General features: G+C 33.0%; 3 protein-coding genes and 1 long non-coding RNA gene across 5 annotated transcripts in view; 1 reads left to right on the top strand and 3 right to left on the bottom strand.

Annotated features, from left to right (window-relative positions):
• The window catches only part of LOC132752794 (uncharacterized), a 7,003-nt gene extending 4,249 nt beyond the window's left edge, over positions 1-2,754 (bottom strand). The window contains exons 1-2 of one of the 2 annotated variants that reach the window (XR_009628859.1): positions 2,134-2,754; positions 1-1,736 (exon numbers count right to left, since the gene is read on the bottom strand). The exon at positions 1-1,736 is cut by the window's left edge and continues 1,687 nt beyond it. This is a non-coding gene — a long non-coding RNA (uncharacterized LOC132752794). The remainder of the gene's footprint in view (positions 1,737-2,133) is intronic. The other variant, XR_009628860.1, reaches the window with a different exon arrangement.
• A 2,205-nt stretch (positions 2,755-4,959) lies between these two features.
• On the top strand, positions 4,960-10,531 carry LOC132752777 (uncharacterized). The gene is made up of 2 exons (XM_060743158.1): positions 4,960-5,244; positions 9,422-10,531. The coding sequence occupies exon 2, from the start codon at positions 9,422-9,424 to the stop codon at positions 10,109-10,111; it is 690 nt and encodes a 229-aa protein (XP_060599141.1). The 5' UTR covers positions 4,960-5,244; the 3' UTR covers positions 10,112-10,531.
• An 8,956-nt stretch (positions 10,532-19,487) lies between these two features.
• Positions 19,488-21,774, bottom strand: LOC132752785 (uncharacterized protein B0416.5-like). Its single transcript, XM_060743171.1, has 3 exons — positions 21,584-21,774; positions 20,364-20,488; positions 19,488-19,948 (listed from the first exon to the last, which is right to left on the bottom strand). The coding sequence occupies exons 1-3, from the start codon at positions 21,721-21,723 to the stop codon at positions 19,764-19,766; spliced, it is 450 nt and encodes a 149-aa protein (XP_060599154.1). The 5' UTR covers positions 21,724-21,774; the 3' UTR covers positions 19,488-19,763.
• Positions 21,775-37,373: 15,599 nt separating this feature from the next.
• On the bottom strand, positions 37,374-48,349 carry LOC132752690 (solute carrier family 49 member A3-like). Its single transcript, XM_060743054.1, has 7 exons — positions 47,772-48,349; positions 46,093-46,238; positions 42,478-42,636; positions 41,150-41,366; positions 40,411-40,487; positions 38,315-38,449; positions 37,374-37,520 (listed from the first exon to the last, which is right to left on the bottom strand). Exons 2-7 carry the CDS (start codon positions 46,216-46,218, stop codon positions 37,374-37,376), a joined length of 861 nt encoding a protein of 286 aa, XP_060599037.1. The 5' UTR covers positions 46,219-46,238; positions 47,772-48,349.
• Between the last annotated feature and the right edge of the window lie 23,740 nt (positions 48,350-72,089).

The raw sequence follows: 72,089 nt of genomic DNA, 5'->3' as shown, positions 1-72,089 counted from the left end.
ATTAAAGCTTTTTAGAAACAAACCTCAGCGTATTATTTTTTTTACTTTTTCTCTTTCTTTACAGATATTTTAATGATATGAAAAGTTTGGAAACTCAGATATATTTCCTCTCAGATTTTATCTTTCTATGAGAATTTAAAGTTCTCAGGTGTGTTTTATTTATAGAATATGACTCAGATAAATTTATGATGTTGTGGTTGTTTGTTTGTTTGTTGTCACTGATGTTGTTTGTTTGGGTTTTCTTTTGTTCATTTTCAATGACAATTCATCCCACAATGACTGAACTTGTTTTTCTTTAAAGTCCCATCATGATGCCCATTAAATGCTTTAATTTTTATTTCTTAAAAGCTTTTTTTTTATTTTCTTATTTCCTGCTTTATCAAAAAATGATACTCTTCTGTCATTCACCTGAACCATCTTTTTCCTCAGTTGCCCTTTGACAATTAGTGCAGTTATAGTAATGAATTATTTTGTATTAAAGTCAAAGTAACTTTTTGTAACATTTTGCTACTTTTATGAAAAAATATTTCACACACGTTCTTTCTGTAAAAACATTAAACATGATCTAAAAACCATGATCTAAATGTTATAATATTTATGTTTGCCCTTTCTAAAAATGAAAAAAAAAACTATTCGTTTCTGGCGAATAATGTGCCTTTAAGTTTAATGTAAAGTGGATGGTTTGTTAAAAGGTTAATTTAAGCAACTGACGAGAAATAACTTCACTAATTCTCTAAAGTTTATAATTCTCTCATGTATTTTTGTCGCAAAGATTGTTTATAAAATGTTTATAGAAGTGAATTCTTGTTATAAAATATTTCTTATGAATAATGTAAGAAAGGCATATTAGGCATAAAAATAAGAAATAAGACTTTGAAGGCAGGTAAATAACAGTTCGTTTTTTTTTTGCCTTTTTCTGCTTTGTATATAATACATAACTTATGATAAATATACAAATGGTTAAAATACAATAACATTGATTAAACTCAAGACTTCATTTCAATACGAAAAATTTATTTAAATATCTTTATGCTAAATAATAGGATAACTTTGTTTAATATGCCATTATTTGTATTGTTAACGCATACTAAAAACTGAATAAATATGTTAAAGGTACATGCTTCCAGATGATACAAACTATTTCAAGAAAATCACTCTTGAGAAATATGTACTATATGTTTTTAAGAAAGTAAAATAATTACCATTCAAGAAATAACTGTTTAACTACAAGCATTGCATATCCTTCTAAAGTTCGAGGAAAATGTATTGCCACATGCATGTATGCACATTGCATCAGTAATTGGAGGTCTTGAAACACATTTCCGACATACTGATCTTAGGTTTGATGAAAATGTGTTCCCACACGCATTTATACACATGGTGTCCGTAATTGGTGGAGTCCGAACACATCGGTTGCATATTCGTCGATATTGACTAGAAAACGTGTTGCCACAAGCTTTTATACACATTCTGTCAGTCAAAGGTACGCGTGTTACACACTTATCACATATCTGCCTGAGGTAGCTTGAAAATGTATTGCCGCACGCGTTACTGCACATGTCGTAGTCAATGGGTGGGTCGGCAGAGCATTCGCGACACGTCCGTCGCAAGTTAGTTGAAAATGTGTTTCCACATGCGTGTATACATCTCGTGGAGGAATGTGCCGCACCGTGCACACTTATAATAGCAATGTTAATGAAAAACCAAACAACAAAACTTTCCACGCCAAGCTTCATCTGCAAAATAAAGAAATAAAAAAAAATGTTTAAATCATAAAAAATATGATTGGAATACTGGGTAATTCAAGTGACTAATTCATTTTAATGTGTTTTTTAAGTTTAGTTTTGACGTGCAGTTTAGTAAAGACGACATAATTACATATTATCATTTCGTGCGAAAAAAAATAAATAAAAAATAGATAAAAAGAACTGTTGGTTGTTGTTGATTCACAAATATACTATTTTTAAATTTCAGCATTTCGTTCTGCCCTACGAAGATACAAATTGGTACGAAGCCATACATCATACATGTACATATAAAACAAAGATTTATAGATTTACTTAATACGATACTGAAACAACGAAATATTTATTTCAATTAAGGTTAACTGTATAAAAAAGTGAAATAATTTACCTTTTAAACAGCCAGGTTTCTGTACTGTGTACTAAATTGTCAAGATAAGTAGTCTATTTATAATGCATTATACCGGATGTTTTTTTTAACATTTCGCAGAATTCGCTCCCAGGTACCAAATAAATAAGACGCAAACAAAAACAACCTGAGCAAATGAAAACAATTTTATGGTAATCCTTTATTGTTGAATTATTTTAATGAATTACATCTGGAATGACGTACACATTATCCTCGAAACTTCCGCATTTTTGACAGTTGTCGGTAGTGTTGTTCTGTTAACGCTCATTTGAAGTATTGCATGTTAAACATTCGTCCTAATTTATTTTACGAAACAATCATCAAGGTCGAGTGCATTTAAACAAATATGGACTTTTTATTTTGTGAATATGATGTATTTAATTTATATACTAAAATAGAGAGAAATAAATCACATTCACCTAAAAACTGCAGTTTGGCAAACTTTTAGACAGAATGAAACACCGTTATTTGTTTCAACGCCGCTAAATGTTGTAATTCCTTCTAATTATCGTAACCGTCGCTAAATGTCGCAAAATCTTCTACACTGTTAATTGTCGTAATGGTTACATTAAATATCGTACGATTTTCCCTTGCCGTTAAATATCGCAACGCTACCGTTTAATGTCGCAAGATGTATATTCATGTGAAATTAAGTTAGCGAGTGGTACATATATTATAATTGAGCCGCGTCATGACAAAACCAACATAATGGGTTTGCGACCAGCATGGATCCAGACCAGCCTGCGCATCAGCGCAGTCTGATCAGGATCCATGCTGTTCGCTTACCAACACAATTACAAGTAGAGAAACTGATAGCGAACAGCATGGATCCTGATTAGACAGCGCGGATGCGCAGGCTAGTCTGGATCCATGCTGGTCGCAAACGCATTACGTTGGTTGTGTCGTGACGCGGCTCAATTATTACAATAAACATTAAGTAAATGTCTACACATATCTAGTAATTTTTGACCCGGTCCAAAAGCTGACTCAAGATAAAAAAAAAAAGCTTTTTAAAGTTGATTGGCCTGCAATGATTACATTTTTCAGAAATATTTCAAGTACTGGTAAAACAGAAGGAATAATTTGGATATTCTTACAAAATATTTCTAATTAAATCTGGTTCTTCATGATTTGATATGGCATTTATAATTATAATGAATAACTAATATTTTGTTCAAGAACATTTTATTGTCAACATCCATATATAATTTCTTCATTGTCCGTTATCACACATGATAATTAATACTATATTTATGGTATTGCATTTAAATGTCCTTTTTATTTGCAATTAAAACCCATTGATTAAAATATAGTACGAAACTGTGTTACATGTTATACTAATCTTTATCTTTAAATATAAACACTGGGATAGTGCGTCTATTAAGGACGGCTTGGAATTATTCCTGGAAAAAAAGAGTGATGAATCACAATTTATTAATATAGTTCTTTGTAAAAGTTACAGTGAGCGAATGTATACAATCAATATGTATATAATACAATGATACAATTTTAACTTTAAAAACAATAATGAAATACAACATCATTGCAAATATGACGACAATTAATATCTTATATCTTAGATAAAAGTAACGAAATTTGCATTTTACTAATGTAAAACATAAAGAATTGACTTTATAATAATTATGGGGAATATGATAGCGATAAGATTCATTTATGTAGAGAACTCGCTTATGCTGTGAAAGGTAGATGAACCTATTCATATTAATGAAAATACAATCATGTTTTACTCACATTGTTTATGAATTATCAAACACTTATATACAGTAACATAATGCAAGATCTAGACAATGTAAACCATTATCTATTTACATATAACTCATTTTAAGCAACTACAACACATATCTCATGTCTATTTTTACAACTAGAAATATATAATTTTATCAAATTTTGCCATGAAATGATTTACAATAATTAATTTATTTTATTAGAATTTAGCAGAAATCTTTACATCATACTTTGAGTGAAAAATATGTTTTGTACTTGACATATTAAAATATATTGTATTACCAATAGAAAAAATAAACAATGAGAAACTCAACATACCTGGAATAATAAATCCACAAACTTAAAAGACTAATGAATCACAATTTAATATAGTTCTTTGTCAAAGTTACAGTGAGCGAATGTAGGTATGTATATGAACTACAACTGAACAAAGCAGAAAAATATTAAACTATTATTCTAGGAAACTATTATTATTTTAAAGTTGTAGTACCTGCCTAAAAATTATAGTTACTAATTTTTTGCAAGCCTGATTAGCTTTTCTCAAATTATTCATAAGAAATATATCATAACAGTAGACTCATAACAAGAATTCATTTGTACGAAAATTATATCCACAAAGTTTGCGACAAACATACGTGAGAGAATGTATAACTCGTTAGAGAAATGGTAAAGTTAAACCACTCACTTTATGGCTGGAAAATAAACATTGATGGCTGGAAAATAAACATTCAACTAAAAGGCATATTATAGATCTACGTCAGACACGAATCCTTTTTTTCTCCCAGATATATGACAGCTGAGTATCTTTTTGGAAAGTTTTTTCAACTATAACAGGAAACCAAAAAATAAAAAAGTTTGAGATATTAAAATTAAAGCACTTATCGGGCATAATGGGCCTTTAAAAACAAGTTCCATTTGTTCAGTCATTATGTTTTGAATTGTCATGTAATTTGAAGATGAACAGAAAACAACAACACAAAAACATAAATTTTAACTGAGTCATATTCTGTAAATAGAACACATCTTTTATGAAGCCAAGCACTTTAAATGTTCATAGACAGATAAAATCTTGGAGGAAATATATCTGAGTTTCTTAACTGTTCATCTGTAAAGAAACGGAAAACGCAAAAACATAAACAGCATGAACAAATTTTCATACGCTGATGTTTGTTTCCATGAAGCTTTTATCTATTATGTTATCTCAAAACGTGGTAGCATGCGAAAATGATGTAAATATCCGGTAAAATCAAACTTACTCAGATTATTCATAGCAATCCCGGATTAATAATTCAAGTTCTAAACGTTATTAAACTGGATATTGGGGGTAATACGTCATTGAAAGTAAAGGTACGGTATTTATTTTGTTGTTGTGGTTGTTGTTTATGTTTTATTTGTTTTGGGGTTTTTTGTGTTTCTTTTTTAAATGTCGCACTTGTCGCTAAATGTCGCACAATTGCCGCTTTATGTTGCAACCGCCGCTTAATGTCTCAAAATATTTTGCCGTGAAATATCGCAGCACTGATGTAAAATGTCGCACCATTTTCCCTTACTGTTGAATGTCCAAACAATATCGTTAAATGCCGCAATATCTAAATTCACACTGTGATATTATAGGAAAAAATCTGTGTCATTAAAACGTGTTTCTGGCACAAAGACATATTGAAATCTATATAATAGAATTTGTTTAAACTTCGAAGGAGCTTCTAAAGGTCAAAAATAATTGTGTAAATTTGACTAATGTTAACAACATTGCACCTTTACACAACTGGAACCTGAATGATTTTAAAAGTATGGAGGTACATGTAATGGCTGACTAAATTTAGAAACTTGAACTTGAAAATATGGACGCTTGAAAAGTGCATTTCACAAATTCAGCAGGTAAGATAAGACTTGCAAAAATGTACAGTCTTACCAATGTCAGACTTGTCGTCTGCTAAAGTTTAATCTTTTTTTCTTTGTTAGTTACCTTTAGTTACCTTTTTTATTACAAATAAAAAGTCGAATACAAAAATTAATATGTACTTTGGCAAAAATGTCCCCATGTTAAAATCAAAGTGTGAAATATATCTCTAATAATAAATGCATATAAAACGTTTTTAAAACGTTCATGTATAGCAAAATTAAAATAATTTTATCATATACAAAGAATGAAAAGTAGAAAAAACTTAAAACTCAAAGTTTTCCAAGAAATTACATACGATTTATTTAAAATTTCATAGCGGACCAAAAAGGATGTAACTGTTAACCCGCTCGGTTTCCGTTACTAGTGTTGTATAAAATACATTCAAGACATATCTGTAAAAAAACCTCTTATCAATAACAATAAGGAAATGACATAATTTTAAGGTGTGCCCTTTTTTTAAAAGCCAACAAGACGCACAAAGGCGTTCAAAATCAGCCACCATACATATATACACAGTTACTTTTTATCTAAGCTCCTTCAAAGTTTAAACAAATTCTATTATACAGATTTCAATCTGCCTTTATGTCCATGAAACTGTAGCATGATTATGCCTTTAAACTTTTGTTAGTTACTTTTTTCTCAAGATGGAAAAGTTATTTATCAATGCGAGAGGTGTACAGAAGAGATACGTTGTAATGACACACATTAAAAGTAATTTAAAATCACACAGTGATCATTAATTCAATGTCATTTTACACTACCAGGGAGGCGGAACTGTTACACACGAGGGATGGAGTTCTTTATGATAACTTGTCAGGAGTTCTTGTGATAACTGTCACGGAGTTCGTCGGAAAACTTTTGTGAATTCCAACGGACTATGTGACAGTTATCACAAAAACACCTGCCAAGTTATCATAAGAACTCCATCCCTCGTGTAAACAGTTCCTCTCCCGTGACCTCCTGAAAATATAACGAATGACCCAACGTCTATGAACTCAACAGTGAGTGGCATAACATATTACTTACATACATAATAACAGATAACTGACATACATAGGGAAATTTGGTCGTAGCGAATCTTGTTTTGTCCTGTAACTGCGTGTCAATATAAATATGTTCAGATGCACCTTTCACATTAATAACATTTTTTCTGTCATCAGAAATGTTTATCAAATAACAGTTTAAGGGCTCAAACGTGGATAAAGGTACAATACATATAATAAAATTAATAGAAGAGTGAGCTTGAATTTTCCTTCATCATAGGCAGCCTCGAAAATACATTTGAGTCGCGCCACGACAAAACCAACATAATGGGTTTGCGACCAGCATGGATCCAGACCAGCCTGCGCATCCGCGCAGTCTGATCAGGATCCATGCTGTTCGCTTACAGACCCTATATCAAGTAAAGAAACTGATAGCTAACAGCATGGATCCTGATCAGACTGCGCGGATGCGCAGGCTGGTCTGGATCCATGCTGGTCGCAAACCCATTATGTTGGTTTTGTCGTGACACGGCTCATTTCTGCCTACAATTGCAGCATTTATATAACATTATTAAGAAAGGACAAACTGTGATGATACTTTGCAGACACATGAAGTACATGAGTTTAGTGATGATTGCGTAAATGAAATTTGTTAAACTGCAATCTGATTGTGGCAAATACTAAGTCGTATGGTAAAATACTTGTAATACCGATGATACTGCACGCAAACACACAGACACTTTGGGTGAGGAGCTCAAAAGGCCTTTAAAACCCAAATAAAATGTATGTTTGTCAATCCAGGCACATTTATTTGTTATATATATATCATTAACACTTAATATAAGCTGTTCCGAGAGAAATCATATTTCAACGTCTATAAAAATATACAAGATAAAAAGGCTCGCCGAAAAAATCCACACCAAACCTTCCCTCAAAATCACCTTGTATTTTATTATATTTCCAATATTTTCACATAATCATTTTGTCCATCAACACAGTGGACATTATTCTCCACGATGATGGTCAATTCTAAACTTCAACATCAATACAAACAAGGCAACACGCGAAATAAACATCAAAATAATCGCTATTTTACTGCATTTACACAATCTTTCGATAATTTCAAACTTGTCTCTCTTCAAATGCGACTCGCTTGAGAACCAACACAATTATAAATGAATGGCTCATGCTATAGGCGGACAGATTCCCATATTCAAAGCGTTCTAATTAACGTTATCATTGCGACATTTAACGGCAAATTATTTTAAGACTTTTAGCGGTGATTGCGAGATTGTAACGACAAGTGCGACATTTAGCGTCGTTGCGACATACAAAGTGTAATATTAGTGTAAAATGATAATTTAAAATTACTGTAATAGACGCGTTTGTAGCACTAAAATGTCATTTTCTTTAGGAATTATTTTAATTTTGTATACTTTGTAATAACACTAAATATTTGAAATGTTTTTTTAATCAATTGCTGTTAAGAAAAGGAATTACAACATTCCATATCATTTTAATGTTCCATATACCCATTTAAAGTTTACATGAAACCTAATGCAAAATTTTACCTCATTTACACAAAACACAGAATGCCTGTAATTCAATACTAAGGCCATCAGGTATATCTCTTGAAGGCGTTTGGGCAAAATGTAACATTATTTTCTCCATTTATTGTTCCGGTTCAATATCAATTCCAAAGATAAACTTTCCGAATCGTCTCAGTTGTGTGTTGATCTATCTTTAACGGAAGGGTTTTCATAGAACTTTGGTCATTATTTGAATGCCTATACATATATGTATTAAATATTTAAATAATGATTAGATACGATACCTCGAGGTGAAATGCTTTTGGCCTCGTTAAGAATACCCCTCAGCTAACATTTTTGACGATATGCAAATTGCGAGCTGCCACATTTGAAAATCGATGGTTTGAGCATTTCACTTCGTGACAGATCCATATTTCCTATATATTTCTTGATGACTTCTCATAAAATATCTACTTGAAGATATGATTGAAAAGATGTGGAGGTAAAAGTGATACTTAAAGGTCACATTAAAAACTTTCTGAATGTTAAATTAGCTTAAAAAATCAAAATCTACTTTGTGTTTTTAAATTAGCCTAAAAGATCTAATTAATCTAAAATTAGTCCTGCAAAATATAATAAGTGTTAAATTTGCCAATGTTAAAAAATACCTAAAGATGTACTTAATGTCAAAATAGCCTACTTAATGTTAAACTAGCCCTAAAAAATCTACTTAATCTTGAATCAGCCCTAAAAAATCTACTAAATAAAAAGTCTACTTAATGTGAAATTAGCCCTAAAAATAAACCCATGTTAAATCAGCCCGAAAAGAATGCTTAGAGTTAAATTTCTCCGAAGAATTCTACTGAATGTGTTAAATTAGCTCTAAACATCTACTTAATGTTAAACTCGCCCTTAAAAACCTAATTAATGTTAAATTAGGCTTAAAAAGAAAGCTTCAAAAGGCAACTGTGTCAGGTAAAAGTCAATTTGAAATTTTGTTTCATTCATGTCTAACAAAATACAACTTCGGTGATATATAGCTGTCATTTGGATTCTCTTGTTTTAACTACTTTGTACGTAATTTTTATATAACGATATTGATTTTGCAGATGAGGCCAACATTAATATTTCTTGTTGTGGACGTTTTCATCCACTCTTCTACCATTAGTGTGCAAGCGCATTCCTCCACAAGATGTATTTACGCATGTGGAAACACATTTTCATCTAATTTGCGACAGACGTGTCGCGAATGCTCTGCCGACCCACCCATTGACTACGACATGTGCAGTAACGCTTGTGGCAACACCTTCTCCAGCTTTCTGAGACAGATATGTGACCAATGTGCTATACGTGTTAATCCTACAAGCAGAATGTGTATAAAAGCTTGCGGTAACACGTATTCTAGTCAATATCAGCGTATATGCAACCGATGTGTTGTCGACCCGCCCGTTGACTACGACATGTGCAGTAACGCGTGCAGCAACACATATTCAAGGAACCTAAGACATATATGTGACATGTGCGCAATACGTGTACCTTTGACTGACAGAATGTGTAGAAAAGCTTGTGGAAACACGTACACCAGTCAGTATCTGCGTATATGCAGCCGTTGCGTTCAGACACCGCCAATCACAGATGCGATGTGTATACATGCTTGCGGTAACACATTTAATGCGTACTTACGTCAGATTTGTCGGCAATGTGTTGCATCACCACCAATTACTGATGCAATGTGTGTGCATGCATGTGGAAATACATACTCTCAGAACTATCGACTGATTTGCAGGATGTGCAATTAAACGTTCCATTCGATAGGTATACAAGTACCTTACCTACAGACAGCTGTTAAAATGCAGAGGAAGAATGAACAATCTGTATATATTTATTGCAACAAGCAGTAGTTGTTATGGTCCTTTTTGTTATAGTATTATGTTATAACATAAATTTCAGATCAAGATAAATCCAACCCTTAACTGCCCTTTGACAAACTGTTGGTCATGATAATAACTGTTTTAAAATTCTAAACTCTCTATACAGAGAGCCATATGACAAATCAGAATACAAAAATCTTGCGTTTTCTGGTCCCGGCTGAATAGTTCAAGCTATGTTTCATAAACAACTGCCGGAAGTGATTTAATGATATCGACGAACACAGACATTGTTTACTTAAACTGCTTTCCTGCTCTCTTTTTTATTAAAGGCACATCATGTCTCAGAAACGATTGTTTTTCCTTCTTTAAAAATGACAAACTTGACTTGACTTTAAAAATGGTTTAAGGGCATGTTAGATACTTATAACCAGAGGAAAGTAGCGGTGACTGAAATTATTTGTCATAAAAGTAGCAAAATGTTAACAAGGTTGTTAAATACTCATTCACTATGACTGTACTGTTTGCAAAAAAGCAAAAGAAGCAAGCAATAAAACTATAACAGGGCACACAAAAACCCCCTGCTTTTGAAAAGTCAGAATAAAGGCACTTCTAAGGCATAATGATCCTTAAAATGATGAGCGGAAATTTAATCTGTAACCCTTAACCTGCTGGAATCGAAAAGGATTAGCATGTGCCACCGTTTTAAAGCCAGGCCAGCCTTCACATTAGTGCAGTTTTACCAGCCTCTATACCCTTGGCTAATCACTTCCGTTGTAAAGCCACCAAAAAAAAAAAAACAAAGCCGAAACAGGTAAACACAGTTTGTGAAAATATTCGGGTTTATTTTAAATATGCTTGTTTTTCAAAAATCTACGAATGCTATGCCACGTAAAACATTTTCCTCATCAGTTTGCATATTAACTCGGTTGTTTTTGCTACGTTGGGACATTTCTTTAGTGATCTCTTTACCGTAAAGTAAATGTATGCCAAAATTATCGTGCATGAAACATTATCCTAGCCTACCCTTTAGCTCAACACAAAAAAAAATATTTCAAAGAGCTTAGTTGAAAATAAAATATTTACATTTGTTCAAATGTGATCGAGTCATCGAAACGGTGCTGGCGCCATCGGCAATGTGAAAGAGCTCTCGCGTATGTGATTGAGCCATTACAAACATATATTGTGGAATTATTCCGACTTGATTAAGAATCTTCATTTTGAATGAGATAGGTTTTTATGTTCGTGTGTATTCTAGGCTTAATGAGGGTCCATCCGCTCTTTTCAGGCACTGACTCCGGACATATCACCATTCATGTCCTTAAATGTTATTATCAACCAAAAGGTGACATATAAATTTTGAATTCAGTTATTCACTGAATGATACTAAATATGTATGCAGGTCGGTTTTTGTGATGATACTATTTTGATGCACAGATGTCAATGAGACCATTACTAATTATATGCGTCATATAGAAAAAGGTTTTGCTGCCATAAGAAATGAGCATATATTTCGGACGAGAAGGTTATGCACCTGACACATGTTTTCCGTATGCATTGCCGAAATGCATGATTATTCTATTCACTTTTTCACAGTCGAATTGGGATGAAATTTTAGCCAAGAAAAAGAGGATCCTTTTTTAATTTTGTGTAATACTAATAATGAGAATACCCAAATCCGGTGAAATATAAAATACATTATAGCACATGGTAAGATTTAGCAAATAATATAAAAAATAATGTTCTATTTTAATGTTTTCTTGAGTGTAGAACGTTAAAGTTGCAAAAATGGCGTCTTTGATCAAGATTATTCGATTTGCTTTTTGAAACTTGGTCCTTGGGTGTCTTTTATCGGGTTTCACCGGTGTCGTGTGCCGAAGATTCATTCCTGATTGAATGTTTATTGTTTTGACACTAACTTTTAAATAATATTGCATTGCTTTGGCGAAATGTACTTCGTGCTAAACACCACGCTTAAACATTTCATGAATGTAAAGTTTTTATCAACTCGTGCAATTTTGTCTATTTTTGAATATTAATCGCCACAATTTATCGACACTTATCATATGTTTGTATTGTCTCCAAAACATTTGCTAGAGCTCTTTCACAAAGTCGATGGCGCCAGCACCGTGTCGATGTCAGCCGTAATAGGTTTCATTTATACACATCACTCAGCCAACCATATTTTATATATACTGTAAGTAAATTACAGAAGAAAGATCCTCTGTTCTGTTCTTTATGTTAATGTTAAATGGCCAGAATTCTTAAATCACTATCTAGTATGTTGAAATTTTAAAGATCATAAATTCGAGCCTGTAACCATGAATCGAAACGTTTCGACACTACTTGTAATACATTGTACATCGAGCGGTATATCATGTTCAAAATGAAGTGGCAGAGAACAAGTATCCGTGAGTGATGACGCTCATTCCAGCGTAAATGGTCTCAAAATGGCAGACACATCTGTGGACCTAATAAACCAATGTTTGCCGATTTAATTGATACAGCTATGGATAATAGACCAGTAAAATCCTGTTAATTTATTAGCCTTCCCTCAGTAAAAATAGGCCAACAATCCTGTAAATTTATTAGCCTTCCCTCAGTAAAAGTAGACCAGCAATCCTGTAAATTTTTTAGCCTTCCCACAGTAAAAGTAGACCAGCAATCCTGTAAATTTATTAGCCTTCCCTCAGTAAAAATAAGCCAAAAATCCTGTAAATTTATTCGCCTTCACTCAATAAAAATAGGCCAACAATCCTGTAAATTTATAAGCCTTCACTCAGTTTAAAATAGACCAACAATCCTTTTAATTTATTAACCTTCACTCAGTAAAAATAGGTCAACAATCCTGTAAATTCATTAGCCTTCCCCAAGACTTTTTTGGCTGTTTTAATCTTTTAACTTAAAAGATTATGATGAAGATATAACATACATTAGTTTAATGTCTAGTCCTTTATTTCAGTTAAAAAGTCATGGATCAACAAATGTATAAAAAAACAACACCAGTATCGCAATTTTCACTTACAAATAATAAATAAATAAACCTTCGTATAATTACACAATAACGATTTTTTTTCAAATATCATAAAAATATGGATATATAATTACAATGACATAATGGCACAATTATTCTAAAACGATGTAATATCACTTTTACTAATAAAAGTTGGATTTAAACCAGAAATGTCGAACGACACATATGCTCCCCTTTCTAGCCCTTGACTCACATTTGTAATTTTGTTATAGAAACTTGCCATAAATGGGTACATGGACGTGTTCAGTTATGGAAAAAAGGCAAATAATGACATACTAGTTATATACAATCAATATGTGAAATATAAAGACCTTGACCTTTGAACTAGTGACCCCATTATGACTAATAAATATGTGAAATATCAAGATAAAAAGTTTTCAAGGTAATAAGATGAAACCATGTAATATGTTTAAGGCCACCTTGACATTTCAACTACAGATCCTTAACTCAATAGGGGTCATCTTCTACATATGGCTATTTGATATGTGAAATATGAAGACTTTGTAATAATAGTTTTCATGATAATGAGCAAAAACCATTCCGACATTTAAGGCACCTGTGACCTTGACCTTTGACATAATGATCCCGATATAAATAGGGGACATTTACTATTTATGACAGATCAATATTTAAAATACAAAGACTTTGTGATAAATAGCTTTCAAGATAATCAGTGGAAACCATACAACAATTCAAGGCTCCTGTGACCTTGACCTTTATCCTAGTGACCCCAAAATCAATGGGGGTCATCTACTAGTTATGACCAATCACTATGTGAAATATGAAGATTTTGTGATAAAAATCTTCCAAGATAATAAGTGAAAACCATTCTGACCTTAAGGACCCCTGTGACCTTGACCTTTGACTTATTGACCCCAGAATCTACAGGATTCATTAACTAGTTGTGCCCAATCACTATGTGATATATGAAGACTTTGCGATAGATAGTTTTCAAGATAATAAGTGGAAACCATTCTGACATTTAAGGCCACTGTGACCTTGACTTTTGACCTGGTGACTCTTAAATCAATAGGGGTCATCTACTACTTATGATCAATTAGTATATGAAATATGAGGACTTTGTAATAAAAGTTTCAAAGGTAATAAGCGGAAACCATTTTAACATTTAAGGCCCCTGTGACCTTGCCCTTTGACCTTGTGACCCCAAAATCAATAGGGGTCATCTACTAGTTATGACCAATCAGTATGTGAAAAATGAAAATTTTGTGATGAAGAGTTTTTAAGGTAGCTCGCTACTTTCCGACCGAAATATGACAACATCTCAGATCTTGATGATTTTTGGTATGCAAACGTATAAATATGTGAGCTTTACTTCTGCAGTATTATTTTATAAATAAACAGCGTTACTGTGACGTCAAAGCGCCCTCTATCGGTGGCGGCGAAATTGCGTCTTTTTTATCAATAAACCGGTCTGTCCTTATCAATTTTCATCCGATTTCATTCATTTTAATTTTATAATGTTCAGTGAACGTATGTCTTTGTAATGATGTCTTTCTTTAACATTTACTTAATAGTCTGCGATTCTACGTCATTTTTCTCTACGTTCTGACGTCCATATTTGATGCAAATATCGCGCGATATCGCAATAAAGATTGTGTAATAAAAAAAATTCAACACGGTGAATTTTGCTATAATTTTCCGAGCGTGTAGTGAGATAGTGAAGGAAAGTATTTATGCAATAAAACTATAGGGTCAACGCGTAAGATATTTTGCTATTACTGTTTTAAAATAAAATAAAGGGTGAGTGAAACGTAATGATTTTGGTGACGTTAATAGATGTTGGAGTTCAAAGAATAATACCAAATAACAATTTTCTTACGTCAAACATTACGATAGTAAGTATAAACAACACAGATGAAATGTATATTTTTTAAATTGTTGATTATTTTCTCATTGAAAGCATGCGCTAGATGAGCACATTTACAATGTTTAATCCGACAATCCCTTTTAAAATACTTTCCTAATTTGCAGGACACAGTCTCATACATCTTTTAATTTTAATTTTATAATGTGATGTTGTTAAAGTGTTATATTATGATATGAATTAACTAGTTTCAGCGCAAAAAATAAGATTTGCATATTGCTGTATGAATGAAGTAAGACTATTAATAGTTTGCTTAGCTTATACCCGTAGAATATTTATTTTACGTTACATTCAGCTTTTAAACACTTTCATAAAATCACATAAAGGCAGACGAGCCTCGGTGTCAAAACACATCGTAAAAATACAATTAAAATAGATATGCATACAAATGTGCCGAAATAAGTGATAAATGAAATTCAGAAATAATATTCAAATATGTTAAAGGGACTCCACTGAGGTTTTTTACATGATGGAACTGAAAATATTTTTTCCAGATAAATGTACCATTTGATGTAGGTTTAGACCATTAATCTTTGTGCAAAATTTCAGAGCATTCGCGCACTTCGATCTTCCAGAATAATTATTCAAAATGAAAAGCGTTTAAACGCTTTTCAACCAAATCGGGCTAACAAAAGCATAAAAATACGATTTTCAATTTATTTCAAAGTATATTTCTTAACTATCTAGTTTATATTTTTGTTTAAAGTGCCCCAGGTCATTTATGTAAGAAATTCAAATGTTATGTGTTTGGCTTTTCAACCTCAGTGGAGTCCCTTTAAGAATATTTAAAACCAAACTGTACAAGAAACAAAAACCTTTATTTTATTTTTATTTTTGCTTACCATTTTTAAGTCTGTGCAATACATAGATTATATAATCATAATCTAATTAAAATGTCATGATAATGTCATGATAATTAGAAAATGAGCACTTATGTGACAAACTATGAACTATTTTGGAAGCAAAATCATACTGAATAAAAAAAATATAAGCATATTCGCAACTGCAGACTCGAATGTGAAACACCCAATATAACCTATACTCAACTCGGATTTATTACCGCTTTTTCATTACAGTATAACATAGCGGGCTCAAAGTATTATTTATTTCTAAAGAGTTCCACTACATTTTACCTCTGTAGAGCAACCACTCTAGGCAACAAAGGGGATTTCTCTGTAAAGGTTATACTGTATATTTAAATTAAATACAAAATATAATTATTAAATAACTTGTGCAACTTTTGTTACCACTGAATACGAATAATGTATTATGTTGCCGTGATCTTGTTCATTCTTTAATATAATACAGTTTGCTTTAAAACAAAAATAAAAAAACAAGAAAAAAATAAACAACCTCAAAACACACACCAAAAACACGTGCTTATAATGTTAGCAATAAAATGGACTTCTCCCTTATTAAGGGAGATCATAATCAGGTTTTTAATTTTGAATATTTTTCTGTTGCCACGTTGTAATCGGTAAAGTGGTCTTACGCTGAATTCGGAAGGCATGGATTCGAGACACGATTGCGTATTGTACTAATAGATTATCCTTTAGAATTGTTTACTGTGTATGAAATGTTTCAAGGTCCACCTCGGACTCCTGTCATTCATTTCCAAAGAGAAGTTGATACTGTGAGAAACACTGGTTTCGTTAAATTCCCTCCGCTATAATTGAAATGCTGTTGAAAGCGGCGTTAAACCCAATATTAGAAAAATAAGAAGATATAAAACATAAAATGCATAGTTCATTATTTTGATAGGCTCTACATAGCACTGCATTATGTGCAGACAAAAAACGAGCTTCTCCCACAACCATAATCACACAAATTGAGAATCCTACATAATTGCCTTCAGTACAAGGGCATCTGTATTTAATATGCAAAATTCTCCGCTTCTGAACATAAAAAATAAATCAACGGATATTTCGCCTCTAATCGAAAAATGATCGCGGTTTCAGGTCCCCTCATAGATGCGCTAGTAAACGCATACCGCGAGTCAGCTAGTTTAAAATAAATAAGAATATCTGTAATTATGTGAAATACGTGAGAAATTCAAGCCATAGCATGAGAGCGTGATTCCTGCTTTAAATCTGAGTCTCACGCTTAGTGTAGGGTATTTAGCTGCGAGAGAAAATAGAATAACTGATGGCTGTTAATAAATAAATTTTTATACGTGTAGAAATTTTTGAATTTAATGTCTGCTAGATTTTATAATATAATTAAGACTACCAGTGAATCATGACTTACGTACAAATCGTTGCTACTTCCAGTTGATCATATATTTTTTGAAACGTAAATTTGATTCGTTTCCTACCAGAGACATAGATGTTATCTATGTCTCTGTTCCTACTAACTTATATAAAAATTATACAATTCAAAATTGTTACATATGATAACATGGAAGTTTGTACCGGGATACACATAACATGATGACATTGCGACTGCACCAGCCTTTTCAGTCTTTTTTTCTGACATTCTTTGCAAAATTTATGTTTTTATAATTTCCACTTAGGTGGCCTTTTAATTATATTTTTCAATATTCTGAATTGTCTTTCAGTCCTCGAGGTATTTATATCCATTCGTTGCAGTTTTTCAGAGATTGATACCAACTTTTGCAGACAGTTTTAACCTGATTTGTTGTACATGTAAATAATTGAAGATATTTATCGAAATGCAGGCATCTGACAGGACTTTTTAAAAAAAACATTTTTACGGAACATGTCTAAATACTATTGTTGTTGATGGTTTTCACACATTTTTATTCCTGTCAGTATGATATTTATCGAAAAAGTCGTGAAAATTTCCTTGAGAAAAATATTTGAAGTCACCAAAATCATTACGTTTTACTCACCCTTTATTTTATATTCAAATAGTAATAGCAAAATATCTTACGCGTTGACCCTATATTTTTATTGCATAATGATTTTCTTTTATGACTTCACTACATGTTAAAAAAATTAAAGCAAAATTCACCGTTTTGATTTTTTATTATTTCACAATCTTTATTGTGATATCGCGCGATATTTGCATCAAATATGGACGTCAGAACGTGAGGGAAAATAACGTAGAATCGCAGAGTATTAAGCAAATGTTCAAGAAAGACATCATTACAAAGACATACATTTACTGAACATTATAAAATTAAAATGAAGGAAATCGGATGAAAATTGATAAGAACAGACCGGTTTATTGATAAAAAAGACGCAATTTCGCCGCCACCGATAGAGGGCGCTTTGACGTCGTAGTAACGCTGTTTATCTATAAAATAATGCTGCAGAAGTAAAGCTTACATATCTACATGTCTGTATACCAAAAATCATCAAGATCTGAGATATTGTCAAATTTCGGTCGGAAAGTAGCGAGCTACCTTAATATGATCAGGGGAAACAATTCTGAAATTTAAGGCCCCTGTGACCTTGACCTTTGGCCCCAAAATCAATAGGGGCTTTCTACTAGTCATGAACAATCAGTATGTAAAACATGAAAACTTTCTGATAAATTGTTTTCAAGATAATAAGCGGAAACCATTTTGACATTTAAGGCCCCTTTGACCTTGACCTTTGACCTGGTGACCCCAAAATCGATAGGGGTCATCTTATAGTTATGACCAATCAGTATGTTAAATATGAAGACTTTATGATAAATAGTTTTAAATATCATCATCCGATGGACAGACAGACAGACAATCCGACTGACCGACATTAGCAAAACAATATACCCCCACTTCTCTGAAGGGGGGCATAAAAACAGTGCAATAATAAATTTCAGAATTGCTGTGAGGGTATTAAGGAATAAAACAGGAATATCCTTGCTTTAAAATCACGTAGTTAAGTTGGGTAATTTCTTCTTGTATGGTACAAGGACATTTTGCTTTGAACTGGTAATGATAAATAAACCTTGACCTTACACTCGGACTTATGCCAGATATTGTATTCTAGAATAAAGTTATCAGTTCCATTCAAGTTACACTTGTTATCGTTGGTGATTAAACAACGCGCACATTGGAAATCTTTGATTATAACAATCATTTGTGATTGTTCAGGTATGTGTAGAACCACCGAGGTATAAATAATGAAGTCAATATCACAATGACTGGCACAAAAAACTTAAACTTATAAAGTCATCACGAAATATTCAAAGCTATAATAACAACAGAAAACAGCCAGTTGAACTACCTGCCAAGAAATGACTACGACCTATTCAAAACAGTCGCAGAAAACAAATCCCTGACGACACAAAATATAAAAATGAGGTAACGATAGCGGTCACGGACAACAAAACACCACTGGCGTTATAATGTTAACCTAAGGTAAAGATAACGTCACGGACAACAAAACACTGGCGATACAGTGTAAACCTAAGGTAAAGATAACGGTCATGGTCAACACAGTGTAAAACAAAGGTAAAAAAAAACGACCACAGACAACGAAACAATTACGATATATTGTTAAACTAGGATAAAGATAACGGCCACAGTCAACAAAACATTGACATTGTAAACTATGGTAGAGATAACGGTCACGTACAACAAAATACTAAAGATACAGTTTTAAAATAACGGATCCTGACAAAAATCATTGGCGACACTGTTAAATAAAGGCAAATATATCGCTGACAACAAAACGCTTAAACAAAATTAAGAGTAACTAAAGGTTAGTTGGGTGTCAGAGTTTTGTAACCTCAGTGCTATTGTTAGACGAGTCTTCTTTATTTATCACAGAAACTTTGGTTTTAGAGTTCGACAAAGCTTTTTTCTCTTCTATTAATCGTTTATATTTTGGTCGGAAAAATAGCACAAGTATCACAAATGTTGCCGCAGTTAAACAACATGCCATCCACAGAAATGAATCTGAAAACAAAACAAAAAAATATCAAAGCACTGAAAGTAAATGAAGCAAAACCATTAACCACCTTGTCGTTAAATACAAATCCGCAAAATATCATTGAAAATTTGATGTTCGTGAAGTTGGCAGCCTAGCAGCCTAAACTTCACGAACATGAAAATTTGACCGTATAAAAGTATGATATATAGGACAGAATATTAATTTATTAATTTAATTATTAAAAGTATTACTTGTATGTTTTGTGCCACACCCAAGTTGTCCCTCAATTTCTCGTCGTAATGACGACATAGGAGAATAAACATGGTCTTAAATAAGTCAGTTAGAATAATTGGGCTTCCGGAAACTAAATTGAGAAAAGTTTAAAAAGTATCTGATAATCACATATCAAATGCTAAAGAAATTATAAGAAAGTTAAGTTACATGTAAAATCCTGTGGTATAAATGCGCCATCCTGCAAACACCCGGATTCCAGTTTACGCTCCCAATTAGGCAACGGACGTGCCAAAAACTGCATGGCAAACATAATTGCTATACCCTGAGTTGCTCTGTAACAAAAACATGTTCCAATTACCATAAATAAATTTGAGTATAAAATCTTTTACACAAGTCCAATCAGGCATATGGTAAATGCTGTTTACAAAAGCAAATACATGATTTAAAAACATGTACTTATACATTGGAAAAATTGTCTGTCAACAAAAACATTAAATTTTCTTTTACTTAATCAAACCTACGCCAGGCTCTATACTGTCGGCTAACTTCAAAGGTACAGTATGATACATTTAAAATTGAAAGAATGGGAACTGGAAACGTCCATTTAAGAAAATCAAATGGGTTAAATTGTGTGGAAAAAAAAAAGCTTTGACTGATGGGGTATAAAATGGGTAAATAGTGAGAAAAGTAAGATTCTGGTGCCTTAACGCTTGCTAAATTCATAAAATTAACAATACTCCTTCTTTAAATATTGAAGCTAAGAAGTTTTAAACTGTAAAAAAGCAAATACTGACAGTGTCCAGTCAGAGTTTACGGAATGCAAAAGCTGGTTTGGCTCTATATTGGTGGCAAGGGCAGTTCAATATAGCCAACTGCATTCAATGCTTCACGTGCTACGATTTCCAAAGGACTTGTCAAGCTTCCATGTTTTTGAAATTACTGTCAATTTCTAATTTTTAGGATATTAAGATAAAAAATTAAAGAAATTTAGCCAACAATGTAGCGCACGGTCAAACAGGCTTGTCTTGTTCTATACTGTCAACCAGGGTCTTTCAAATAGAAAATTGAAAGACCCTATGTCAACCAAATCCAAGCACGGCTAGGTTTAAATTGCCTATTATTTCGGCAATGCTAGGTGGATGTCTAGCAAATATAGCATTATCCATGGCACGGGAGAATTTGTTGATGGGGATATCCTCAGGGGGCAAGATTGTTTCCATTTGTCTGCTGTTGTTAGGTATGTAATCAAATTAAGCCTTCGTGTTATCAGGTGGAAGCCCGTGTGTATGTGGGTGTATGGGTGATTTATGACTATCGTTTTTGAAATGTTACGGATGTGCAGACTAGAACGACTTCAATACTGGTGTAAAAAGCGAATCAGTTACAGGAGAATAAGAGTAAAAGCTCTACGCTGACTTATTACTTACCCACTTATAATGCACAATCCCGAACTTGTTGCCGCGGCTACAGGAAATGTCACCTCCACGGCTAACTCTAAACCTATAGGATACAAGACCAAAGAAAAGCCACCAAACACCACTGAAATCACTGCTAACAATACATGCATATCTCGCAATCTAGCTACCTAAAATACAAAAAACATTTCAAAATAAAACAATATAATACATTTTTTAAATACTCGTAGGTAACCGTGTCTAAATGTCGTTTATACGCATACATGTTAATGATAGAAATAGTATCGAGAAGTTGGCACTGACATCGAAGATCGAAGATCGAAATTCAGTTTCTAGTGAATTTCGAGCTAGCTTTGAACTTCGAGCTAGCTCGAAGATCGAAATTCAAAGTAAACAAAAGCTGAATTTCGAGCTGGAGTTGAATTTCGAGCCAGCTCGAACATCGAAATTCAAAATTTTCAAAACCCGAATTTCGAGCTGGAGTTGAATTTCGAGCCAGCTCGAAGATCGAAATTCGGAATTTAAAATTTCAAGAACCGAATTTCGAGCTGGAGTTTAAATTCGAGCCAGCTCGAAGATCGAAATTCAAAATTTCAAAAGTTGAATTTCGAGCTGGAGTTGAATTTCGAGCCAGCTCGAAGATCGAAATTCAAAATTTGCAAAAGTTGAATTTCGAGCTGGAGTTGAATTTCGAGCCAGCTCGAAGATCGAAATTCAAAATTTGCAAAAGTTGAATTTCGAGCTGGAGTTGAATTTCGAGCTGGCTCGAAGATCGAAATTCAAAATTTGCAAAAGTTGAATTTCGAGCTGGAGTTGAATTTCGAGCCAGCTCGAAGATCGAAATTCAAAATTTTCAAAAGTTGAATTTCGAGCTGGAGTTGAATTTCGAGCCAGCTCGAAGATCGAAATTCAAAATTTGCAAAAGTTGAATTTCGAGCTGGAGTTGAATTTCGAGCTGGCTCGAAGATCGAAATTCAAAATTTGCAAAAGTTGAATTTCGAGCTGGAGTTGAATTTCGAGCCAGCTCGAAGATCGAAATTCAAAATTTTCAAAAGTTCAATTTCGAGCTGGAGTTGAATTTCGAGCCAGCTCGAAGATCGAAATTCAAAATTTGCAAAAGTTGAATTTCGAGCTGGAGTTGAATTTCGAGCCGGCTCGAAGATCGAAATTCAAAATTTTCAAAAGTTGAATTTCGAGCTGGACTTGAATTTCGAGCCGGCTCGAAGATCGAAATTCAAAATTTTCAAAAGTTGAATTTCGAGCTGGACTTGAATTTCGAGCCGGCTCGAAGATCGAAATTCAAAATTTTCAAAAGTTGAATTTCGAGCTGGAGTTGAATTTCGAGCCAGCTCGAAGATCGAAATTCAAAATTTTCAAAAGTTGAATTTCGAGCTGGAGTTGAATTTCGAGCCAGCTCGAAGATCGAAATTCAAAATCTGCAAAAGTTGAATTTAGAGCTGGAGTTGAATTTCGAGCTAGCTCGAAGATCGAAATTCAACAAGAATTTCAATTTTATTGAACTTTTTTTAAGAATCAACTTACTGCACCTAATCTTTTCAAAACTGTCATGTTTTCCAACGTTGAATGGTCATTGACACTGACGTGCATGTCGAAATTCAAAATTTTCAAAAGTTGAATTTCGAGCTGGAGTTGAATTTCGAGCCAGCTCGAAGATCGAAATTCAAAATTTTTAAAAGTTGAATTTCGAGCTGGAGTTGAATTTCGAGCCGGCTCGAAGATCGAAATTCAAAATTTGCAAAAGTTGAATTTCGAGCTGGACTTGAATTTCGAGCCGGCTCGAAGATCGAAATTCAAAATTTGCAAAAGTTGAATTTCGAGCTGGAGTTGAATTTCGAGCCAGCTCGAAGATCGAAATTCAAAATTTGCAAAAGTTGAATTTCGAGCTGGAGTTGAATTTCGAGCTGGCTCGAAGATCGAAATTCAAAATTTGCAAAAGTTGAATTTCGAGCTGGAGTTGAATTTCGAGCCAGCTCGAAGATCGAAATTCAAAATTTTCAAAAGTTGAATTTCGAGCTGGAGTTGAATTTCGAGCCAGCTCGAAGATCGAAATTCAAAATTTGCAAAAGTTGAATTTCGAGCTGGAGTTGAATTTCGAGCGGGCTCGAAGATCGAAATTCAAAATTTGCAAAAGTTGAATTTCGAGCTGGAGTTGAATTTCGAGCCAGCTCGAAGATCGAAATTCAAAATTTTCAAAAGTTGAATTTCGAGCTGGAGTTGAATTTCGAGCCAGCTCGAAGATCGAAATTCAAAATTTGCAAAAGTTGAATTTCGAGCTGGAGTTGAATTTCGAGCCGGCTCGAAGATCGAAATTCAAAATTTTCAAAAGTTGAATTTCGAGCTGGACTTGAATTTCGAGCCGGCTCGAAGATCGAAATTCAAAATTTTCAAAAGTTGAATTTCGAGCTGGACTTAATTTCGAGCCGGCTCGAAGATCGAAATTCAAAATTTTCAAAAGTTGAATTTCGAGCTGGAGTTGAATTTCGAGCTAGCTCGAAGATCGAAATTCAACAAGAATTTCAATTTTATTGAACTTTTTTTAAGAATCAACTTACTGCACCTAATCTTTTCAAAACTGTCATGTTTTCCAACGTCATTGACACTGACGTGCATGTCGAAATTCAAAATTTTCAAAAGTTGAATTTCGAGCTGGAGTTGAATTTCGAGCCAGCTCGAAGATCGAAATTCAAAATTTTTAAAAGTTGAATTTCGAGCTGGAGTTGAATTTCGAGCCGGCTCGAAGATCGAAATTCAAAATTTTCAAAAGTTGAATTTCGAGCTGGACTTGAATTTCGAGCCGGCTCGAAGATCGAAATTCAAAATTTTCAAAACCCGAATTTCGAGCTGGAGTTGAATTTCGAGCCAGCTCAAAGATCGAAATTCAAAATTTTTAAAAGTTGAATTTCGAGCTGAAGTTGAATTTCGAGCCGGCTCGAAGATCGAAATTCAAAATTTTCAAAAGTTGAATTTTGAGCTGGACTTGAATTTCGAGCCAGCTCGAAGATCGAAATTCAAAATTTTCAAAAGTTGAATTTCGAGCTGGAGTTGAATTTCGAGCCAGCTCGAAGATCGAAATTCAAAATTTTCAAAAGTTGAATTTCGAGCTGGAGTTGAATTTCGAGCCAGCTCGAAGATCGAAATTCAAAATTTTTAAAAGTTGAATTTCGAGCTGGAGTTGAATTTCGAGCCAGCTCGAAGATCGAAATTCAACAAGAATTTCAATTTTATTGAACTTTTTTTAAGAATCAACTTATTGCACCTAATCTTTTCAAAACTGTCATGTTTTCCAACGTTGAATGGTCATTGACACTGACGTGCATGTTGACGTTACGTTACGTTATATTACACTGCAAATGAATTTCCGTAAGTGTTCATCTTTTTAACTTTTGTCAGATTTGTTCTTTTTTCACATTTGTATTCCTAATTGTTGCCTTAAAAGAAAACATTCTCAAATTGTAGATAATGAATAAACAAAAATCTTTAAAGATACACATTTGACACATGTTCTTCAAATATTGTCCTTTAAATCAAGTTTAGTTGGTTTCTTTCAGTGCAGGACAGTTCCATTCGGAAAAAATTTGGGAAATTTAAGTAGGTTCTTTTGTCTGTACTTGCTACGGACACTGTCGAGGCTCTTTTGATGTTGATATGTTCTGTTCACTGACCATATAATCAGTATGCAATTGACATGTTAATAAAACCGGAAAATATTACATTTATTTAAAGCTTCTTTTTTATGTTTTCTGACAAATGTCAGATCACACTATTTCTTTCCTTTAAAAGAAAATTCAGGATTACATCTTGGTTCTTTATCTTTGTATACAGAATCCGTATTTGCAAGATTACGAAATTTTGTATGATAGGAATTTGCGGACTTTTAATAAAAAGATCCGTATTTAAGTAGAGTATAAAGTTGCCGTATATTTCGAATGTACGAATAACGATATTTGTCATGTACTTATTGCATGATATACGGCCCTGTACACCTCCGTATTTTAAATTTCAGACCTATTTATAAAAAATTTATGTAGAATTCCGTACACTTCGGTATATCTGCAGTGGTCATAATGTCATTTATGGCGGAATTTTAACACTAATTTCAGCATAAAGAAAAATAAAACAATTTCCGTTGAATACAGCAGCATTTAAGATAATGTATCTGCCGTTGGCTAGGAAGTACCCTTAACAGTTGTCAAGGATACGCAGCGAACGGTCTTTGTTGGTCAACTTTGACGTCCTGTACAAAAATTGGCTGAAATTATTTTTAAAAAATCCAACGGAATCTAATCTGAAATATGTCAACATTTTACATGACGCTAGTGTCGCGTTCTACCTTAATTGCATTTTATGTTAATTATTGGCTGAAGTATATATTATAATGTGAAAGAAATTGTTTGGTGGAAATTAATTTGAGTATTTGTGAAAAGGGTTTTTATTTAAGGAAATTACTGGAACACTTTTCTTACGCGAAGCAACATCTACTTTAAATACAGGCGGTGATGCGGCAAACCTAAATTACTAGTTGAAGCTGTTTTGTCGGGAAAGAATAATAATGGTACTATCAAAATAATATAAAAAAAACATAATAAAACTAGGCTAAAAAGGATTATTCGAATATATGGTTGATTTTGGGGATCGGAGGTTTGTCCTGGTCGTTAGGAATGTGAATCTTGACTCGATAAAGCTCGACACCAATCATATATCCTGAAGTATCTGAAATAGATCTTTTCTTATACGTGTATCTCGTATGTTTTCAAATTATTTTAATTACTCTCCTATATTTGAAAATAAGTACTCGTACAATTGTAATATGACATTAGGCGCTACCTTTGACGCGGAAAGCCTTCATGATTTAATAACAAGCATAAAGTGTTCAATATATACACAGGATATGTCAAATAATGAGTAGATTTTAAGATACGAATGACTAGGTGATGTCCAGCCTATCATTGAAGTATTCCGAGTATTTCCGAATATCTCATCTGCTTATTTTGTTAATCTCTAATCAAAATAGTTTTTAATTTTTTCAAACGTGATGATTTATCAAAATGGTTATTAAAAAGTAATTTCTTATGTTCATCATCGTTACTTCAGTTCTTCTAAATGATTATAATGTTTATTTACTGATTTTCTACATCATACTTCTACCGGAAGTCTTCTTCGGGACAGAAGACTGCCACTAGCAACTGTCTGAATTTTGTTGGCGCTTAAACAACATTTTTTTTCAAAAGCGTCTTGAAATCTAATTACAACTCAAATATAGTACCAGTCCAAGAGTTTCAAATTGGCAGCGTCCAGTTAACTAAGGCTTTTTCTATACATGTTATAGTAAGACATTATATTTAAACTGGATTACAATGTGATTTCAATTTAACTTATACATATCATACATGTTATCTCAGACCGCGTATAATTTATTTAGATACTTAATTTTTCTTCGGTTTTCCCCTGATAGCGGATGAAAGCGACTTCATAGTAAGTGCGCTAAATTTCACTCTGTCCCTGCTGGTATTAATAGGTTAGTGTAATTCAGGAAATACAAGAAGTGTTGAAAAAATAACTTGGTTTTCATCGTGCTTACTCTGTATTTTGTAAAGGCATTCAAACAAAAGTGTTCATGTATATTTTTGGGACATAAAAATGACCAACGAGTCATGTATTAACCCGCTGGAAGCTCCGGAATATACCGGAAAATAATATTTAGTGTGGTGCTCCAACGCTGTCTCACTCCTTGCGAATGCTTCCGAACAAAAATAGTCCAAGTATATATAGTTATCATTGCGATGAAAGTTTCTTCTATATCAGTGAAGTTAACAATTTTGACATAAAAGTAACAAAATGCAATTATCAAGTTTTGTTAACAGTCTATGATGTAGGAAGCCATGTTATTTGTGCGCGTTTCCATTCTCCACTGTATATACGAACAATCTGATTTAATACTCTGAGTCTTACTATATGATATCAAATACAAATGAGCCGCGTCATGACAAAACCAACATAATGGGTTTGCGACCACCATGGATCCAGACCAGCCTGCGCATCCAGACTGCGCCGCGACAGAATCGTGACCAGGCAGCGACTGCTGTTTCCGATTTACAAACGCTTGTAGTACGAGCACAGTAACGACACACTGTATTGAGCTGACTATGCAATTGGATCTGGAACAGAGCAGCGCGAATATGCGCTAGGCTAGGTCTGGATATCCACAGTGGTCGCAAACCATTAATGGTTAGAGGAATCTTCTCAGTGTAGCTGAGTGTACAAACTGTCGGAGCTCAGATATCTGTACACAAATACACATATCAAAAGTTTAGGAGGAGCGAGCGTTAACTGTGAACAGAGCGGACGCTCACATGCATAGATATAACGATGTGAGTTTTCGACAAATCGATGAGCACGAAGCTACTGAAGCTTAAAACTCTCGAGTCTAACTTTTGTTCGATTAACATAGTATATATTGAATTATAAATATGCCGCAGATATATCTGATTTTGAAATACTGGAAGAGCGCGCTAGCACTCTGTACTCGAGCAACTTATATGGGAAAACCATAATGCAACTAGCGGGAAGCAAGTATTAACGGAGCATGTGAACTTAAATAATACATAGATATGAACTAATGTTGTAAAACTCGAGGAAAATTAAATATATGAAATGTATCACGTGTTTTTTAATACACATCATTCTGTCGCATTATAAAAGTTAAGAGTCGAGCTCACCGAGTTCTAGTTAGGCTCTGACCTTCTCATATAAACGTTAAAATACTAGTAATTTTTTATATATGTCCCGGTAATAGTTGCGCGGAGCTATATCTAAACAAACAAGAGAGTGTTTATGACGAGTGGTTTAACCTCGGACTGGAATTATCGCGGTTCTTAATGCATCGACTATTATGATCAGAATGATTCTCACAAATTAATACTTGCTATATACCATTGCAAACACGAGCGCGTTCAATTGAGTGGTTGATATGTACCCTCGATGACCCGAATAATAATCTAGCAGTCTGAACGATCAGAAAAGCTGAGCATGAAGAATCCGCACTGGCCAACTAACAGAAGGTTCATTTTATGCTTGCAATAACATTGAACTGCTCGTTAAAGTATTGTAATCGCCTGATCGTTTTTAGAACACGGTAAAAACATAATATGTGTAAACTTAGGACATCGAGCGCTACGCATGTGCGCGTATCTATAAGGTGGTAAGTTAAATACGTTATTGTAAGTATAAATAGTTATTAGATGAGATCACTCTAAGAGCGCCCATGAACATATACTCCAATATTTAGTAACACCATTTATTTGGAGTATTGACAATTAATAGGCGATTGAATATTCGCACGATACGTCTGACACATATATTGTGTGACCGAGAGAAGGCAATAGCGTCATACCGAGAGGACCGCGCCATGTGCGGTAACGAGGCCTAGACAGATATAGTTTATTCATCTATAAATGAGCCGTCGTACACAGCACCAGAGATCCTGGAACAACTATAAAATCGGGATTGTTGCGTAGCCTAAGATGTGATATCTAAGACGCAAGTCCTGATAGCATATTCGCAGACGTCAGTCTGATATCAAGGACACAATTACAAGATAACCGTACAGAGAGACAGAGTTGCTGTGGATTATTGATCAGTAGCGACAGATCACGCGACGAGGCCTGTGTCTATGAAGAGATCCAAGTCTGCTGGTCGCAATAACCATGGATGTTAGCTTTTGAGATTCTGTAAGCTCGGACTATAAGTGTGTAGAAGAACTGACAAGTATTAATATTCATTATGTACAGACTTTCTGATAACTGAGACGTAAATGCTTTATAAATATGTTCAGGATGATCTTTCAGCTTTTGTATTATTATATATCAATTTAATATTTTTATTTTTTGAAACACATATTTTGTTGATGAGTTGAAAATAGCACCGAAAAGATACAAAATGTCTTATTTATTAAAGAGGGAAGTAAAACCGTTTGCATCAATGATCGAAGCAGTCGTATATCTCGTGTCATTGGCAGTTGAACTTGTCAAATTCGTGCTTTAGTTTAAACAAGTTTTATTGCATTAAATACATGTTTACAAAAATATTATACAAATAATGAGTATATATCAAAATGCAAATGGGTTGGAGACAAGTTATAACAACATAAGATTAAGCTTCCCTTCCTGCTTGATGCAGAGTGGTGCTGCGCTATACGAAATTTGCACGAATCTTATCGTATCATTAAAATATTTAATTCTTTAGAAATGACAAATATGTGTTTAATACTTGTTTAATAATAGATTTAGAGTATATAAAATGTTTAACAACTTATGAAATTTGCGCTGAATGTGAAGTAATGTTTCGTAAAGGTAGCCAAAATATAAACAAAGTTGTATTTTTGACTTCCATACAAAATGCTCATTTACTATGATTATACCCCTTTCAACACAGACAAAGAGCAAAAGAAAGTTAATGTTTCTGGCAAATGAGATTTTCATATGTAAGTGTAACGATAACAAAAACAGAAAGTTTTTTTAGAAATAAAAACGATAGCATTTCTAAGGCCTAATAGGCCTTTAAGGGAGGGAGAGAAGTAGGGCTGGCCAAAGACTGAGTTTATTTAATTTGCGTCATGCATAATAAATGAGCCGTGTCACGACAAAACCAACATAATGGGTTTGCGACCAGCATGGATCCAGACCAGCCTGAGCATCCGCGCAGTCTGATCAGGATCCATGCTGTTCGCTAACAATCTTTATAACAAGTAGAGAAACTGATAGCGAACAGCATGGATCCTGATCAGACTTCACGGATGAGCAGGCTGGTCTAGATCCATGCTGGTCGCAAACCCATTATGTTGGTTTTGACATGACGCGGCTCAAATGTACTCATGTAGTACCAGCCTAGAAAACACCAAATTCATGAATGGTATAGCAATGGTAAAAGGACTGACAATATCAGCTTATTAGCTCTGTGCTTCAAGGATCTACCGATTTGTCTGTAATGTGGTCTTTATGTAAAGAAAACTGCTGAATAAAAGGGAAATGTTATATGATTCTACATTCTAGGGAGAGTATTCCCATAAACAGATATATGATTCTAAAAATGGTAGATCTTATCTTCTCAAGGTATTATTATATTGTGTTGCTATGTCGTGTGTACTTATGTATTTTGTCTTTGTACATGTACATTGTAGTACATGTATAGTGTACAAAACTAGAAGATTTAATAATACGATATTTTGTCGGGTTTAGTAATTGATGACTTTGATGTTGATTATCATGTTCCTTCAAAGTTTTGGCTGTGACATACTTAAACTATTGATTTAGCTAGGCAAGACTTAACATAAGCTTCTAGTTCAAAATTAAACTGCGCAGGGCATGCGGTTCGTTTTAAAAAACAACAACAAAAATTTACAAGCGGAATGAAATTTGATAGAAAATATCTATACGAATCAAAACGAGATGGCGCCGCCCGGGAATGGAACCCGGGTCGCCGGATTTAAAATCAAAAGCTGTAACTATCGAGCTGACTGGGCGATTATTAGTTCATAAGAAAAAAAGAAGTCTAATGACTTTTGTCAGTCTATGAAAAAGTCATGTATTGTTTTTTAATTTATTTATTTTTGGTAAAATTTAAGATTGTTGATATGTTAAATTGCAGAAAATAAACGTTTGTTTATAAGTAATTCAAGCCTAGCGGATAATGTATGCAAGTATCCGTTATAGAACCATATTAACTGTCAAAATTGTCGAAACTTTAGAAATTGAAGACAAAATAAAAGATAATTTACGGGTCAAGGCTTGCTCAAAAGACACGAATTGCCAGATTAAAGCTGGCTCGAAATTCAACTCCAGCTCGCAATTCAACTTTTGAAAATTTTGAATTTCGATCTTCGAGCCAGCTCGAAATTCAACTCCAGCTCGAAATTCGACTTTTGAAAATTTTGAATTTCGATCTTCGAGCCAGCTCGAAATTCAACTCCAGCTCGAAATTCGCGTTTTAAAAATTTTGAATTTCGATCTTCGAGCTGGCTCGAAATTCAACTCCAGCTCGAAATTCAGCTTTTGAAAATTTTGAATTTCGATCTTCGAGCTGGCTCGAAATTCAACTCCAGCTCGAAATTCAACTTTTGAAAATTTTGAATTTCGATCTTCGAGCTAGCTCGAAATTCAACTCCAGCTCAAAATTCAACTTTTGAAAATTTTGAATTTCGATCTTCGAGCTGGCTCGAAATTCAACTCCAGCTCGAAATTCAACTTTTGAAAATTTTGAATTTCGATCTTCGAGCTGGCTCGAAATTCAACTCCAGCTCGAAATTCAACTTTTGAAAATTTTGAATTTCGATCTTCGAGCTGGCTCGAAATTCAACTCCAGCTCGAAATTCAACTTTTGAAAATTTTGAATTTCGATCTTCGAGCCAGCTCGAAATTCAACTCCGGCTCGAAATTCGGGTTTTGAAAATTTTGAATTTCGATCTTCGAGCCGGCTCGAAATTCAACTCCAGCTCGAAATTCAACTTTTGAAAATTTTGAATTTCGATCTTCGAGCTGGCTCGAAATTCAGCTCCAGCTCGAAATTCAACTTTTGAAAATTTTGAATTTCGATCTTCGAGCTGGCTCAAAATTCAACTCCAGCTCGAAATTCAACTTTTAAAAATTTTGAATTTCGATCTTCGAGCCAGCTCGAAATTCAACTCCAGCTCGAAATTCAACTTTTGAAAATTTTGAATTTCGATCTTCGAGCTTGCTCGAAATTCAACTCCAGCTCGAAATTCAACTTTTGAAAATTTTGAATTTCGATCTTCGAGCCAGCTCGAAATTCAACTCCAGCTCGAAATTCAACTTTTGAAAATTTTGAATTTCGATCTTCGAGCCAGCTCGAAATTCAACTCCAGCTCGAAATTCGTCTTTTGAAAATTTTGAATTTCGATCTTCGAGCCAGCTCGAAATTCAACTCCGGCTCGAAATTCGGGTTTTGAAAATTTTGAATTTCGATCTTCGAGCTGGCTCGAAATTCAACACCAGCTCGAAATTCAACTTTTGAAAATTTTGAATTTCGATCTTCGAGCTGGCTCGAAATTCAACTCCAGCTCGAAATTCGCGTTTTGAAAATTTGAATTTCGATCTTCGAGCTGGCTCGAAATTCAACTCCAGCTCGAAATTCAACTTTTGACAATTTTGAATTTCGATCTTCGAGCTGGCTCGAAATTCAACTCCAGCTCGAAATTCAACTTTTGAAAATTTTGAATTTCGATCTTCGAGCCAGCTCGAAATTCAACTCCAGCTCGAAATTCAACTTTTGAAAATTTTGAATTTCGATCTTCGAGCTGGCTCGAAATTCAACTCCAGCTCGAAATTCAACTTTTGAAAATTTTGAATTTCGATCTTCGAGCTGGCTCGAAATTCAACTCCAGCTCGAAATTCAACTTTTGAAAATTTTGAATTTCGATCTTCGAGCTGGCTCGAAATTCAACTCCAGCTCGAAATTCAGCTCTAGTTTACTTTGAATTTCGATCTTCGAGCTGGCTCGAAATTCAACTCCAGCTCGAAATTCAGCTTTAGTTTACTTTGAATTTTGATCTTCGAGCTGGCTCGAAATTCAACTCCAGCTCGAAATTCAGCTTTAGTTTACTTTGAATTTTGATCTTCGAGCTGGCTCGAAGTTCAAAGCTAGCTCGATATTCACTATAAACTGAATTTCGATCTTCGATCTTCGATGTCAGTGCTAACTTCTCGATACTGATAGAAATACATGTATAAGAAAATGATAAGCGTCAATTTGGTAGGTAGTTGGTAGTTACCTATCAGCTGATTGTTGGTTATTCGTAATTCCCCTCTATCTAACAGGTGATAGTTGGTAATTCAATCCACTATCACCAGCATAAAATGTTAGAACACATCATACATTTTTAAACACAGAATAAAGGAGGGGAACTAGTTGTTAATTCGAGCAAATCCCCATTTACCTACAAAAAGTTCGATTTACCAAGCACCTTCTGGTAGGTAGTTGGGTATTCACACAAATAACCAACTGAGTCCCTGGTCGACGTAGGGAGATGAGTTGATACCATTTGGAAGAAATCATCTATCTTGTCATATATCTGTTACTTTTATTCAGTAAAAAACCTAAAATAAAATTTACTTAAATTTTAATAGAAATAAAAATATATTGCGTGACTAACACAGTAAGGGCTCTTTTTGCATATTTTGACATTTATTTCAGAAATTTAAGTGGATTGAAAGTTTTGTTTGCAATATGTTAATTTCTTTCTTTGTTCACTTGAAAAAAATTTACCTTTAATTTAAACTACGTTTTTAAAATTTCATGAAAATTAGCATGCGTCCGGAGGTTTGCTGCTTTAACATATTTCTTTTCAACTTATTTCTGCCAACAGAAATATTTCTAACTCGTGAAACTAGATTAAACAGTCTTGTTTCAAACCACCATATCAATTACAACTAGTATTGATTTCAGCCTACATATTGTCAATTTTAGAACTGCCTTTCTGTTTAACGGACCATGCCTTTTCTTGCATGTTTTTTTATTTTATTTTTATTGCCTGTCAACAGTCTACTTATTTTCCTTTTATTACTCGTTTGTGTAAAGTCCTTTATCATAACCCCTCGATGTCAGCCATTGTAAAACACTTTAGACCTAACAGCTATATTAACTATTTAGGTGTGAAAGTTCAATTGTAATGTGATCATGTATAAAGGACCTTCAAAAATGGTTATAAATCAGAGCGGGCGCTGTGGTGCAGTAGTAACACTGTCTGACTACAAATCTAGGGGTTGCGAGTTCGACCCCCCCCCCCCGCTACTCCACTAAAAATACTAACAATCTAAAAACTAAAATTAATAAATAAAAACAATTAATCACACACTGATCTGACAAACTACTCATACACGGACTCACATACTAACACAGGACACTATGCACTACTCACACTAACACGCAAAACACTATTCACACACTGACTTACAAGACACTACTCACACACTGACGCACAAGCCACTACTCACATACAGAACACTACTCACACACTAACATACAGAACACTACTCACACACTAACATACAGAACACTACTCACACACTAACATACAGAACACTACTCACATACAGAACACTACTCACATACTAACACACATAACACTACTCACACACAAACACACAGAACACTACTCACACATACACACTACTGACATACAGAACGCTACTCACACACAAACACACAGAACACTACTCACACATACACACTACTGACATACAGAACGCTACTCACACACAAACACACAGAACACTACTCACACATACACACTACTCACATACAGAACACTACTCACACACAAACACACAGAACACTACTCACACATACACACTACTGACATACAGAACGCTACTCACATACAGAACACTACTCACTAACATACACACTACTCAAACACAAACACCAGAACACTACTCACACACTTACACACAGAACACTACTCACACACTAACATACAGAACAATACTCACATACAGACACTACTCACCTACAGAACACTACTCACACACTAACATACAGAACACTACTCACACACTAACACACAGAACACTACTCACATATAGAACACTACCGAAACATAGAACACTACTCACATACAGAACACTACTCACATACTCACACACATTACACTACTCAAACACAAACACACAGAACACTACTCACACATACACACTACTGACATATAGAACGCTACTCACATACAGAACACTACTCGCACACTACTCGCATACAGAGCAATACTCACACACCAGAACACTACTCACAAACTAACACACAGAACACTACTCACATACAGAACACTACTCACACACTTATATACAGAACAATACTCACACACTAACATACAGAAAACTACTCACACACTAACACACAGACCACTACTCACAGACAAAACACTTCTCACATACAGAACACTACTCACACACTTACATACAGAACACTACTGACAGACAGAACACTACTCACACACTAGCATACAGAAAACTACTCACACACTAACACACAGACCACTACTCACAGACAAAACACTTCTCACAGACAGAACACTACTCACACACTAACATACAGAACACTACTCACACACTAACATACAAAACACTACTCACACACTAACACACAGACCACTACTCACAGACAAAACACTTCTCACATACAGAACACTACTCACACACTAACATACAGAACACTACTCACATACATCACACACTAACATACTTACACACTGACACACAAGCCACTGCTCAAACACTGACAAGCAAGACACTACTCACACACTATGGCATAGGTCTCTACTCAAACACTGACACTCAGCACAATTCTTACAGGACACTACTGAAACACTGATACGAGTAGAATATTTTTTGGACTACATGTGCCACAAGTTGAAAACTAAAAATCAACAATGGGCCATAATTCTGTTAAATTTGGTCGCAGCAAAAATTCCTTCCTTTTCTACCATCTACACATTAAGGTTGTTAATCCCTGGAAGTTTAAGCAAAATCTGCCATCCGGTTTAAGAGAACTTGCGTTCACAAAATTTCTGCATAGTATATAGTGAAAAAATCAACAAAGAGCCATAATCCTGTTAAATTTGGTCGCAGCAAAAATTCCTTCCTTTACTACCATCTACACATTAAGGTAGTTCATCCCTGTAAGTTTAAGCAAAATCTGCCATCCGGTTTAAGAGGAGTTGCGTTCACAAGATTTCGGGACGTACGGGACGGACGGACGGACGGACAGACGGACGGACGGACAAGTGCAACGCTATATGCTCCCACATTGTGGGGGCATAAAAAGTCAAGTTTACTTTTGTATCCAGAAAAGAAATATCTGTAAATCACGTTTAATGCATTTAGTTATTTAGTAAATATTGCATTTTTTCAGACCTTGAAATTATGGTACCATTAAACTTGCTGATCAAAGACAACTGCAATACTTCTTACGACGATAGACAAAAGTACATCCCTTTAGTTCTGGTTTAAACAGGTACACATTGCATGATTTAAAAAACATAATATATGACACTAATCTTGTTATTACGTCACTTCCTACCTGTGTAAAAAGCAAGAGAGACAAACAGTCCCATACTGATCTTAAAGCTTCATAAATTTTTTCTTAGTCTTGTAACAATATATAAAGCAAGGGGCCAAACAATTTCCTTTATAATCTAAGCCCACAAGCCCGCAAACTCCTGAAAGCAAATTTTTTCAAGATTAATGCTCTGCTTTTCCCGGGACTCTAGAAATTTGGACAATTTGGCAACATCCGAGGAATTTTAAAATGAAAGAAAACTTTTCGCTGACAATTTTTAAGTTGATACGTTATTAAATGTCCAGATTGTATTAGATCTATCAAGAAAAAAATTTTTTTGAAAGAACCGCTTTGTTTGATACACTAAACAAACAAAACAAATGATTTCAAGCTGATCATGGTTATCAGTGCTATTTTTTTTCCTTCCCAAAAGGGGCCCTTTCTAAAAATCGAACTTTTAGGGAAAAAGGAAAAACCCTTCTAAGTTTCAAAACCTATCTTGTTAAAAGAAAATCGTTATTGTTACATTATACAATATTTTTCTTATTTAATTTATTAAAATCGTAAAAACATCTATAAATATTAATTTTAAAAATAAAATCCTGATCCGACAAAAACATGGCATAAAAATTTTTTATAACGAAAAAACCCCCAAATATCAGGGGAAACATAAAAATTTTACAATACAAATGTATTGTTTCGATTAAAATTATTGAAGTCAGTACAGTACAAAGAAGTAAATAATTACATCAGAGTATCCTCTTGGACATAGTGATTGTTCTAGTAACACCAGAATTGACACGTACACTCCAAATCCGGTCCCAAACGCCAAATTTAAAACAAGGTACGCCTTATTTCTAATTAGCTACAATTATAAGAAAACACATAGTTGAAATAATGTTTAAAAAATGTACACTTTACTATTAATCAGTGTAGTAAATGCACATTATTCTATTTTTATATCATCCTTTTAAAATATACCCTTTTTTTACTGCGAGTCATATTGCAGCAATACTGTTGAAGTCCTTACAAAGTTAAAGGGACTCCACTGAGGTATTTTGACGTGACGGGACTGAAAATAATCATTCGTGATTAACGTTCCATTTGATGACGGTCTAGATAACTTATGCGCAAAATTCTAGTTCATTTGCTCAGTCCGTTTTACCAGAATGATTATTTAAATAATTATTGTGAAAATGACCAAAAGTATAAAAACAAAACCTTTTCAATGAATTCGGGCGAAAAACAGAGCAGAAATACGAAAAAACTTATTTCTGAGTATATTTGATAATACTCTTTTGCATTTTTTCCGAGTGACCCAGATGGTATAACTAAGAAATTTAAATTTTATGCATCTATATATAAATACCACAATGGAGTTCCTTTAAAGATGTAACAAAACACAGTAGATAAACTGCCTTCACAGGACTTTTCATTGTAATCGTAATTGTAATATTGCAATGAACAATTACTATGTATTTTAAAATCTAACGTATATAGCAACGTTAAGTTGTTTTTTTTTTCTGTTTTTTTTTTTTTTTTTTTTTTTTTAATTCCGTTTTGGGTTTGTTTAAATCTCACACAGATATGATACTCCATATAATTCTTTCTTAAAGAATATAAGTTTAATCTTTGTAACTGATAAGACCACTTATTTACCTTTTTAAGTCCAGGATAGAAGGCTTTGTTTACTGTAGCAGCACTGGCAGAGGGCGGTGTGGGCGGCACCGATTTTCTGACACCGATTGTTGTCACCAGTGTAAGACATAGAGCAGGGACAGATAGTACCCAGAGCTAAAGTGGAAATAATAAAGATTAGTAAATTAATTTCAAAGTATTTTCAAAGAACTGTCCGTAAATATGTGTGCGTGGTGTTTTCATTTTCTTAACTATTGTTTTAAAATATATACTGTGCTCCTCTTAGTTCACGATACTTAACACTTTAAAATAGAAAAGGAAACAAATAATGAACCTATGGTACAAAAACTGTCATATGCTGTAACATTTAGGTATTTTTTTTACTATATGACACAAGGAAACAACAATATATTCAATTAAAATTAGTTTTAATGGGCCAGATGTAGACCATGTGTCGGCCATTTTGAAAACATAATGTCATCATTTAAATCGCGGTAAATGGTGTTACACTGTAGTTTTTTCATGTTTCAGTTCAAATTTCTACATGGTATACTGCTCAATTTTAAATATCAAAACTATTTTTACTTTGTTACTCAAAATTTATTTTTTCAACAAACAAGAACATTTAGAAAATTGTGATTGTTTCCAACATATGCAAAAATTGTATGGACTATTGTAGCTTTTTGCAGAAATTTGTAAAATTTTTGTTCTATTTTACGTAAAAATCTAGAGATTTAAAATATTTTGCACAAAAACTTTGTTGTTTTGGTGTATGAATAAATTATATCAATTCTGACAAATTTTAACACTGGTCACATGGAAATATGCCATTACCGTGAACTAAGTGATGACACGGAATTAGTTATGTTGAGTATACTTAAAAATTTGGTGAAAAAAACGAAGGCCGACAAATATGGTAAAAGGTTGCAGACTCAGTGTAACGCCCTGTTCTGACCTTGCAATAAAAGCAAGTGTGTGGTGTGGGGTGATGGCCAGGCATATATTGTCGGATATCATTTTTACTAAATAGAATACACTACAATTTTTAATCAATACACAACACATGGATTTATCTATCAGGAAAACAAATGTTCCATAATCTGGTATCATTATTTATTAGTTATACGGCTAGTTATACGGCTATTGACACGGTCTATGGTCCATTAAAAACTGTTGCAAGCTGATAACATTCGAGTCTTACAATATCATTATACGGCACAATCCCTTTCTTTGATTAAAAGAGAAATTATGACATAAATGTGCAACAGCTGTGTACATACATAATACAGACGACAAAGTTGTCCAATGAAATGTTACGTTATAATCGCGCACAGCGATAAATTTTTGAATAACTTGCTTAATTCCCCGTAAACATACACATTAAAAAAATCCCGATGGAGTTACCGGGGTTTAATTTTCTTGAAACGAATGGAAAAAAACGCAATGTATACCACCCCTAATTTTTGAGTGAATTGGGTTTATATGGAAAGGGCTTAATGCAAAAAAAACACGTTTTTAGTACTAAAAATCCGTGATATCATACGAGACAAAAAAATGAAATATTTGTTGGTAGCCGATAACAGATTGTTCTATAACAAAATATTATTTTTCATAATACATGTATATAAATGTTCATACTAAATCACTTCAAAAATTTATTTTCAAGAAATATTTCATAAGAATATCCAAATGATACATTTCAATTTTTTTTCTTTTTGCATTCTTCAATATTTGAAATACTCATGGAAAACGTGTCCATTGTAAACCAATCCACATTAAACTTTATAACTAATTTGAAAAAAAACATAACTACTCCGTACACCCTAATTCTAGCATCCATGTAGTTATGCTGGATGTCAATGACATATGGCGACTTTCCAGCTTATGGGTGGACCAGGGATAACTCAGATGCTGCTCCGTGCATTATTTCAAACATGAGTGTGCACCACGGTAGAATTCCAGCCCTTCGTACATATGTAAACTACATATGGCAACTTCCTTACGCAAAAGATTCCAATATCAAAAGAAGAATTCGAACTTACAGCGGCCAGGTGCTTGTGGTTTGCAGATCTATGATTTACATGCCATGTCATGGTAAAATAATTAAAAATATTCACCATTAATGGGATATCTGATTTGACATCGACCATTTGTGGCACGAGTATGAAAGCAACCATGTTTCCCAACGCATCCGCTGCAAAATAATGTTAAAATGAGTATATTAATATAACTAAATATGTAAGAAATAGGTCTGAACTTTAGTCAGATTGATTACACTTGTATTTTATTATTTAAAGACAAATTAAGTCTCTGAAATACTTTTTTCTGTAGGAACGGCAAAAACATATTTTATAAGGTTTTAACAATGGATTTAGAACATGAAAAGCTTGTTTATAGATTAATTGGCCAAAAAAAAAAAATCATCGTTACAAACATGCAGTTAAATAACTGCTAGGGTTATAAAAAGCTCATAGCTTATTAAACTGGGACATAGGCAGAGTGTTGGAGTGTGAATCGGGCGACCCGGGTTCGATTCCTGGCCGGTACATGTGATATTCGATGTGATTGATCATGAAATGCTTTCTAAGGTCATTCGCACTGTACCTCTGCTCCGGTATATACAGAAGTAAACAATTCCTTGCAAAAGTGAAGGCAACTAGTACTGGTAAACTGCTTGAACATGCCAAGGATCGATGCGGTGGCCGAACTGTGCTCTGGTAAATTCTATGTGGCTTACTGTCGTGAGACTGAATGAATATTACCCACATACACTACTTGGTCATATAAATTGACAAAATATTCTAACATATACACAAGTATTCCAATATTCTAACGCTGAAGGCTTTGAAGACTTACTAATGCCTCCAAGCATGTTTGCCAGCGCTCGTTGATTTTCTGGGAACCATATCGCAGCCAGTTTAGTCGGCATCATCATAACGAACTTCTCGCCGCACGCGACCAGGATCTGGCCAGTGAGTACAACACTATATTTATTCTCAAGCGGGACGAAATCCATAGCACTGATATTCCTCAGGAGAGACCCAACACCGTTCGTCCATGCCGCTATCATAAACTGAAATATAAAGTAAAGAATAAACTGAAATATAAAGTAGAGTATAAACTGAAATATAATGTAAAGAACAAAATGAAATATAGAGTAAAGAATGAAATAAAATATAAAGTAAAGTACACGAAGTATAAACGAAAGTATAAAGTAAAGAGTTATCTGAAAAATAAAGTAAAGTATAAACTGAAATATAAAGTAAAAAATAAGCTGAAATATTAAGTAAAGAATAAGCTGAAATATCAAGTTAAGAATAAACCGAAATATAAAGTAAAGAATAAACTGAACTATAAAATAAAGAATAAACTGAAATATAATGAAATTCACATTTTTATATTTTGTAATGACATCGAAGTACGGTAAAAAAGATCAACAACTCTAAAAGAAGAATCACGACTATCTTATTTTAAACAAATTACCCAATTGTATGCACTTTTTCGAATAGCAAATAAGAATTTGATGTTTAAAGTTTTGTTTGTCAAGAATGAATAAATTTACTTCGGAACTTTTATCGCTGTCTCTTATTTTGAACAAACTTTAACGTGCAATTTTTATTGTTATACTCGAGTCTTTGGTTGGGTTTTACATTGCATTCATGCAGTATAGGCTATATGGCGACTTTCCAGTTTTACTGTTGCAGGAAGACCTCAGGTGCTCCTCTGCACATTATTTCAGGCGCAAACGGTGCACCTAAGTAGAACCACTGACGTTCCGTAAGCTAGTGGGAAAGGTGAACAAAATAAACAACCAATGAGATCAACGTATCTTACAATCTTATATACTTATATATCTTATATAATCTCTATGTTGTATATGCAAAAAAAAAAGAAAATACGGACTTACTTAACATAATGGCGATAAAATTGTACTAAAAAGCGTGAAAAATAAGTTACTCCGTGCTTGACAACGATAAAATCTCAACAGGATTAACAGGAAGATTGTAACAATTGCTTAACATCGAGAAAGTACTTAATACTTAACAGCACAAATGTTGTTCATTGATTAACAGTGTCATACTTGCGCATGGCTTAACAGCGAGATAGTTAGCCATGGCTTAAATCTGGAAGGGCTTGAAAATAAGACATAATAAATTAAATAAACATGCTGTGTATTATCTTACGGTAAGCCGAAGACCAAAAGTATCCGTTAACCAAGCGGCTGTCAGACCAACAGGTATGGTTATAAGGACAAAACACATGGACAACAGGTTGAGTTGAAATGTTGAAATCTGGTAAAATTCTACCGACACATCAGCTGCTGCGGCAAAAGTTATCCAATTCTACAAGAAATGTAAAAACATGGTTCATTTATCACTTATATTTTTTTCTACATTATATATTTTAAAGATGTAGATTCGTGCTATTTTTCACAATAAAAAAAACATTAAGATATAGTCAAATGAACAAAGGAAGTAACATATATATTGCAAAGGCACGTAAAATCTATGAAAAATTTCCACAAAAAAAGTCAGAATATGCAACAAAAAAAGAAGACTTTTATACTTCGTTAGTCACGCAGTAGAAATATGGTGATAAATACTGGAAAAAATCAGTCATTATTTGCATATAACATGTCAATTGTGAATAATATCTAATACTTCTTTCTCTTAATCTTAGTACATTTTTCCCAAGGTTGATTTTTAAAATGTTTTGGCTCGTCTGGAGGCATGCAGCTTTAAAAGTTATATTAAGCCTCACTAATGAGTACAATTTGTACTCGTATATCTAAGAAATATTTAAGTTAAAATGTTTATATAAAGGATTTAGAATTAGTATTGTGTATGGAAGTTTGTAAGAAGTAAAAAGTTAGCTCTTTCCGAGGAATAATGTGTCCTTTAGAAATATGAAAACAGGGGTACATATTTATTATTCAATTATTTCACAGAATGGATTGTAAGCGTATAGAACAATTAATTTGAGTGTCATAAATTTGAGGTCTGAAATTGAAACTTTGAAACTTTAGTGTTATTGTTCACTGTAACACCTTATACCTTGTAGTAACATGATCCCATCCACTTACAAATACCATTGTGAGTGTTTAAAAGATAAAACATTAAATGGGGAGTTATCAATTAATTTTTAGTTTGAATGCCAAACATAGCATAAGTTCAAGTCATCTGAATATAACCATAATTTCAAATATTTGCCTATCAAACCAACGCCTCCATGCAGTTTGGCCAGGCATCACTCAATACAAAACTCCCTTAAACTTTGAAATAACATAGGAAGCAGTATATGTTCGCATAATATTATGCTAAAATGACCTCATGATAACACCTCACCCAAAGTTATATTTTCACTTATGGTGTTCGGTGAACAATCACAATATAAGGGCTTGTGGCGAAAATACATTAAGAAGTAATATCCAAATATTGAGATGTTTACGTTGTAAGTTATAAAGTCATTTATAATTATGATGGATTACGCAGAAACTGGAAATCTGGAAATATGTCCATGGGAAACGGATACTTCGCCCCTACCAACATTCCATTGTTTGCCAGTCCCCGGGAGGAAAGCGTGACAGCAGAACAGCGGGACGGACGGACGGACAAGGGTAAATCTATATGCTTAAGTGGCGTGAGGGCATATCATCTCGCTTACTCGGAAAGTGTGAACAAATTTTTACGCAATTTCCAACAAGCAGGGAGAGTGTGAACACAACTTTATGAGTTTCCATCTACTAGCGCGAGTGTGAACACAATATTTTTAGGTCATTTCCAAGTGAACTCAACTTTAAGCAATTTCCTACAGCATTGCGAAAGTTTATACATTTTTACGCAGAAATGAGTGCACAGTCGACTCCGCTTATAACGAACTCAATGGGACATATCAATATCGTTCGTTATATCCGAAGTTCGCTAAAAGCGATGTAGCAACAACTTGCTGACTTATTTGGGTGGACAATTTTACCTTTGTTTTATATAATTATGCACATGTACATTTTGATGTCGTTGCCAATTTTACACCGTAATGTTACAAAGTTATTTAATTAGTTATTCAAGGCTCAAATTTTAGCAGAGTATATAAAGTACGTGTAAATCAATTTTAGCAGAGTATATAATGGTAAGATATTTTGACCGATTATATACAGTAATTTAATTTTAGCAGAGTATATACGGTAAGTACATTTTGCTCATTATCATCATCATCATCATAATACATTTAAATATCGTAAAATATTCAAGTTAGCTTCAATCCATTAATTTCGAAACTAAAATGCAAGAAAATGCTAGAAATGGCTTAAATGCATAAAGTCGCTACATTTGTGTAAAAATTCATGAAGCGGCTCATAACTGCTTTAATTCAGATATGAAATTTATGTAACTTAGGTTTAATGGTGACAGCATGAAATTCAACTTAATTACATGTGTTTAGTTTAAAGAATAAATTTTGAAAATCAATAACATAAATCAAATCAATGATAAAATAGTTTATATCATTGCTACTTATGTATTGATAAACCCTTTATAAATACATGTACGAGTATGTTTAAATACTAAAACATTAATATAAAATGTAAAAACACATAAATGAATTAATGGACATACAAGAAAGTCGTTAAGTGGAAATAGAAGTCAGCGAAGTATTTTTTTTTATTTTAATTAACACCGGTAATATCTCAAGTCCCATTTTGATAATATCCCCATGCCATAACTGCTATAGATAATGTTATTTGAACGATCCGGTTATTTCTTTACAAAAGAACTTTAAGCTATATGCCTTCAGATGAGTCCAAATATTTCAATAAAATCAAACTTGAGAAAAATGTACTAAGATGATAGAAAAAGTGAACAGTTTTAAAATTCAAGTGATATTTTACATGTTATGTGCGATTAATGACAGATTTTTCAGTATTTACAATCAAATTTCTACTACGTTTGGTCCATATTGGAAGATCTGTATATAAATCATTAATGATCATCTTGATAGTATCTAGTATCATACATAAAATAAACCTCGAAAGAAATATATATGTAAGTTGTTGGAAAGTGTGAGGTACATGTCGCGATATAACTTACTATATATAGCAGTTAATAAATTGTTTAAGAATAACATAGTATTGTTCATTTCAAATAAATGATCATATAAAATCACTTAAAACACTAGTTTACAGGAAATCTTTAAAGTGAATTAGTCTATAATGACAGGTCTGTAATATCATTAATAAACATGTGGATAGTATGTTGATAGTATTTGTTATCATAGGTGACGATTTATACGTATATGTTGTTCGTAAGTAAGAGATCTTGATATAATAAAACATATTCATATATCCTGAAAGAACATTGATACCACAAAAAGAAGAAGTTTTAATAACATGCTTAAAGGAACTCCAATGAGGTCCATATCCCTAAAGACATAAAATTTGAATTTCTTAAAAAGAAAGGTACCTTAAACAGAAATATACCGAAAGATTATTAAGAAAGATACTTGTAAAAAAATGAAAATCGTATTTTTGCGCTATTCTTAGCTCAATTGTAGTGAAAAGCGTTGCAACGCTTCTCAATTATGGGTGATCTTTTTCACAATAAGAATCGTTATTCTGAAAGAACGGAGTGAGCTAATGATCTGAAATTTTGCACACAAGCTATTGATCTACACCTACATAAAATGGAACATAAATCTCGAGAAATAATTTCCAGTCCCGTCATGCTAAAATACCCCAGTGGAGTCCCTTTAATATATAAGCTATTAGAACTTACTTGTATTTTGAAAATGAATGTAAAGTAATTTACCATTGAAGTTGTCAGATTGAGCATACTGGCGACAAAGAGCATGAACCATCTAGATGGGTACACCTTGTATCCATTCTCTTCATCCGACGACGACGGTTTGGCATCCTGAGCTGTAGGATGAGTCATTGTCTACGTCTGCGTTGTCCCTATATATGTAATTTAAAGGCCCATTGTGCTTCAGAACTGATTTATTTCTAATTCTCAAAAGCTTTCTATTTTTGGTGTACTAATTTTATTACATAATATATAATATTTTCCAAAAAAGTTAAACTCATTGGCCTATTAGCTGAACCATCTTCTTCATCTGTTACCTTTTCGGCAATTACATGTAGTACTGTTTTAGTGAATTAGTATTTGAGCCACGCCATGACAAAACCAACATAATGGGTTTGCGACCAGCATGGATCCAGACCAGCCTGCGCATCCGTACAGTCTGATCATGATCCATGCTGTTCGCTATCAGTTTCTCTACTTGTTATAGGGTTTGAAAGCGAACAGCATGGATCCTGATCAGACTGCGCGGATGCGCAAGCTGGTCTGGATCCATGCTGGTCGCAAACGCACTATGTTGGTTTTGTCGTCACGCGGCTCAAATCATTTTACTTTTATCGCTACGTTGTTAAGGTCACAAGCGTCTAATATTCTTTTAATCCATTTTTAAAAGTTATAAAATTCATACTTTCCTTTTCTAAAGAAGTAAAAACTTATTTGTTTCTGAAGACTATTGTGCCTTTAAAATACATAATATTCTAATAAAAGTACTTCAAAATAAAGAAAAATTAAAATACAAGTATAATAAGAATAAATATGAATTAGTAAATTACAAATGGAAATAAGATATATATAACTGAATTGAATGCTCTTTGTCATAAAATTCCTTTCATAGAAAAACTAGAGATAGATTTCAAACTAGATAATGTTAATTGAATGCACCTAGTAATAATTACATTGCAGATTAATTTGAAGGTCCGTATATTAAATTTTTCAATAAAATAATTGACAGTTTATCAACATTCAATAAATAAAGAAAAATTCCTAATTTAGTAAATAGTGTCATATTTCAAAGTAACAATAACTTGAATGGTTCTTTTTGACGTTGGAATGAGACTATTATATGATAAAAGTGGTGCTTCAGGAAGTTAATTTATTACATGCTAATCGCATAATAATTTCATAATATCATTTTCGACATAGCTATTTCATGTCACAATCCATTGCATGTTAAATACTCTGGAAAGCTTCATTTACTGTACATCAAATTTATAATTTGGAAATAAGAATAATCAAAACAGATGTCCGTATCTTAAAGGCCTACTATGCCCCAGGAGTGTTTTTATTTTTACTTCTAATTCTTTTTTCATTTTGTGCTACTATAGATTAAAAAAAGTTACTAATTGCTCATCGTAAATTCACGAAGTTGAATTCGTGAAGTTCGTGAATTCATGACGTTGATATGTCCCAATCGGTCTTTCGTGAGAGCACCTTGCTATTAATCCTGAAGTTGTTGGTTTGAATCCCGTCAAGGGCAAGAATGGTGTTTATATTCTTTAATCAGCACTGGTGCGATTACGCAACTCTGGAAAAAGTCACCTGGTCCGCAAAAAATCCAACGAGATTTGATATATATGGAAATAAAACAAAAGAAAAAAATCAGTAAAAAGCAATACAATGTACATTACCGATTTCTGTATAAAATCCTTATGTTGCTACATTACTCATTCGCCTGTTTTATTTATAATCTATGACTTGTTTGATGTGCAGCTAACACAATTATGTATAATATCTGAATTGTTTCAACATAGATCCATTAGTCATATAATTGCTGCAGCTCACTTTTTTACGTGTATCATAAAAAATACACATAACACAGTAAGTACTTGAACACTTTCCGTAAGAATTTAAGTACCGCACGCCCTGAGTATCGGTTTTTATCCACCGTAATATATTCTATTCGTTCATTATTCTTTATATTCACTATTGTTTATGACTTGTAAACGTGCGATAAAAAGCAACATCATATGCATATTCTAACTAACACAAATCTTCACCGGATCAATACATGTGTGTTGTACTTTTTTCAGTTCGCGCTAAGGTTAAAAGTTATAACAAAATGAGGTTACAAGCCATTCAGACCATTTCACAAGCAATTTGAGTTTCACTCTGATGACTATCGGTATATTCAAATGTACTTAAAAGTGACAACGCCACATGTACAAAGTATACAGGGCAAAACAATTAAACGCACATGAAGCGTGACTGAGAACGCAAAACGTGTTCAATTTAAAATGAATTTATTTAATATATTATATTAAGTCGGTTGCTATCATTTTAATAGAGTTTAAGATCAATAACATAGACGTTTTCAACTACGCACGCTAAAACAGTAGCCAAGGTTATTCAAATAGATTTGAAAGAGCCTGCAGTTTACGCACTTCTTAAAGGAACTCCGCTGAGGCCCTTCAGCCTAAAATATATATTTTGAATGTCTAGCATAGGTTTGCTTGGGCACTTAAACAGAAAGATTGGCAAAAGATTTTTAAAATTGAAAATGAATAAAAAAAAACCGTAGTTTGTGCTATTCATAGCCCGATTTGAGTTGAGAAGCGGTGCCACGTTTTTAAATATTTTACACAATTAGAATTCATAATAAATAGTCATTCTGAAAAAAAAACTGAAAGAGCGAATGATCTGAAATGTTGCGGCTTGAACTACGATTGTGAAAAAAGTCAATGGAGTGAGTCCCTTTAAATATCACCAATGAATAATATCCCTTATATCCATTGTATTTAGAATACATTGTCCGGTATAAAATATTCTTAATAAAGGTCAAACAACAAGGTATAGTGTATGCAGGTATATCTAAAACAGATCTCAAATATACATAAATGTATATTTCAATCTGTCATGTAATATATATTTGTATGCAGTATCCAAAAGTCACTTCAAGTTAGCCCGGATCGTCTGTAAAATGCCTATACGTCCCCGTGAGAGTATGACGTGAAGACTCATTTAACTCATTACCGCATGAACATTTTGTGAAAAAATGGTTGTTTTCGTTGACAAGTCATCCGTTACAAGTTCAAATTGCTTCAATACTAATCAAACTTGGCACAAATGTTGACTGGACCATTGCTTTTGTAACAACGTACTTAGTCTTAAATTTCCTGTTGAAGCGGCTCAAACTTGCCAAAAATCACTATTTTGTGTTGATTTTGCCATCAAAATAGATTTCAAAGTAATGGATTGATCTATAGTCAAATGCTTTTCAGCGTTGCTTACACGTTACCTTATGATCGACCTGGAGTCATTTTCAGCAAGCCCAAAATTTTCTTGGCGATGAGGGGGCCTGCCGCCCACCTTCGAACCCCCAAACAGAAGGGGGCACATCTCCCTTCTGGCAACCCCCTGAAGTATCTTTTGGATAGGAGCGGCGTAGAAAAAGTGGTCACTTTCTTAAACACACATTTCTCAAACAAAAACAAGTATTGGGGGCCTAAATAAGGCATTTTTTCACCATTTAAGATAACAAAAAAGGGGGGGGGGTGAAAAGGGCGTTAAAAGGCGTGTATATCGATTAATGGGTTAATGTTCACATCATACAAACGTGTATATATACGAAATAGGTAGATAATGTTCGAAGGAAAGTACTCCCGTGCTTAAAACAGAATCAAATATATTTAACTATAATAGCATAAGATAGATTTGTTTAGTTTAATTGTCTCATTTTTCATGCATGCCTACAACACATAAAATCATATTATCCTAGAGATGTAAAATCCAATCTATGCAGATTTATTTGACACTTTTAAGTTTGTAAATTCATGCACAATAAAAAAGCAAAATACAAAAACAATCATACAATTCATTATATATTTATGGCTACATTATACTAAAAACAATACATTAAAGCATTACATAAAATTGAGCCGCGTCACGACAAAACCAACATAGTGGGTTTGCGACCAGCATGGATCCAGACCAGCCTGCGCATCTGCGCAGTCTGATCAGGATCCGTGCTGTTCGCTATCAGTTTCTCTACTTGTAATAGAGTTGGTAAGCGAACAGAATGGATCCTGATCAGACTGCGCGGATGCGCAGGCTGGTCTGGATCCATGCTGGTCGCAAACGCATTACGTTGGTTTTGTCGTGACGCGGCCCATTTAATGTTCACTGTCATACAAATGTGTATAATTATATAAGAAATAGTTAGGTAATGTCGAAGAAATATACTTCCGTGCTTAAAACGGAGTCCAATTATCACTAATATCATAATATTAAACTATAATGGCATTTATAAGATAGATCTGTTTAGTTTAATTGTCTCATTTTTCATGCATGCCTACAACACATAAAATCATATTATCCTAGAGATGTAAAATCTAATCTATGCAGATTTATTTGACACATTTAAGTTTGTAAATTCATGCACAATAAAAAAAAGCAAAAAAAGAAAGACAATCATACAATTCATTATATATTTATAGCTACATTATACTAAAAACAATACATTAAATTATTACATAAATTATGTCAAAACACTTATCGTGGTACTTTACTTTACAAGTGGTAAAATTGACTTCTTTACGTTCTTACGTTTATGAAGCACTGAGAGAAATAAAGAATTTAAATTCGACAAAGCAAATATTATTATATACTCTGAAATCTGATGGCAATTTTTGGCACAAAACATGCATCCTACCAGGATCGTGTAAAAGCAATATAAACTTTTCATTGTCTGTCACAATGTGGAAATTATAGTTAATTGAAAAGACTTTATCAAAGATTTCTCTTATAGCTTTACGATACAAGGAGCAATAAAAGTAAAACTTGTTCCTCATTCTCTATTGAGCCAGATTAGTCCAAGATATGGCGGGGTTTTATTGCAGTTTACTGTATCACAAAAAGAAACATTGCCATTATAAAACATATTGTTTGTAGTTTCTAAAGTTACGCAGCCCAAGCAAAAGTACAAAAATTCAAGATTGCCTCCAATATAAAGCCGCCAAAAAATGACAAAATATCATATAACTTTTGTTTCTTGAATTTTTACTTAACAACATTTGTACAATGTAGGTTTAATTGCACAGCATCAGATAAAATATGGCTAATTAATGAATCAATTAAGAAAAATTGACATTATGATACAGTAAATTTCAATAAAACCCCGCCATCTCTTGGACTAGATACATATTCTTTCGTGCGTATCTACCTATTTCAATGCGTAAACTAGTATATAGTTAAACGCCAGCCAAAAACTTTGCAAATGTTGACCATCACAATTTTGCAATACTCTTTCCATGAAAAACATGTTTAGATTACTTGTAATTTATTGAATTATGTCCCCTATAACCTTTTACATTGTATAGTATTAACAGATAATGATCTACAGAACTTTCTATTACTGATTTAACCATTGGTTAAGATACAGCATAAAATCTGATTTTCTAAGATGTAAAATCACTTTGTAGAAACTGCTGCAGCTCCTTTTAGCCTAAGAGCCAAGAACCATTTAATCAAAATGTTTGTCTAAATCTGAAACTTACACCATAGCAAGTATATATATAGGATTTGGATTTTTTGTAAACGAGAGACTAAATACTTGATCTGGTGTAAGTTTCAGTTTTTTTATTAAATGGCCTTTGAATCTTATAGGCTATTTAAGCTCATATCATAAAAAAAAAGAAAAGAAGCAAAACTTTCTGGTAACACAAGTTGAATTTCTTTGCAAGCTCAGTTGAAATCAAATTTTATAAAACATAATTGTTTTCATTAACACAAGAAAAAAATAATTCTGATTTCTTAACATTTAAACTTGGCCCTGTCAAGAGCATCAGCTCTGTTACGCTTTATATAAGATCAATCATTTAAAGAATGAAGGGGGCGGGCGGAAATACAATCAACGTTTTAAAAAAAAACCCTCATGTTTGACTTTTCTAAGTTCTAAGGAAAACACATCGGTTCTGAGGAATAACTACTATGCCTTTAAACTTTGCATGATCTAACCATTTGGTTACAGAAATATCTTCAGACAGAAATTTTTGGGGGTCACACCGACCTGAGTTATCTTCCCTTGAATTAAAAAAGTTTACTTATTTTTAGGGAAGATAATTCACAGTTTAGCAAGACCTCCTGGAATTTCAAATTCGATGCTGATAACTCAAAAGAGACTCACTGTCATGCGAAGTTTAAATATATTTTTTTATCATCAGTGACTTATAATACAGATATACATTTTGTAAATATAGCTCTGTGCTATCATACAGTTTTCATTTCATGTACAAATGAAACTGTAGCATGCGTCTTTTATTATTTAGTTCAAATTTATACAAATTGCACCTGTCTATTTAACTAACATATTGTCGTTTAGAACTTTCCAATAACGGGAAGTAAGTCATGATTAAGTTACAAATGGCGTTTGTTACAAATGGCGTCAGATGTGTCTGATTTGCAACCGGATGTCAATGACGTAGAATTCACGTGGAGGTTTTTTGGTCATTCTATTTGAACTAATTGTAAGTAGGCTAAGTTACTAAGTTATAAGGACGGAGACAAAACAATGTCTTGAAAACGTTGCATGTGTGTCAATAAATACTGTATATTTATCAATTAACTGACAAATGCGCCTGGAATTCAAAGATTTACAGAATTCAAAGATTTACAGAATTCAAAGATTTACAGAAGAAAATCTGTAGCAACGAGTATCCAATTATATCCGCGAAAAAAGGTGATATTTGTCTGTCATGTAGACTGAAACTCGTAAAAGGTTGTGCCACTGTCCAAATTTCTTGTTACTATAATTTTCAATCTGTGCCCTTCTTTCCCTCCAATAGTCCAAATAATTAGCCGTGAAAAAAAGTTTTAAAATTTAATATTTATCAGTGTGACATTTTAGAATATACATTTTATATTATCAAGGCTTTTTTTCAACGTAACATGAAAAATGTAAAATATATTTTAAGTGCAAGCGCAGTCATATCTAGCATTGAACATGTCTGACACACTAGAATTTGTCTTTAGTACACCAATGTACTGATGTTTTAAAAAATATCTGTTAGCTCAAGATTACATTATTTCTAGTTACAGTTCAAAAAGGAATACTTAAAGAGCAGTTTATGACCAAAACCTGTGGCTACAGTACTGAAGAAATTATTTAACAGAAAGGAGAAAGTGACCTGTGTGTCTGTAATTTCAGAAGAACCCAAATTAAAAAAAATGGTAATTGGTATTCACTATAATTATTTATGCTTGTACTACCTGTGTAACAAATATGTATGTTTCATAACTTGTATGCTATTACAACTGTTTAAATTATAACACTTTTATTTAACTTTTATCATATGTACACATTTTTCAAGAAAGCAGAACTCCTTAAGGTACTAACACTTAATTTCAGTATTTACTTCCCTTAGTTGAGTGCAGTTGTGTACTATCAGTTGTTAAGAAAGATAACTTTTGAAGGTACAATCATCACAATTTTTACTACTTACTTCCCTTTAATCAGTGCACTTATTCATGTTTACATTGTGCAGCTGCGACTGGCTCAATTACTTTTGTCAATAACTATGCACTGATTCTAAATGGTTCATTTCCTGTCTGGAATCAATACTATAAGGCAGGTGCTTTCAAAGCTGTCATTGTTGGAGAATTGTACACTAATAGGCCTATATATATATAAAAGCTAAATATTAACTTTATATTTATAGAGTTTATTTCATAATAAAATTGAGTGTAATATATTTTTATCTTACTGTATTATTCATCACAAACACATAATATCAACAAAAAAAATATATAATTATGTTTTCTTGTTATCAAATCTTACAGACCTCTGACAATTAAGTCCAGTATTCAAACAAGGAAAGAAAAAGGGAGAAAACTGATTTTTTCCCTTTACACAAAGTAGAATGATATTTCCACAAAATATGGAGAAATGGGTTTTGAATTGTATCAATATTCTAAAATGTGAATTGATATTGAATTGATTGTAGAATGTCGATGATATATCGATATCGTGATATGCAATGACAGCCCTTGGTGTTTTCAGGAATACTACTTTTTATAAAAAACATTTAATTAACATTCTATTATTGTTGTTTTAATCAATTAATCCTTAATACAAGTTTTCTGTTATTTTACTTATTATATTCTAAAGCCTCCTATAAATTAATTTCAGAATAAAATTATATTACTTTTGCATTATCTAGTATATCATTATATGTTATGCTAAATAATGTGTAAAGACTCTAACTCTGCAGTTTCTATTAGACAGTGACAAAACTGAAGAAACCTTGAAGGGCAATTCCTCTGTGTTAGTTAAAGACAGTGCTTGACAAAAAGACTTGGTAGCAGTTTTGGTAAGTAATTTCATAATTCTTCTTATATACAGATAGCATTTTTTATGAGTTTTTTTTAACCTTTTTAACCTTTAACATGTTGAAACCGGAAGTGTTCAGCCTTCACCTCTAGTGAAAAAGTCAGGCCCAAATTAGAGGGAAGTGTGGGGTTATTATTGATTATTTATTTATTTACTTTATTATTATACATGTATAAGTTTCTGGGACAAATTTGATATAAATGTATTGTATGGCAAGGAACATAAGTTTCTTTCGCATGACATCATAAAATGCCAAAAAAGGACAAAAATGGCAAAGTTGCAATGTGTCATGACAAAATCCTAATTTCTAAGAAAATAAACAACAAAGTATATGCAGATTGATGATAAGGAATTGAATATTTGTTGCTTTTCAACTGGAAAACAGTAACATATTTTTGGTATTTGGATGTCTCGACAGGGCCAGCAAAATCAGTTGTCCGTATTGCCTAGGTTGTCCCACAGCCTGTAGGGACAAGTGAAAATTTTCAAGAATAAACTATGTAAATATCATACGGACAAGTTATAAAATGCTTCACATAAAAATGGACATTTTAGTTTGTCAAAATCAGATTTTTCCGGCCCTGCAGTCGATTTATAGGCAGTAACTTAGGGGAAAAGGGCCTGTCAATTAACTATAGGGATAGGTATAGATTGGTAAAAAGATTATAATAAATAAACTATTGGAATAGGTAAATTGGTAAGAGTAATAGGGGTTGGTACATGTAGATTGGTAAAATGATAAATTCTATGGGTGTATGGTTAAATGATAAATTCTATGGGCGTATGGTTAAATGATAAATTCTATGGGCGTAGGTATTTTGGTAAACAGATATAAATTGTATAAGATATAAATACATAATATTAGATATAGAAAAGAATTTTTGGATATTTATCTCAAGTTATTTAAAAAATATGGTATTTTGAAAAAGAAAGTCAATAATGTCACTTCACTATTTAGGGGAGAAGATGTGTAAGCCACCGGATAGCTCAGTATGTTAGAGCCGCGGTATTGTATTCTGAGGGTCCTGGGTTCGAGTCCTGGTCGGGCTGCACATTTTTCTCACCCTGACACATTGTCGCCCAAAGGGGGACCGTGACTGAATATAGCTCACAGTTTAATTAACATTTCTCTGTAACTCCAAATTTCAATATAGCAGGGGAGTATAGAGTAACAGTTCAGAACTGTTCACTATGTAATAAGGGGAGAAGATGTGTAAGCAAACGGATAGCTCAGTCAGTAGAGCCGCGGAACGGTATTCCAAGGGACCTGTGTTCGAGTTCCGATCAGACTGCACATTTTTAATTTTTATGAAAATTTTAAAAAATTATATTAAAAAGTAAAATATTGTGAAGTAAACAGAGAAAATAATTTACATATTGTCATATGCATAAATAGACCTTCTTTATTATAACAACTCAATAGAAATATGATAAAAAATACTGCAAAATGAAGAGCGTGTATTAAATTATCACTTGAATCTAATTACTTTTCTTAAAATCTCAGTACAGTTTTCTCAAATTTGATTTTCTTGAAATATAATGGCTCATCTGGATAGACTTGCAGATTTAATCTTTAAACTAGGTTGAAAAATAATTTAACACAACTTCAAAAAAGTGTACTTTTCTTCCTTTTCGTGTTCTACAGATGAAATAAAAATTGTATTAACTAGGGCGTAGCTTCAAACAGAAGTGTAGCATTGATGCTGTCAGAGATTCTAAACAGCACGATAGGTGTAAATGCCTTGCAAAGATTACCTGGAATTTTCATTTATTTCTTTACAAAACATAACATAGAGTGGAGTAGTAGGGTAGTATGAGTACTTTGACACAGAAAATCTGCAAAATAAAACTTTACAGGTATATTTATACACAGGGGAAAAAAATCGTGTTTTTTTTTTCTTTAATTCTTACATAGAGAGCAACTAAATATAATTGTGTTAGGAGTTTACTTGGAGTGTTATGTATAATTATTAGGAAATACTTTATACTTAATCAGATTTGTCTGAAAAATAATATAATTAGGATATAAATACAGGAGTGCCATCTTTGTTTTGATGGAAATTTTGGTGTAATATAGGAGGAAATTTAGTGTAGTGTGTTATTGAAATAAAGATTATTAGTTCTGACTCAAAAAGAAAAAAGAATTTACAAAATGTTATTTATCGGGTAACAGTTTTAGCATCAATATAATTATGATACAATTTTCTTTACTGGAATATAATGTTTATACTATATAAATTTATGCAGTTTTGTTCTGTATTCAGATCATGGAAAATGTTAAAGCATTAAAATTGTTTTGTTGATATACATGTAATGGGAAATTTATACATTATCTTACAGTAATAAATGTATGTTGCATTATGCATTATCTTAGTTTATTTTTTTACAGAATTTGAGGAATAAACAAGATAATGGTTGCAATAAGGTAAGCTTAATTGCTTTTTTATCAGTTATTACAAATAATTAATTTAGATTTATTGTTTCATTTCGTAACAGTCTAAGTTTCTGCTGATTTTTCCAACTGCAGCACTTAAATTTCTGCATTCAGTTTAAAGGAAGGCTAAGAAAATGTAGTGATTGGTTTTCAGGCTGATAAGTGTTCTTATCCACTTTTAGAGTCCACAATATATGATGGACAAAATGTAAAAAGCTTGTGTATAAATTCTTTGAGTACAATATTAAAGATTCAGAAAAAAAAATTTTGGAAATGCACCAGCAGTCATAATGTTGTAAGAGTAATACTTTAAATTTTAAAGTAGCAAGAATATTTAATAGACAAGCCAACCTGCATCTAACAATGATGCTAGCTACATGATAATAATGATGAGGCGTTTCTTATATGCCACCAGGATAAGAGACCGAGTTGTTAAGGTTGTTGACTTCAAATCACTTGCCCCTCACTGCTGTGGGTTCGTATCCCGTTAGGAACTTTGGATTCTCTTATGTGAGGAAGCTATCCAGCTAGCTTAGGGAAATTGGTGGTTACCAGTCCTTTCGAGCAATTTAAATAATGCTCAGAAGGGAACATGAGGTCTTGAATACCTCTTTCAACTAAAGCAAATTCATAAATAATCAATAAAATTGATGGGATTTTTATAAATTGATAATACACACAGGTTATACTGTAATGATAAAACTTACAGCAAGACATGTGTTGAGACAGCCATCTATGAACCAAGAATGTTTAGCCATACACATTTTGTAAATAAAACTTTGCTTTAAAATTAAGAAATACAATTTTACCTTCCAATATAACTTACATGTGTTTTAAATACAAACAAATTGTGTGCTTTAATTGCAATCAGATTTAACCAGAATTTGATCACTGTGTGTGAGTCTCACATGTGGTCTTCTTGTACAGTATTACCTGTATCTATATTCAGATTTAATTTAGATGTATTAAAGCAGGAAAACTATTTCATTATATCTTTTCAATGTGTTGTTGATTTACAGCTCTGTGGTTTAATGTATCAACATCTGTGGTTTGTTCCCTATTGATCTACCCTTATACCCTGATATTGGATAGTACTTGAATACCTATTATCAGTCTCATAATGACCCTCATATATTACATACCGGGACCAACCCATGCTTTTCCAAACAAAACTCTTCTGATGACTATTAAATTCAACACTAAGGATATAAAATAGACTGGTTTTTTGAAGAAAAAAAAAATTGAAAAAAATCTTATAGTATATTATCCAAAAGGTATTTTGACGTTGGAGAAAAACTGGTAAACCAGTCTGAAAATGGAACATTCCATTTGGGTCTGTTTATATATATATATATATATAAAAATCGGCCTGTTAACTTAGGGCAACTGAATAGATCCACTCACATTGCCTAAGCTAGCTCTATAGCTTTCTCACATGTAGAATTCGACAACGCTCAAATCTACAGGGACGTGGGGCTTTGAAACCCCTGGGCCACGAACGCCCCATGTCGGACCTGATTGTTAAGTAAAATGATTCCAAAACTATGAATGTCATCAAAATGAAACTTTGATACTTGGCACGGTTGTAAGACAAGGGACAATATTCTGAAACAAAGATTTTGAGGGTTGTGCCCCTTTCATCTATAATTTTGTCAGAATTGCCTTTTTAGTAAGTTAGATAATTTCAAAACTATCAGTTATCAATATAAAAACTTTGAACACATGAGAATAATAAAAAGAAACAGTTGTTTAGAGCCTTTATTTCAGGAGTTATGCCCGTTTTTTAACGTAACTATTAATTAACAGTTAAGCGCTAACACGGCATATGGTGCACTTGTTAGGCTGGCATCCAATTATTATTTCTAATGAAAGTCGTGGTCTTGGCTGATAGAATAATTGAGAAATAAAGGCCGGGTGAGTTACAAATGTACTTATAGAGGACATCAGTTCTGGGGTTTAACAGGCCTGTATAAAGTTCTATCAATATTCATTATAGATAAGTGGTGACTTAATGGTTGAGGTGTTTACCTCTCAACCCAGGGATCACGGGTTTGAGTCCTTCTGTCAAAGCCAATTATTAACTCTCATTACTGCAGTACAGTTTGGGTCCAGGAAGCGTTTTATAAATGTGATACATGTAAGTTGTAAAAACTCCTTTTTAAATAGGAAGATCATGTCTTTGTATATGCCAGAGATATCAGTATAAATTCACATACAATGTATATTTGATGACTCACCATGTCTTTTGAAGAGGTAAATATGCATATTTATTTATAGGAGGTTATATATTTATCTAAGAAATTTATGTGTTTTCATTCATTCTTATTGTGACCATAAGTTTACAGGACTCTGTAAAGTTATTTGAAACTATTGATATAAATGCAGTTTACAAAATTAGGAAACAATTATCTAATATGCTGAAGAAATGCATTATGTCATTGCCATGACAATATTTTGACCATTTGCCCCCTTTATTGTGGTCAGGGAACACATAGTGATGCTTCCTGGTTCCATGTGACCCCAGCTGTTATCCAGCTGCCTTCAAGGGCATCAATGGTCAAGTGGTTATAAGGTTGTTGCCTCTCACTGCTGTAGTTTCTCAATACCCTCCAGGGACTTGCAATTCTCTTATGTCTCTAGGAGCTTCCAGCTAGATTTTGGAATGTTGACCAGTGGTTTTACACAAGTGCCCACTTGTGCCAGAAATAATAAATAATGCATGGAGGGGCACCTGAGGTTTTCTTCTACAATGTTGGTTCAATGTAAATCCCTCTCACCCTCCCCCCCCCTCCAAAAAAGAAAACACACAAAAAACACAAAAAAAAAACTGCCTTCAAATGAGTCAAAAGTGGGAAAGTTACTTCCGACTTAACATTGTGACTCCATGTGCAGGTTTAGTGGTTTTTGCCTGTTTTTCTAACATCAGCAATACTTTCACATGTTGTGAGAGATGACTTTTATTTTCAAAACTATTTGATATGATATTATATAGTGATTTATACAATTAGTGGTTGGGTCCCAAGTGTCTGTAAACTAGACTAGGATTTAGTGGGAAGGAAATTATTGAAAAATGAAATACAAGTATCACGCTACTATATTTGATAAGCTAAATAAATAAAATAATTTCATATGTAATTTAATTACTTATTAAACCTCATTACGTTTTTAATTCAAGTACGAAAACTGCTGTAATTTATTTGTAAACCTTTTTTTTTGTATACAAAATACCTACGAAGAAATAATGCCACGTTCAGCGCAGTCACTGTGATAAATTATTTTTCTTTACAAAAGGTTTCATGGTCCAATAAATATTAATAAAAATTGTTATTAATCTATAAAATTTACCTTAATATGCTCGCTAATTATCATTCTTCTGAAAAAATGTCTTTTGTTGTAAATCAGCAACTAAATGTTGCCCTATTGAATTCGCTTTTTTGAAATATGTATGATTTTATTATGTTTAAAATCGAGTTAGGCGATGATCAAAAGGAAAGACGAAGGTTTATGGCGTTCTTGTTCCGAAACCAAATTACTACAATGAGACATCTTTATTTAATCGCCCTCGTCGGAAAAAAATATACGATCAGGGTGAAAAATACAAATGGAATGTTACAAATTTAATCGAAGTCTGACATTATGATGATGGGTATACACTTAGACTTATTAGATTAGCTACTATAGTATTTATAGTGCAACAATTTTACCAAAAGTGGATGAAATTGAAATTGAAAGAAAATGTTGTTTAACAGTTTAGTAGTTAAGATATTTTTTTCTCCAAGATATTTTTTCCTACTATTTTTCACTTTCTTCAAATTTAATCTTAGTCAGTCATAAGCGTATGAATAGTAGAATTATAGTGTTGTGTCGCTGCAATAAAAAGTTGTTCCCAAATAATTCATCAATCTGTTTTGATACATGTAGAGATATGTTGGTCAGTGTTTAGGCATAAGTCCATTCCAGGTGACATGAGAGATATTAAGAACTTCATGTTCTCTTTCATGAACAGAGTCTATGATTTTCAAAATACCATAGTAATACATTGTTCTGTAAATTCAACTTGGGATCTGACATTCTGCTCTGGATTTGCAATCCTGACTTAAGTAGGCAAAGGAACAGTACCAGTCCTGAGGTGTTGATCCTGCAGTTAAACACAAGACCACCAGTGCAATGCTGCTGTGACCAGAGTAATAAAACCCAACCAAAAAGAATGGGCCACAACTCGCTTTAATGAAATTTTTCTCAGTTATTTGTCATTGACAATATATCATTAGATATAAAGAATTTTGGCACTCAGGTTATATGGCTCTATATAAACAGTTGTTTGGAAAAATATTGTAAACAACCATTTACATACGATCATAATAGCCTGTCAGGAATATCAATAACAAATTTATAATACACAATTACAGCAAACTTCACTTTTTGAGAAAAAAATGAGATTTCTTAATTAAAACTCATGATATAAACATCACAATTATATAAATGTGCATAATTATGAGTATAATTGTCCATAAAAGTACTTTTTTTTTCTTTTCTTCATATGAAATTATCATGGTTAAGGTGACAACAGACACTTTCCGTGGTACTCACATAAATGTCATTTAAACCAACTTATTTTAGTAATAATTGTTATTTATTTAATCTTTGTGCATTAAATATCGTTGATCATCATAAAAAATAACATATTTGAAAAAAATGCCTTTGTAAATGATTGATTTTGAATAAAAATCCTAAAATTTTAAATCGTCATATCAAAGTCATTTTTACTCGACTATTCGATAAGAATAAGTAGAGCTATTGCAGTCACCCGAGCGTCGGCGTCGGCGTAACCACTTATGTTAAAGTTTTTGTAATAGTTCAAATATTTTCAAAGTCCATAGACATATGGCTTTGAAACTTTGCACACTTGTTCACCATCATGACCCCAACCTGTAGACAGGAGGAGGTAACTCTATCAAGCATTTTGACAGAATTATGCCCCTTTTTCGACTTAGAATTTACGTTAAAGTTTTTGTAATAGTTCAAATATTTTCAAAGTCCATTGACATATGGCTTTAAAACTTTGCACACTTGTTCACCATCATGACCCCAACCTGTAGACAAGAGGAGGAAACTGTATCAAGCATTTTGACAGAATTATGCCCCTTTTTCGACTTAGAATTTACGTTAAAGTTTTGTAATAGTTCAAATATTTTCAAAGTCCATTGACATATGGCTTTGAAACTTTGCACACTTGTTCACCATCATGACCCCAACCTGTAAAGAGGAGGAGGTAACTGTAAACAGGAGGAGATAACTGTAAACAGGAGGAGGTAACTGTATCACGCATTTTGACAGAATTATACCCCTTTTTTCGACTTAGAATTTATGTTAAAGTTTTTGTAATACCTCAAATATTTTCAAAGTCCATTGACATATGGCTTTGAAACTTTGCACACTTGTTCACCATCATGACCCCAACCTGTAAACAGGAGGAGGTAACTGTATCAAGCATTTTGACAGAATTATGCCCCTTTTTCGACTTAGAATTTACGTTAAAGTTTTTGTAATAGTTCAAATATTTTCAAAGTCCATAAACATATGGCTTTGAAACTTTGCACACTTGTTCAACATCATGACCCCAACCTGTAAACAGGAGGAGGTAACTCTATCAAGCATTTTGACAGAATTATGCCCCTTTTTCGACTTAGAATTTACGTTAAAGTTTTTGTAATAGTTCAAATATTTTCAAAGTCCATTGACATATGGCTTTGAAACTTTGCACACTTGTTCACCATCATGACCCCAACCTGTAAACAGGAGGAGGTAACTGTATCAAGCATTTTTTTTAGTATCAAGCACTAAGAATAGTCGAGCGTTGCTGTCCTACCGACAGCTCTTGTTTATTTTTTTGTCATCAAACTTTTGGAAAATAACCATACTTATATTATCTGGGGAACTGTGTCTCAAATTTTTTCTATCTTTTCTCAAAAAAATATTACGTAACGTCAAACATTTTATGCGACTTTTTTCACCATACATATTACGTAATTAAAGATAATTAAGTCGCTGATTGAGCAAACAAAAATCCCTGACACGGTTCCCTCCGTAAATGAATTTCCTTTCATGTGCTTTAAACCGCATGTCAATTGCTTGATTATTAAAAAAGTTATGCCGATTCAAAGTTAGTCCGACCCACATCAAACGAAGTGTCATAAATCGGCTGTTCTCTCTCGGACCCCTACGTTTCACGCTAAATAATTGCATAATACACAAATATCGCACCAGAGAGGGTCACAAGTTGCGGTAACATACTCTAACAACATTTTATGACCCAGTGACATCTGACCAATTAAAAAGCTGCTGATTAATATCAGTTTACAGCCGAAATTTCTTCAATTCTTAACGTGATTTACTGTCCGTCTGGTATCTGTTGCACATGTCACGTGACTATCGGTAAAATATGAGGCACTCAGTGGGGGGAAATGGAACGCATTGCGCACCGCTAGCGGGGTATTTAATTGTTTCCTTTTTGAAGTTTATTATTATTATCATCAGCATTATTATTGTATTATACCAGTGTCACTCTGCCTGTGTATTCGTGTATGAAATTCCGTTAAAATATAAAATAAAATAACAAAAAACTGAGCTTCTGACAGTCTTTTAAAGTCCATGGTAGATGTACAAATAAGAAAGGGATATTATATATTTTTTTCCACCAAATTGATAATGCTTCACATATTTTAATAGAAATAAAAGGTATTACTCGATCATTATGATCTGGCCTTCTTGACTTCTATTATCATGAATATCATCTATGCACGGCCAGTTTCTACCGGGATAGACAATACATTTCATACTTTGTCCCAGATTTATTAGTACTATGTCCGATTTACTGGCGAACAATTTATTTTCACTGAAAATATATTTTAATATCTTTTTTTTTATTCATAGAGAAATAATCATCCTTAGACAATCTAAAATGGTTTAGAAATTTGTCAGGGACACCTTACCACAAGTCATATAGGCGTTCACATAAAACATGTTGTCTGTTTTTGTTGTTAATTGTTTTACTTGACATTGTTAGAAAATGAGGTTGAATGTAAAGTAAACCCTTGAATCCGTACAAAAGTCTATCAACTCAATGTAATATCTATCAGATTAACGGGACAGACAAATTATTCTCACACATTATGGATATTTTAGCAACTACATTTTTAATTAACCCCGTGGTCGTGCGATTTGCCGCTATGCTTAATTATTTATGTTTCATACATTATGTTACGTACATTGGCCGACAATTTTTTAATTTATAAAAAAAGGCTAAATGTTGAGATATTCATAAAAGATGTACGGTAGTTGTACGATTACGAGTAGTATGGACCAGTATGGACCAGTAATTCACGCATATATGGAACTACCGATTTCCCTCATTGATGCCTCAACAGGGGGCGGAGCGTTATCGATAATCGACAGGTTACGCGAATAGCAGATACAAATAGTATAGGTACCGTTTTAAAACGTTTAAAAACACATTTTTTGGACTAACTGCTTCCAAAATTAAATCACGAATGTGTTCAGAAAAGGTTGATAAATCTACTTAGCAAAAAATCTCATTTTAGGTATTTTCAGTGATAATTGACTCCGTTGTCACCTTAAAAAACAATTGATTCTAATGATTAAGACACTGATGCCCCATGGCATTTGTGTAAAAATGTTAAGAGGTTTTTTGTTGATCGTTTACAGGGCAGTTCATAAGTCAGAGGGGTTATCAGAATCTGACCCCCAGGTGTCTTTGAAAATATCGTGCAATTTAATTTTTGAAAACCCTCAAATACATACAAGAAATATTTGCCAAAAAAAAAAATGTTTTGGATAAAGTCATCTTGGTATATTATCTTGTAAATGTTGACATCTGTCAATTGTTTGAAGAAGGAAAAAAAATGGGGGTAACATTTTGTAACAATTTTTACATACTGGGCTTTAAAGTATTAACAATACAGGGCGTAACATTATCTAAACAAAGTTATGTTTTATCTTCAACATTGATACGGGTAGGTTTTCATGTTTTGTCACTTTAAATCTATGCTTGATGGCCCATTTTATTGTCAGGCTTTTGTTGGAAATCTTTTACAGCCATTAGATTTTACTACTGATACTGTACAAATCTGTTTTGAAGCTGACAGAAAAAAATTCTTCTCATCTTGTATTATACAAACAACTGAAAAGTAGGCCAGTCAGCGAATAGTCCTTTAACCCTCTTCATTTTGGGAAAAATTATTGCTAAAAATGCTAATTTGGGAAGTAAGAAGCTGATTTAAAGTTAAAATAATTTTTAAGAACATTTTGAATGGAAATATGCCTTTTATACTGACCTCTGTTATTTAATATGAAAAATCACTGTCACTAATAGTATATATAGTAGTTATAACAAACTAATACTGTTTGTAGAACTGACAGTTGTTTGTATAAAATTCAGTTTAATATAAAGAATTTATTTTCTAATTTGATTGTGTAGGAAGCTATATATATTAGCTTACTCGACATGCTCTCAAAATCTGTTCCCCAGGAACTAACCTGAATGTTTAGCAATGAGTGTAATAAATTTCTTGCTCAAGGAAACAGCATCTTTCTCCTAAAAGGGGCTAAACATTTTAGATTCATGCAGATTATAGTTTAAAGACTCATAATTCATTAAGTGGAGGCATGGCCATGTGGTTAACGTGTAGGATTAGTCATCTAATGATCTCTAGCCGCGTGGGTTCAAACCCAATCAGAGACAAGTCGTTGTTTCCTTGAAACTTTACAATCATTGCTAAGTACTGGTTGGTTCCAGGAACTGTGATTCGAAAGTGTGTCTATAAGCTTACAGCTTGAATTCCCTGTACTGACAGTCAAACTAAAATAATTTTCTATATAAACTGGTACTCAGTCAAACTAAAATAATTTTGTAAAAACCAGTACTCAGTCAAACTAAAATAATTTTGCATATAAACCGGTACTCAGTCAAACTAAAATAATTTTGTATATAAACCGGTACTCAGTCAAACTAAAATAATTTTGTATAAACCGGTACTCAGTCAAACTAAAATAATTTTGTATAAACCGGTACTGACAGTCAAACTAAAATAATTTTGTATAAACCGGTACTGACAGTCAAACTAAAATAATTTTGTATAAACTGGTACTCAGTCAAACTAAAATAATTTTGTATATAAACTGGTACTCAGTCAAACTAAAATAATTGTATATAAACTGGTACTCAGTCAAACTAAAATAATTTTGTAAAAACCAGTACTGACAGTCAAACTAAAATAATTTTGTATGAAGCTATACTCATTCAAACTAAAATAATTTTGTATATAAACCGGGACTCAGTCAAACTAAAATAATTTTGTATAAACCGGTACTCTAAGTCAAACTTAAATAATTTTGTATAAACTGTACTCAGTCAAACTAAAATAATTTTGTATAAACCAGTACTCTGTCAAACTAAAATATTATTTTGTATAAACCGGGACTCAGTCAAACTAAAATATTATTTTGTATAAACCAGTACTCAGTCAAACTAAAATAATTTTGTATACACCTGTATACTCAGTCAAACTAAAATATTATTTTGTATAAACTGGTACTCAGTCAAACTAAAATATTATTTTGTATAAACTGGTACTCAGTCAAACCTAAATAATTTTGTATAAACCGGTACTCAGTCAAACTAAAATATTATTTTGTATAAACTGGTACTCAGTCAAACTAAAATATTATTTTGTATAAACCCGTACTCAGTCAAACTAAAATAATTTTGTATAAACCGGTACTCAGTCAAACTAAAATATTATTTTGTATAAACTGGTACTCACAGTCAAACTAAAATAATTTTGTATAAACTGGTACTCAGTCAAACTAAAATAATTTTGACACATAAAATCTGTCTGCGGCATGAAGTAATGATAGACAGAAGATCAAGTTATTAGCTATTTAAGAAGAAGAATACTGTTATAGTTTATTTATATTAATGAAAATTAAGTTATTATAATATTTGTGCTTTGATTTGATAAGATACAATTTGCCAAGGATTGACTCCAATTATTTGTTTCTCTGCTAAAAATTGATGGCAAATTATCAAATTATCTGTTGATAAATGAGCTTTAGTCAAGATAAAGATTTGTAAAGATAACCATATGTTTTAGCTCTTAGAAATTTTAACTTGAAAGGCCCATAATGCTGAGCTGTTGTAGTTGGCGTCCGCACCGAAGCGCGGCGCCCCTTTATGGAACGAAATCAGATTTTGTGAGAGGGCGACAGCAACTTCTCGAGCCTTTTAGTCGGTAATAATAAAAGCCGATCATTCCGATCGGTATGAGGGTGCTTGATTATTATTAATTAAAAATGATCAAATGTCGCGATATGTACAATAAATAGCGAACTGGAGAATCTCGCAATGCAAACATTTTCAAATGAAATAACCTTTTCCGTCTCCTCAGTTTTTTTTATTTATCATTTTGTAGTACATAGAATAATAAGTTGATACTGTCTACCTAAACATTCCGAAAATCTATTTATAGAAGGATGTACTCCTATCGTTAATTCCCGGTCTCTCCCTGTCTATTTTGACCGGTATTTACTAGTGACTGGCAAATAGAATCACACGTTTATTGTCCGGTCTCTCCCGGTTTTGGAGTAGATGTTTGATATCGTTTCAGAAAAGAACCAATTTTTTACAGATAAATAAGCTTTTTTCCAAAATAAATGTTTGTCACTTAGTTTGTAACTCTATATGAGATAAAAACAATAAATATGCACAATAATTGAGCAAAAAGGTACATTTTTATGGTATTAAAATGACACTATCAACTTTGAAACATTTTATTTAATTTGTTATTCGTGTTTAGTAAAGATGCCGAGGAATTTTCAAAGTTACAAATTAGATTTTATGAATTTTACAATGGATTGATATTTTTAAAAATGATAAAGAAAAATACAAATGTACATGGTTTAAAAATAAACAATATTATATATTGAAAGATTAACCATAATTTACTGACTTTTTCCAGTTAAGTTTTGACTTATAATCGTCGGTCAATATGACACTTGAATTCTAAAAATTTATTTTACAATTTTAATTAAAAAAAAAAAGAGTAGTAAACGTAAAAAACTCAGTATTAAAATAGCACATAAAAACAAAAAAGAGAGGAAAACAATATTCATAAAATCTGTATTTTTTATAATAAAATAGATATTACAATTATTGTATAATAAACAACATGCTCAACATGATCAACATGGTAATATAACCAGTGTCATATTTTTACTAAGTGTGAACAGATACCTTAAGAGGGGGTCTTCGCTAATAACGATAACATAATAAGGGACACTTTCTGCATTTCTTGCTTGGACGCCCTTTAAAGCATCAATGCTTTTCTTGTTAATAATTTATACATGAAGAATTCTTTGTCAAGGATGTTACAATTTTGAATATGCCAAATTTTGTTGGAATATCTTGAATGGGTTTGTCAGCCTTTTAATCTGGACTTAAACCATACATAATTTTTAGGGAAAATTTCAAAATTAAATATTTTAAGTTTATGCTCGGGTTTTCTAATTTTACAGTGCTGTTTTACTGCATCTTTACCAGTGATGGTATCTTTTATAAAGATCCTACATATTACATTTATACGTCAAATTATGACGTTGTTGTCCTTAAATGGCATCATATGACGTTGGTGCCATTTCCTGTAAACAAAGTATACCTGATGAAGACTTTTGGGTTGAAACGTTGTATATTTTTCAAAAAAAATAATAACATTTTTAAATTGAAACTGGAGTTGATTTCTATATTCAAACTTACAAAATTGTATATTGACATTCAGAATCATAGAGAATTCACAGTGGAGATCAACATCATTGCTCCGACAGCACGGATGTGCTGACTGATCTTCAAGGTCTGCACTTAAGCTGGTTGCATTAGTGTAGATTCAGTCACAGCAAGCAGCTTATACGAGTTAGACATTAAGGGAACATTATTTGTCTGTTGAATATAGAATTGAATTGAATATACACAATGGCGATCACATATATATAAATTCTCGACAGAGTAGTCAAGTTAAAAATTCTACATACAGTAATGTACATGTAATAGTCTAAGTAAATCTGAAATGGTTCAAGGGAGGAAACTTTGTGCAATTTTTTTTAACTCACAGTATGTCTTCTTACAAGACTTTATGTCACTTTACCAGACTTTATGCCTTTTTAAACTTTTTGTTATTGACCAAACTGTATGCCTTCTTACAAGACTTTATGTCAAATTTTCAGACTTTATGCCTTTATAAAACACTTTGTGCCATTTTACCAAACTGTATGCCTTCTTACAAAACTTTATGTCTCTTTAACAGACTTTTTGCCTTTTAAAACACTTTGTGCCATTTAACCAAACTGCTTGCCTCCTTACAAGACTTTATGCCACTTACTAGACTTTACACCTTTTTAAAACACTTTCTGCCATTTTACCAAACTCTTTGCATCATTACAAGACTTTATGCCACTTACCAGACTTTACACCTTTTTAAAACACTTTCTGCCATTTTACCAAACTTTGCATCATTACAAGACTTTATGCCACTTACCAGACTTTACACCTTTTTAAAACACTTTGTGCCATTTTATCAAACTGTTTGCCTCCTTACAAGACTTTATGCCACTTATCAGACTTTATGCCTTTTTAAAACACTTTGTGCCATTTTACCAACCTGTATGCCTCCTTACAAGACTTTATGCCATTTACAAGACTTTACGCCTTTTTAAAACACTTTGTGCCATTTTACCAAACTGTTTGCCTCATTACAAGACTTTATGCCACTTATCAGACTTTATGCCTTTTTATAACACTTTGTGCCATTTTACCAAACTGTTTGCCTCATTACAAGACTTTATGTCACTTACCAGATCTTACGCCTTTTTAAAACACTTTGTGCCATTTAACCAAACTGTTTGCCTCATTACAAGACTTTATGCCACTTATCAGACTTTACGCCTTTTTAAAACACTTTGTGCCATTTTACCAAACTGTTTGCCTCATTACAAGACTTTATGCCACTTATCAGACTTTACACCTTTTTATAACACTTTGTGCCATTTTATCAAACTGTTTGCCTAATTACAACACTTTATGCCACTTACCAGACCTTACGCCTTTTTAAAACACTTTGTGCCATTAACCCAAACTGTTTGCATCATTACAAGACTTTATGCCACTTATCAGACTTTGCGCCTTTTTAAAACACTTTGTGCCAATTTACCAAACTGTTTGCCTCATTACAAGACTTAATGCCACTTACCAGACTTTACGCCTTTTTAAAACACTTTGTGCCATTTTACTAAACTGTTTGCCTCATTACAAGACATTATGCCACTTACCAGACTTTTTGCCTTTTTAAAACACTTTGTGCCATTTTACCAAACTGTTTGCCTCCTTACAAGACTTTATGCCACTTACCAGACTGTATGCCTTTTTAAAACACTTTTTGCCATTTAACCAAACTGTTTGCCTCATTACAAGACTTTATGCCACTTATCAGACTTTACACCTTTTTAAAACACTTTGTGCCATTTTACTTAACTGTTTGCCTAATTACAAGACTTTATGCCACTTACCAGACTTTACGCCTTTTTAAAACACTTTGTACCATTTTACCAAACTGTTTGCCTCATTACAAGACTTTATGCCATTTACCAGACTTTACGCCTTTTTAAAACACTTTGTGCCATTTTACCAAACTGTATGCCTTTTAAGATACTTTGTGCCATTTTAACAAAAAAGAATGCCATCATACAAGACTTATTACACTTTACCAGACCTTATGTCTTATTATAAAAACTTTGTGCCATTTTACCAGAATGTATGCCTTTTAAAACACTTTGTTCTACGTTACTAAACTGTAAGCCTTCTAAAAATACTTTATGCCTTAAATTTTCCAGACTGTATGCCTACTTGTAAGACTTTATGCCATATTACCAGACATGCCTTCTTATGCCATTTTACCAATCTGATTAAAAGCAATACTGAGTAGGTAGTTTTTATGATTTTGAGAACAACAAGTGTTGTCCGTAAAACAATCTAAAATTTCCAGTTTTTAGCTCAAAAACTATAGTTATAGTCCTGGTTGCGTTGCCGTCCGCAAACTTGTACCTGGATCATAACTTTTTTGGTTCTTGGTGTATTGTCTTCATACTTGGCCACTAACCTTGACCTTCATCCATAAATGACCTTGACCTTCAAGGACACAAGTCCAAATTTTGCTTGTTCTTGCTATTATTGGCTGTAACTTTGTTATTTTTGAATGGATTGTCTTCAAACTTGAACATAATAATCTTCAAATATAGCCCTTAAAAATATCAGACAGACCTTGACCTTCACTCATAAATGACCTTGACTTTGAAGGTCAGATTATTGAAATTTTCATTTTTTGGCTATTATTGGCTGTAGCTTTGTTATTTTTGAATGGATTATCTTCAAACTTGAACATAATAATCTTCAAGGATAACCCTTAAAAATAAACAGACAAACCTTGACCTTCACTCATAAATGACCTTGACTTTGAAGGTAAAATTATTGAAATTTTCATTTTTTGGCTATTATTGGCTGTAACTTTGTTATTTTTGAATGGATTGTCTTCAAACTTGAACATAATAATCTTCAAGGATAACCCTTAAAAAAAACAGACAAATTTGACCTTCACTCATAAAAGACCTTGACTTTGAAGGTCAAATTATTGAAATTTTCATTTTTTTTGGCTGTAACTGGCTGTAGCTTTGCTATTTTTGAATGGATTGACTTGATATTATGACAGAACATTCTTAAGGACAAGACCTTCATGTTTATCAAATTTGACTTGGGCTCTTTAATGACCTTGACCTTGAAGGTTTAAATACTGAATTTTCACTGATTTCATTTTTTTCTTCTGTAATACACATGCGGATATAATTATATGGAAAGGATTCATACTTTGACAAAACTAATTTGACAAGACAGACCTGTTAAATTTCTAAAAAGGAAACATTAAAATTTGTTCAAACATTTCTTTGTTTTTGCTTTTAGAAAAAGTAGAAAGTTGAGCGTTGCCCCCGCCCGGTGGTCTGGCTCATGTTCTCATCCTGTGACGATACATTATTTTTTAAAATTTTATTCAATTCACATAGGCATAAATGTGG

Source organism: Ruditapes philippinarum, unplaced genomic scaffold (genome assembly GCF_026571515.1).
Source record: "Ruditapes philippinarum isolate M1 unplaced genomic scaffold, ASM2657151v2 ctg2676_1_1_1_1, whole genome shotgun sequence".
Taxonomy (NCBI): domain Eukaryota; kingdom Metazoa; phylum Mollusca; class Bivalvia; order Venerida; family Veneridae; genus Ruditapes; species Ruditapes philippinarum.
The sequence above is the reverse complement of the archived record's forward strand: the minus strand, read 5'-3'. Positions and strand labels throughout refer to the sequence as shown.

Excerpts from the sequence above, each read along its gene's own strand:
- LOC132752777 (XM_060743158.1), top strand. The coding sequence starts at position 9,422 with ATGAGGCCAACATTAATATTTCTTGTTGTGGACGTTTTCATCCACTCT.
- LOC132752690 (XM_060743054.1), bottom strand. The coding sequence starts at position 46,218 with ATGACTCATCCTACAGCTCAGGATGCCAAACCGTCGTCGTCGGATGAA. Across the intron at positions 41,367-42,477 it reads CTTTTGGTCTTCGGCTTACC|TTTATGATAGCGGCATGGAC; the intron begins GTAAGATAATAC and ends TTTATATTTCAG. Across the intron at positions 38,450-40,410 it reads AATCAGATATCCCATTAATG|CTCTGGGTACTATCTGTCCC; the intron begins GTGAATATTTTT and ends TTTCCACTTTAG.
- LOC132752785 (XM_060743171.1), bottom strand. The coding sequence starts at position 21,723 with ATGCATGTATTGTTAGCAGTGATTTCAGTGGTGTTTGGTGGCTTTTCT. Across the intron at positions 20,489-21,583 it reads GGATTGTGCATTATAAGTGG|AGCAACTCAGGGTATAGCAA; the intron begins GTAAGTAATAAG and ends TTTTTGTTACAG. Across the intron at positions 19,949-20,363 it reads TATACCACAGGATTTTACAT|ATTCATTTCTGTGGATGGCA; the intron begins GTAACTTAACTT and ends TTTTGTTTTCAG.